Source organism: Chelonia mydas, chromosome 4 (assembly GCF_015237465.2).
Source record: "Chelonia mydas isolate rCheMyd1 chromosome 4, rCheMyd1.pri.v2, whole genome shotgun sequence".
NCBI classification, from domain to species: domain Eukaryota; kingdom Metazoa; phylum Chordata; order Testudines; family Cheloniidae; genus Chelonia; species Chelonia mydas.
This window is the reverse complement of record NC_057852.1, coordinates 75979701-76051789: the sequence shown is the minus strand read 5'-3', so window position 1 is coordinate 76051789 and position 72089 is coordinate 75979701.

The following is a 72089-nucleotide window of genomic DNA, read 5'->3' as shown; positions in this document are numbered from 1 at the left end:
AAGTGCAGAATGGTGGTAGAATGTGCCTTTGGACATTTAAAAGCTCACTGGCACCGTTTGCTGACTAGGTTAGACCTCAGCAGAACCAACATTCCCATTGTTATTGCTGCTTGCTGTGTGCTCCATAATATCTGTGAGAGTAAGGGGGAAGTCGTTTATGGCGGGTGGAAGGTTGAGGCAAATCGCCTGGTGGCCGATTTTGAGCAGCCAGACACCAGGGAGATTAGAAGAGCACAGCTAGGCACACTGCGTACCAGAGAGGCTTTGAAAACCAGTTTCATGACTGGCCAGGCTATGGTGTGACAGCTTTGTGTGTTTCTCCTTGCTGCAAACCCACCCCCTTTGTTGATTTTAATTCCCTGTAAGCCAACCACCCTCCCGCCTTCAATCACAGCTGGCAAAGGAAATAAAGTCACAATTGTTTAGAAACCATGCATTCATTCTTTATTAATTAAAAAAAAGTGAGATAACTGACAAGGTAGCCCAGGTGGGGTAGGGTGCAGGAGGAGGGAGAGACAAGGCCACATTGCTTATTGTAGCCACTCTACAAATCAAAACTGTTTGAATGACAGCATTCTGTTGCTTGGGTCATCCTCTGGAGTGGAGTTGCTGAATGCCCGGAGCCTTCCCCCTGTGTTCTTGGGCATCTGGGTGAGGAGGATATGGAACTTGGGGAGGAGGGCAGATGGTTAGACAATGGATGCAGCGTGGGTCATTCCTCCTGTTGGCTTTCCTGCAGCTCCAACAAATGCTTCATCATGTCCGTTTGCTCCTGCATTAGCCTCAGCATCACCTCCTGCCTCTGCTCTTCGCACTTAATGCTTTCCTGGCCTCTGCTACTGAATGCCTCCATGCATTAAGCTGTGCCCTATCATTGTGGGAGGACTGCTTGGAAAACATGTCATCGTGAGTGTGGTTTTTTTCGCCTTCTAATCTGTGATAACCTCAGGGACGAAGATGATAGGGGGAGCATGGAAACATTTGCACCTGGGGGGAGGGAAATAAAAAGGGAGAGTAAAATTTAAGATGATACATTTCTGAGAGCAAAAGGGAGACTCCTTCACAGTGAATCAAGCAATTCACAGCAGACAGCACATGTGCTTTAGGTATAAGGTCACATTTTGCCTTTTATATTGAGCGCCTGCCCATTTGGTGACCCATCACACACGGCTGGGCAACAGAATTCATAGTAAGCCTTTTGGTATGCAGGGTTGGCTTCTTCTGCCTTCATAACATGTGGAAATGGTTTCAAACTGTAGCGCCATCCTTTCCCATAGCAAGCAATTCCAGTTGGGTTTCACATTTAAAAGGAGGGGCTGCAGTTTTCGGGTGGATGTGCAGCACACATCTCCCCCACCCCATGGCTATTCTCTGGGATGATCCCTTCACCCCTCCCCCTGCCACGTGGCTATTCTCTATTGCCAAGCGCAAACAACCCAGCATGTACAGGGTCCTTTTACTGTGTCTTAACAAAAATTCCCTTATTTCAACCAGGTGACCATGAATGATAACACTCTCCTGAGGCTAACATGGAAAGATAAAGACCGAATGTTGCTTGAATACGACCAAAACCCAGGAGCATTCACTGCCATACTTTGTGCTGCAATGATTCTGGACTACTTGCTACTGGCTTGGTGTGGTAAAGTGTCCTACCATGGAGGACGAAATAAGGCAGCCCTCCCCAGAAACCTTCTGCAAAGGCCTTCAGAGTACTGCCAGGAGACTTTCATGGAGATGTCCCTGGAGGATTCCCGCTCCATCTCCAGACACATTAACAGACTAGCTGTACTGGCCACAGATACATCCCAATTCTTCAGGGGGAATCAAACATTAAACACTATTGCTTTAAGACCCTGTACTGTAGTTACAAATGTGCACTTATCAGAGCTGCCTTCTCCAGCTTCAGAGTTGGGGATCCCGCCTTGGGAGGGTATTGGCTCCAGGGTGACGAAAAGGTTCTGGCTGCCGGGGAGAATGGATTCACTGCTTGCCTGCTGCACATTCTCCTCCTCCTCCTCCTCATCCACAAAATCCTCCTCCATGTTGCGCAAGACTCCCCCCTTGCAGGTGTCCACGCACAGAGGTGGGGTAGTAGTAGGGTCCCCCCCACAGGGTGCCATGCAGCTGATCATAGAAGCTGCATGTATGGGGCTCTGACCCAGAGCGACCGTTTGCCTCCTTTGTCTTTTGGTAGGCTTGCCTGAGTTCCTTGACTTTCATGCGGCACTGCTGTGTGTCCCTGTTGTAGCCCCTCTCCATCATGCCTTGTGCGATTTTGGCATACATATTAGCATTTCTTCTTTTTGATCGGAGTTCGGCCTGCACAGATTCTTCTCCCCATACAGCAATCAGATCCAGTGTCCCTTTCGGTCCATGCTGGAGCTCGTTTGCAATTGTGGGGGGACTGCATGGTCATCTGTGCTGCTGAGCTCGCCACACTGACCAAACAGGAAATGAAATTCAAAATTTCCCTGGGGCTTTTACTGTGTACCTGGCTAGTGCATCGGAGTTCAAAGTGCTGCCAGAGCAGTCACATTGGGAGCTATCCCAGGTGCTCCAGAGGCCAATACCATCGTATTGTGTCTACACTACCCCAAATTCGACCCAGCAAGGTAGATTTTAGCGCTACTCCCCTCGCCGGGCAGGAGTACAGCAGTCGATTTTAAGAGCCCATTAGGTCGACGGAACAGGGTTGGTTGTGTAGATGCATTCATTTTAAAATCGACCTTATGCGGCTAAATTCGACCTACCCCCGTAGTGTAGACCAGGGCTTAGATAGAAAACTTCCTTTGCTTGCTTTCTTTTTCTGAATGCTGCCCCAGAGGGGCGTTTTCTTCTCTCACTCATGACTGCTGTTCTGTGCCACCTACAGCGGCTCTCACTCAATTGAAGGGGACAAATAAGCAGGCTGGTGGCAGGGCCTGAGTGAGGGAAGATATCAGCGTCTTAAGGGCCTAACTGGCTCCTACTACTTCAGTTGACTGCCTGTTCTCCTCAAGTGGGTTCAGGGAAGCAGCAGAAAACAGGAAGTTCCCTGAGAAGCTGGTGTTAATCAGTCCAGGCTTCTGGGGGTCCATAAGAGGCTCTTCCTCCTCTCTCCCTGCAGCTCCTACTGCTTTCTGTTATTCCCTCTAACGTTTTCTCCTGCCTGCCTGCCATGTCTCTTGTGCCCTCCTTCGTCCAGCACAGCACTCCACCATCTCTGTGCATCTAGATGAGAGAGAAACATATGCAGCAGCAGCAGACACAATTTTCTACACTCTGGGTCCTAGTGGCACCCCCACACAGTCTGGCACCTAAGGCGTCTGCCTCAGTTCGCCTCAGCCCTGACTGGGCAGGAACCCTGCCTGCAAGAGTGATTCTAATGTTACTAATACTGATGTAGCCGAATCAGTGTAAGTAACAGTGGTAAATATTTTAAACATTTCCCTATTGTAGAGATGGTGAAAATGTTTCTTTAACTCAGTGAGTGAGCAACTAATAACTGGAAAGAAAGGGCTAAGTCTGTTTACTAAACTGTTCAAAGCAAATGATTCAAATAGCTCCAGGTGATCATTAAGGCCTCTATTCAATAAGATACTTGAGCAGATGGCTTATTTTAAAATCATATATACCCCCCATGTGACCTGAGCCCAACTAGCCAGCTAGCTCAGATGATGTTCTCCCCTCCCCAGTTATGCTCCCGCTCTCCCATGGGGGAGATTCTTAAAGGAGCCACTACCTCTCCTGTAGCCCAACTAAGATACTACGATACTTTGTGCATGTAGCCCTTTCTATATGCAATTTCAGCTATCATGAATTGGGTATACTGTAAAGTTAAAGTAATCAGGGATGCACTGGTGTTATATTTCATACAGAGCAGTGAATAAATAGTTCCATAAAATGTTTGTGATATCAAGTGCTATTAAAGAAATGTTTCATTGTATTTTTGCAGACAGTGACCCAAAGCCCACTGTGACTGTAGTACTCAATGAAGCTGATGGAATAAATTTAGGTGTGGACACTTCAGTAGCACTGCTAATAGGGGACATTAGTTCAGAAAATCCTTCTTATTCCTCTAAAAATGGCACTTTGATCAAAGATATTATCTGCAGTGCACCATTTAATATTCAACACTCAGGCCAGATCCCCATCTATTTGGTGGCGCTCCAATTTATACCAGATGAGAATTGGCTCTTTCTACTCCACAAGTCACTGGCTACAAACTCGATAGAAATGAAAGCATTTAAGATGCAAAGTTACATATTGTCTAAAGCAAACATATACAGGAATGTTTAGTGAGAATGTGAAAATAAAGATAATTTTAAAAAGGAGCTAATATTTGCCCTCTTGCATTTCTAGAGCAAAATCCTTTCCTGGATAAAAGTACAATTAATAATTGATCAGCTCAAGAAATTGCTGCTTTTTATGGTTGATCCAAAAGCAACAAGCAGCTGCTGGCAAGCTGCCTGATAAACCATGTACAGTTTTCTGATCTAGTGACTCTTTGACTGCCTATTCAGACACAAGAAGGAATTGTTCTGATTTTCTCCCACTTACATATAGGATTTTATTGGTTTCAAAAATTGCCTTCCTCAGAAGTGAGGACATTCAGAATTCGATTTTCTTCTAGTTTTCACTGAAGGTTGACAACACAATATATTATTAATATACTAAATACATGATATCCTACCATTTCACATTTCATGTGTGTTTCTCTTGTAAGCAGCAGTTGGGAGAAAGGCTGCAAAAGGTATTTGTCATCCAATCAAGCAGAAATTCTAGGGCACCTTAGGCAGCTAGCTAGCTGGTGAGAAGGAGGGGAAAGTAATAAGGGCCTGCCACTCATCTGCTCTGTTTGTCTCTCCAATGATCAAAAACACAGCTACTGCAGGGCTAATAACCGTCTGCCCTGCTTTACCTTCCATAGAATTTAAAGTATTACAATATTTACAAATACAAATATATTGTCCCCATCTTGAGTCCAAGTACTCCTAAACTCTAGAATAAACTCAATATAACATTCTGAGACCACAACTTTGGTCACTATTCGGAGTATGAAGAACTCAAGCTGCAGTTTGTAACTGCACCTGCCAGCACCAAACCTAGTAAATGCAAAGCAAATGTAATGACCATGCTTTTGAAAGGATCCTGCAAAAAAGTTTGCATGTGTGGTATGGAGAGAAAGGAGCATGGGAAGGGCTGGAGCAGTATTTGCTGTCATCAAGCAGAAGCTTTTTGTCTTTGCAGGGTTGTGTGCTTAGGTATTAATGCTTTGTGTTTGCTTCTGGGGTGGGGTGGGGTGGGGCAGGAGGGAGCGGCATTAAAATTCCTAGTAGTAATTAAGAAAAACTGAGGCATGGATTTGTTATTTTGTACCTATCATGCTGCCCTCTGGTGCTTTTACACAGAATGGCAAAGAATATCAGATATGGATTTTCCCCTTGAAATACAGTACATAACAGAGTATGGATAGACGACTAGCTGATGTTATATGGTACACCTGCATTCCTCCCATATCAATACTGTGCTACCACATAAGTTTCAGGTGTAACCAAATACAATTCGATACATTCTGTGTTTTGGGAATGTGTCCATTCAAAGTTTTTCAGTGCATGTTTCTTAATTTCTGTAATGAAGAGTGAGTTTAAGTAATGATGAAAAGGGCTGGCTTGACAGCCCTGGAGAGATTACTTCTCTCACACACACACACACCCACACACACATACACATACACAAACAAAAGTGATAGTGTCAATGCTGATTTCTGTACACTAATGAACCAGGATAGATCAATCCTTATGACCATTCAGTTCTTGGCTTCTTTCTTGAAATTACCAACTTGCCAATTAGTTCCTGATGTTCTTGTTCAGTCTATGAATTACTTTCCCATATGAGTGGCACAGATACACCAACCTATTTTACATAGGCAACCAAAAAGCTATTGGATTGTAACAATTTTAACTCACTTTCAGCCATGGAAATGCCTATAAACATGAAAAGCTTTAAATCGCACACACAGTTGGTGCATTTATAGTTCGTTTTAGTGTTAGAGATACTATAAGTTACAGTGGTATCACCTATTTTATATATGGAATATTTCTGACAACTTAATATCTCTAAAACTAAAATAACCTTTAAGTGGACTTTGTGTGTCTATACAACAAGAGTGATATTGGCATGATATAACAACAGATTGAAATTCAAATGAATATTTTAGTGTTACAATGGGCTGGATAATGGCTTGTCCCTTGCCATTTTACTGACACTTTACACACAGGTACTAGTATCTGGGGCACAAAAATTTAACTTGTAGGCCTGGAGATGCTCACATATACTCCCTTGAACATCAATGGGAAGTAAGCGTGGGCATCCCAGAGCAGGATCATAGCATCATAGAAGATTAGGGTTGGAAGAGACCTCAGGAGGTCATCTAGTCCAATCCCCTGCTCAAAGCAGGACTAACACCAACTAAATCATCCCAGCCAGGGCTTTGTCAAGCCGGGCCTTAAAAACCTCTAAGAATGGATATTCCACTACCTCCCTAGGTAACCCATTCCAGTGCTTCACTACCCTCCTAGTGAAATAGTGTTTCCTAATATCCAACCTAGACCTCTCCCACTGCAACTTGACACCACTGCTCCTTGTTCTGTCATCTGCCACCACTGAGAACAGACAAGCTCCATCCTCTTTGGAACTCCCCTTCAGGTAGCTGAAGGCTGCTTTCGAATCCCCCCTCACTCTCCTCTTCTGCAGACTAAACAAGGCCAGTTCCCTCAGCCTCTCCTCATAAGTTATGTGCCCCAGTTCACTGATCATTTTCGTTTTCCTCCACTGGACTCTCTCCAATTTGTACACATCCTTTCTGTACTGTGGGGCCCAAAACTAGATGCAATACTCCAGATGTGGCTTCACCAATGCCGAATAAAGGGAAGTGGTTATTCCCCTCTATCTCCTGGCAATGCTCCTATTAATACAGCCCAATATGCCATTAGCCTTCTTGGCAACAAGGGCACACTGCTGACTCATATCCAGCTTCTCATCCACTGTAATCCCCAGGTCCTTTTCTGCAGAACTGCTGCTTAGCCAGTCGGTCCCCAGCCTGTAGTGGTACATGGGATTCTTCTGTCCTAAGTGCAGGACTCTGCACTTGTTCTTGTTGAACCTCAAATTTATTTTGGCTCAATCCTCCAATTTGTCTAGGTCACGCTGGACCCTATCCCTACCCTCCAGCGTATCTACCTGTCTCCCCAGCATAGTGTCATCCACAAACTTGCTGAGGGTGCAATCTATCCCAACTTCCAGATCATCAGTAAAGATGTTGAACAAAACCGGACCCAGGACCAAGCCCTGTCAGATCTGGACTTTAGGATGGCAAGACTGACTTTCATGGATTATAAGGAAGTACATGAATTACATCTATGGAGTTGAAATGTTTCATTAAGAAATGGAATACCAATGCAGTGGGTTGACTGTAAAGTGTGGTTTGGGAGGGACTGTCAAAATTGCTAGGGGTGTCTTGAATTTAAATATTTCATCTGCTATCTAGCTGAGGTAACAGTAGGAATAAAGCCAATGTGCTTTAATAATCTGATTATCATCTCTTTGCTGTTGTGTAAATCATGGAAACTGATAAAGATACCAAAATTTTGATGTACATAAAATGAAAGGAGGCATGGAAAAGGAGACAAGGTTCTAAGCATACCAAAATGTGCTGTTCAAAGTTCCCAGTGCTGGACAGGTGGTGTATCCATAAGTTTTAAGTATCACTTTTTTAAAATATTATTTTGCAAATACTTCCATGTGTCAATTTCATACCATCCTTTAAGGCCTGAAAAATAAACCCCAAGCTCCTAATATTCTTAAAAACAAAGAGTGTAGAGCCAGACACCTCTGTTTACTAATGATATAGAGCTTCAATTGTGGTAAAGCAGCCCAGAAAGGAGAGCTCACCTGCATCCTGAATTATACAGTAGTTTCTGCAGAAGCCTAGAAGTATTCTTTGGCCTAACTGAAAGAACTATTATTTAAGCCATCCAATTAACTAGAATTTACTAGCTAAACTCATTGAAACTCCATTGAGTTATGAGTACAAATTTATAAACTGAATACCAATTTAGATAGTTAGACTAGGTCTTGGACTGAATATTGGCTTTAAAAGATTAAAACCACTTAATCTATCAGTGTACGAGAGTTTAAAAAAAAAAAAACAAAAAAATCTAGCAATGCCCAAACTGTTTAGCTACCTCTGAAAATAAGGATGTTCGTACATTCCATCTGTGAGGTGGGTATTATATGTAAAAATTGTTCCAATGTGTACCACTGTATATGGGAGCTTGGACCACTTGCTGAACTTATTCTGACCAAAAAAAAAAGTGTTAATAAAAGTTTCATTTCACCTCAGAAGTCTTTTTCTTTCTGCCGTGATGTTTGTGACTTCTTTGCCCTGCATGGAATCTATTACAGTTTGTCTCTCACTGTGAGGCAGGAATCACCACCAGTATGGTACATGATGAAAAAAGAACCAAAAAACAAAAACCACTTTACTAACCTGGGCAACTTGTTAAACTTCAGGAACAGCTTTTTTTTTTTAAATGAAAACTTTGAATGACTTTTGAAGGAGGTCTGCTTTAAGTGTAGGGACTTTCTCCTGAAGTCCAACCAGCTGGCTGCCCAAAGTGAGAGGAAGTTGTGTTAAGGTGGAGGGAAACAATACTAATATGAGTTTTGTGAATTTTAATGGTCTTTTTCCTGAAGAGAATTCAGATTTAGTTTCCTACTCTATCTGGATTCCACTAGGAATTCTGTTTGCACAGAATGGGCCTGAACTGCAAGAACTAAATGGCTGCTCCTACTCCTATTTTAATCAGTGAAAAAACTCAACTTTATTTCAGTTAGTGCAGGATCAGCCCCTAATTTAGCTATGTGAATTACAGGAATGTCAAAAATACCCTCTTACTACTTTTATTGGTGGACGTTCTTTGTACAGCAGGAAATGAGAGAAGTCCAAAATGATTGCATGCAGTGAAGGGGGGTTCTCTCCCACCTTTGGTTCCCTGCTTGGCCACAACCTGGGCAAACAGGGATGGGGCACACTGATTGGCTGCTGTGCCCACCCCCACTTGGCTATTTAAATTAATCTGGACTTTTCAATAGCCTCTTACTCTCCAGTTGAGTTTCCCATCCTCCTTCTCCTTAGATTAGGTAGGTTGGGAACCATGCCATTTAGGATGCTGTAGGTCTGACCAATCATGAGTTTTAGGGGTCAAGAAGGAAGTGTTTCCCACTGGACCAAACTGACTTGTAGTCCAGTAGATTTATTTTGCCTTCCTCAGACCCTCCTAGAGGTACAGTTGGATTAGAAACAATAGGAATTTAGATTCAGCAAATGTTATAATTAGTGACTTTTGCAACTTGTGGCCACTGTGGAGAAAGGTAAAAAAGGCCACCTCCCAGAGGTAAAATGACACCTGGCATTGTACAGTTGAACCTTGCACTCATAATGGGAGATGAGTTGAAGTAATTGAGGACTGAAGTTCCCCCAGCCCAGACTTGTGGCTCTGTCACCTGCACTGGAACCAACTAAATGCCTGGTGCATGAAAGCTGGAGGGCGAGAGGGGGACAGGAGAACACTTTCCCCAAGATATAATTAATAAAGTTGCAGCTTGACCTTTAAACCATTCCATGCATCTGTCATTCATTTGCCTGCTTGTCCTGGCCAACAGGCCTGTGTTTGTAAGTGGATAAAGTGTTTCTCGCAATTTATATATACGTATCCATATATTTCTTCTGAAGTTTTCTACAAAATCCAACCAATTAAACAGAAAGACTACCAGTCCAAGCATATCATTTTGGTTTTTCACCCTGATCACTGGGCTGGGAGTGGGGCGGGGGAAAGAGGAGGAGGGGTGTTAGAGGACAAATATTCCATTGAGCTCTACAATCCCTAGTTTTCTACAATACATTGCTGTCTAACAAACCTGGCTCTCAAATACAATTTAAGAGATAAAAGTCATAAAATGGAAAATTGGCTAGTCACTGTTCTGTACCAAGTTCCTCTGGTTTCTCAGCCATGACTCAGTTAGACTTCCTCTGCTGCTGCAGCTCCTATATCAAGAGTTACCAGAGTGCCATTCATAAACAGAAAAGTCTCTTGAACATCATAGTGCAAGATCTGGCTATGAGTTTCAGAAAAGAAGATGCACCAGTCCACTCCAAGGATCCACAACCATTCCTCACCCCCATCCCAGCACCAAGGCTAAGGCCCACCACTGAGAAACAGGAATAAACAGGAATTGCAGACATTGCATATAAACTATGATAAAGTTATATACCTACTGATCAATAACCAAAAAAAATACCCTTCCTATTTCCTATCTTGTGTCTCGCTGAATACTTCACTCCAACAATGATACTAGTCCTGCAGGGGTCTGTACTGGGATCAGTGCTATTCAACATATTAATAAATGATCTGGAAAAAGGGGTAAACAGTGAGGTGGCAAAATTTGCAGATGGTACAAAACTACTCAAGATAGTTAAGTCCCAGGCAGATTGCAAAGTGCTACAAAAGAATCTCTCAAAACTGGGTGAGTGGGCAACAAAATGGCAGATGAAATTAAATATTGATAAATGCAAAGTAATGCATATTTGAAAACATAATCCCAACTATACATATAAAATGTCTAAATTAGCTGTGACAACTCAAGAGAGATCTTGGAGTCAGTGTGGATAGTTTTCTGAAAACATCTACTCAATGTGCATCGGCAGTCAAAAAAGCAAACAGAATGTTGGCAATTAAGAAAGGGATAGATAATAAGACAGAAAATATCTTATTGCCTCTATATAAATCCATAGTATGCCCACATCTTGAATACTGCATGCAGATGTGGTCGCTCCATCTCAAAAAAGATATATTGGAATTGGGAAAGTTAAGAAAAGGGCAACAACAATTATTAGGAGTATGGAACGGCATCCATATTAGGAGAGATTAATGAAACTGGAACTTTTCATCTTGGAAAAGAGATGACTAAGGGGGGATATGATTGAAGTCTATAAAATCATGACTAGTGTAGAGAAAGTAAATAATGAAGTATTATTTATTACTTTTCATAACACATATGAAATGTGGGTAACCAAATGAAAATAATAGGCAGCAGGTTTAAAACCAAACAAAAGGAAGTATTTCTTCACACAATGTACAGTCAACCTGTGGAACTTTTGCCAGAGGATGTTACATTCATAGATACTAAGTCCGAAGGGACCATTAGATCATCTGGTCCGACCTCCTGCACAACGCAGGCCACAGAATCTCACCCACCCACTCCTGTAACAAACCCCTAACCTATGTCTGAGCTATTGAAGTCCTCAAATCGTGGTTTAAAGACTTCAAGGAGCAGAGAATCCTCCAGCAAGTGACCCGTGCCCCATGCTACAGAGGAAGGCGAAAAACCTCCAGGGTCTCTTCCAATCTGCCTTGGAGGAAAATTCCTTCTCGACCCCAAATATGGCGATCAGCTGAACCCTGAGCATATGGGCAAGATTCACCAGCCAGATACCCAGGAAAGAATTTTCTGTAGTAACTCAGATCCCACCCCATCTAACATCCCATCACAGGTCATTGGGCCTATTTACCATGAGTATTTAAAGATCAATTAATTACCAAAATCATGTTATCCCATCATACCATCTCCTCCATAAACTTATTGAGTTTAATCTTAAAGCCAGATAGGTCTTTTGCCCCCACTGCTTCCCTTGGAAGGCTATGTTGTGAAGGCCAAGACTATAAGAGGGTTCAAAAAAGAACTAGATAAATTGATGGAGGACAGGTACAACAATGGCTATTAGCCAGGTTGGGCAGGTATGGTGTCCATAGCCTCTGTTTGCCAGAAGCCGTTCTTATGACGGTTCTTATGTTCTTAGTCTTTATAGATTCATACATTTTAAAAGCCAGAAGGGACCAGCATGTTCATCCCAGCTGGCATCCTGCATAACACAGGCCATACAAAGCACCCAGTGATTTCTGCATCAAGTGTATAACTTCTATCTGAGCTATAACATTCTTTAGAAAGGTAGCCCGTCTTGATGCCCCATTCTTCTCCTTCACACACTCCCTTCCCCATGAATTTTATCATGCTGCTGCCTGTGTGGACCATCCCATTTCCATCCCACTCTCTCCTACTTAAAGTTATTCTTAAATGTCCATCTCTCCCCTCCATGAGGCACAAATAGTAAGTTTACATTTTAGAACATTAAATCATCCTCACCTTTGGAACAAATACATCTTCACCTTTGGATTAACCCAGTATATCCTATTTTCTATATTTTCATAGAAGCTCTGGGACTATTTATAAGTAGTATTTACTAATCGCATGACTAAGGGTGGCATAATTTCACCCATAATTCTTGTTCTAGGTTGTCTTAGATAGCTATCTGTGTAGCTTTAAAGGCTAAAACTTTAGGGCCTGATCCAAAGCCCATAGAAGTCAATGGGAATCTGTTGGGTTCAATGGGCACAGGATCTGACCCCTTCCCCATCCCCCCTTTTAAGTAAAGTTTGCATTCTGGAGGATCAGAATCTATTGTGAGGGGCAGATAAAAGATCTAATGAGCCACATTCAGCCTAAGTTAGGACAGATGTGTGATTCACTAATACTAGCAAAACTCCAAGCTAATGACACTGTGTCCATTAGTATTAGCAGAGAATTTGTCTAAAAGAACATATTATTCTGAAAGCAAAAATTTTGGTTCAAAAAAGGATAAAGGTTTGTCAGTCAAGTTATTCCTCCAATGCAGAGAGTAAAATTCAAGGCAACTAGACACCGCTTAACCAGACCTTAATGTCCACACAACCAACAGTGACAGACTCTACAGCATCACAGGGAACTTCCTTCTGACAGCAGCTGAAAAAAGGAAGTACTCCACACACAGCGTGTTACATCCCTTACGGTGTAATGCAAAACCTTATTCATGCCCTCAGCAACAGAGTTTTGACCTTTGTGCCCAGCTCATGTGCGCAGTGAGTCAGGTGTCTAGTTGGGGTAGGGAGGAAGCATTAGGTAAAAACTGAAGTTTTGCATTATACTGTATTTACCTTTTAGTTCTCTAACAAGTAGTGGCCAGCATTTGCCAGTCAAGGAGATATGGACTTTAAAATAGAAAAGTGTGAGTAGCCTGAGAGAGAGAATGATTGCATAATGGTTAGTAGGAGCAATAGCAGATAAGACTGTTTTCCACTAGGCCACCACAGTGTGCACAAAGCATTTCTGGTCCTTATAGTCTACACAACATGATACAAGGGAACAACCCCACCCTTTTTGGCACCTTTGGGAGAGGGATTGCTTTTTTCTGGTATCTTTCTGGGGGCACAAGGCCTGGCCACTATCTCCTAAAATCTTGGAATGTCATTGGTGAGAATGGATGTAACCCAACAAACACTACAGCAGGGCACAGAACAGAGCTAATCCCTGCTGCTGTTTACCACAAACACTATTTATTTAGCTGTGTTTATGAAACACTCAACTGTAACAAGGTACTTTACTTTTAGTCCCTGCACATTTATAGTGGTGCCAGCAGATATTCAAAAATCCTAATTTTGATTATTCACTGATTTTTAGTCCAAGTCATGTGTACAGAAGCTTTGGACCAGATCCTCAGGTGGTATAAATAAATGATAACTCTGTTGATGTTAATGGAGCTCTATGCCCATTTACAACAGCTGTGAATAACTGGTCAAAAAGGCTGATGAAAAATGGCTTTTTGACCACAGTGAAAATGTTTGCAAAAAACTGCCAGAATGTATTAAACATAAATAGCTAAAAAACCAAACCTTTGCAAACTTTTTGTGAAAAAAAACCCACCATCAGTTTTTGAAGCCATGTTACGAAAAACTGATTCTTATAAAAGACATTTTTAAAAAAAAAAACAAGCATGTTTAATTCTCATTGAAAAACTGATTTGAGAAATTAAAAAAATAAAAACTTTTGAAAAGTTCCCTACAAGAACTAATTGGCTTTATTTTACCCTCTAGAGCTATGAATTACTTTTTGAAATTAAAATGCAGTCACAGAGCACGGTTAATATGCCAGGAATAAAATATTTTAATACAAGAATCCTTTAGCCTTTCATTCAAAAGATTCTTGTAACCCTTTGAGGCAGATCTTTAGCTGGTGTGAGCTGTAATAGATCAATTAAAGCCACTAGAGCTAGGACAGTTTACACCAGCTGAGACTCTGCCCTTTTATTCTGCACTATGGATACATCTCTGCAGAACAACATAACATTTCTAGTTTTGCCCCACCTTTGAAACCTCTTCAAACCCCTCCTTTACACACATGGCACATAACTTCTCTGGTGTCTCACTTCCTAATACCTACCTTGAAGTTAGAGGGTTTTGTTTTTCTTGAAAATCATCAACCTCTGCAGCTGCTTACAATTCCTTTGCAGGTGTCCCTAATAGATAATTATTCCCCAGGAGTTTTGGCTGTAATTGCACAGCCTCATTTATCACATACAATTACATATATTGTACATTAAATGTGGTTGGTTTGTTTCTGGTAGATGACAAGTAACACTATCATAATACAAAAAGGAATTTCTACAGGCAGACCTGGATTATAGTCTAGGAGCATAATGTAGTGATCTCTCATTCTGTGGACAAATTAGTAACAAAAGGGTAAGGGAGGTGTTATTTAGATAGATATTTGATAAGATGTTTTAAAAAGACACAGGCATGTCAAACATGCATCTCTCAAAGTAAAATTGTAGCCCTTGACTCTTCATGTGGTGTTATAGATAGTACATGATACCCGACTAATTTTTTGATGTTACAGATTACTATAAATTGGAGAAAGAAAAGGAGTACTTATGGCACCTTAGAGACTAACAAATTTATTTGAGCATAAGCTTTCGATTTGTTAGTCTCTAAGGTGCCACAAGTACTCCTTTTCTCTTTGCGAATACAGACTAACACGGCTGCTACTCTGAAACCTATAAATTGAAGGAGTGCTTCCAGCTGGTTTGCCATCATCAGTAAAAAAAAGTAGTAGTTTAGTGATATTTGATCAACTTTGTTTAGTATGTCAAAAGGGGTGTAATGAGGCACTGGTTAAGATAGCAGCATCCAGCCAGAAGTTACTGGAATCCATCCTCAAATGGCATGTACATAATTAGGCATAATCCCAAAGTAATTTATTACAAAATCCTTGTTTTTACTTTGATCTTGATCATTCTTAGGCATCAATGGGGAGATGAAGAGTACCAAACTGTAGATGAATCTTGGGAGAATGCCACCTCTGATGACCTGGCTAAATACAATGCCTGGTGGCACCTACATGCTAGGTCAGGGACCCTAAGCTGAACCCAGACATATTGCCCTGATTTGATTCAGCTAATGAACCTGGCCTCCTAATTGGCTGAAAACTCCAGCAGGCACTCTTAAATCTCCCCAGCAGGCCTAGGTCCCTGGCTACCCACTAACATTCCACAGCCATCGCTGTGTTTCTGGTCCTGCTCGCAGAAACTTCTTTGTTCCGGGTCCTCACTCCTGACCCCTGCTATGTTCCTGACTCTCAGTTCCAGCTCCTGGCGATACATAGGCTCTTACCCTTGGCTCTGTTTCATTCCCTGGACTTCGAATTCTGCTTCTGACCATGGCTCCAGCTGATTCCCTGGACTTGTAAACCCTGCTCCTGATATGGGCTCTAGCCACTAGGCCCTAATCACCTCTGCTCCAGCAGCGAGGCTATCTTCCCACCCTGACTGTTGGCAAGGCTTCCCATGGGTCAGTCCTTAACACTAAGACACATACCCATCAACTGAATTTGGCAAGGTTGGAAAGGAAGTACAAATGCAACAGGAAAAAGTTAAAGATGTCAGGATAATTGCCAGCTGAGGGGGAGTCTCATCTTATACTAAACCCCCTGGCATGCATTTAGAGAATACCTGCTGCTTCTTCAGTAAGCTGGAAGCCCAAAGGCATCCATTAAGCACAGTTTTAAAATGAGAGATAGGTGATCAACTGTATAAAACTGTTTCGCTGCAATGTTCTCACCACGAGAAAGTTGAGTGAGTGCATTGACCCAGAAGATGCCCACACATAACACTGTGCATCACAGAGGGCTACACCAGGAATGTAAGTAATGTGTTGTGGTGAAAGGTAAAAGTAACAGAAACAAATACTGATTTTACTACTGCAAACTGTGTGACTCAGCTGGAGTTCAAAAATTACCTTGCAGAGGCTCTGATAGACATGAAAGAAGTGGTGATAGGCAATGCAGAGGCTATGTACAGGGAAATATGTGCTTTGAATGGAATTGAGAAACAAATGTTTAGCAGAAATGCTTAGCACCTGATTGAAGATGAACTGTGGGATATGGATGAATGAAGATGAACTGTGGGATATTTTTAGCCATCTGATATGCAGAAATGAATCACAACGTGTATCTTTAAGCTGCAAAAGACATGGTGCTATCAAATGCAGAAGAATGTGTTGATGTCAACAGTAATATGAAGACTGTTTGCAGCTGCTAAGTTTTTACGAAAAAGCATTTTGTCCTATAGTATGCGGGAGTTTTAGAGTTTTACAAAGCCAAAATCATGTGACTGGTACTTCTTTAAGCAGTCCATTGGTGGTCTCAGTGACTTTAGCACCAACAAGTATTATAGTAAAAAAGAGGTGCACAAGGCTGCCATTTTATTGCAAAGCCTCATTTATGAGTGCTTGAGTGAAAGGCAGGTTTCCAACACACCAACTGTGAGGCATATGCATAATCTACCACTACTAGTGACTGTTGGAATGACCAAGTATCTTATTAGAAGACATTTGATTCAGCTTCTGTAGATTCTCTTCTGCCTCTGAAGGTGCTCAGAAAGGCTGAGACAGTAACTGATAAGTAATAAATGCACTAGAGGCATTGATATGCAGACTTCCACTTGAAGTCACTCTGCAAGTGTTGGTCATTGATGGATATTTTTTCATGAAGCAGACAAATAGACAAAAAATGCCACCAACAAGGGACGAATTTATACCTGCTATCAAGAAGGCAAATTATTAAACAATGGAATAGCTCTGGAATGATTGAGTACATCCAAAGCTACCCTCTCGAAGGATGGATTGTTCACACCAGTAGTGTGAGAAATACCATCTGGTCCTGAATCAATCCTTCAGCTAGTCAAATACTTGTGTACGGAGACCAGACCTTCACCACCTTACAAGTGGTTGGCTAACAGCTTGCCTTGTACAGAGATATGAGAGTGCAGTGCAGACGAGGATCAGTGTGACAACCTGCATAGCAGTGTCGCTTTGATGGAGACAATGCTGATGACTTTGCTGAAAAATGGTTTCAGTCCTACACGTCCAGGACAACTTCCTTAGGATTACCAAAATCAATGTCTTTTTATATATGCAATGCATCACTGTGTTAAAATATGATTAAATCATGTAATGTAACAGTTTTCTCAAATATGTATCTATATAATTGTTTAGGTTTGTCACAGAATCATAGAAATATAGGACAGGAAAGGACCTTGATAGGTTATCTAGTCCAGATCCCTGCACTGGGATAGAATTAACTACTATCTAAACCATCCCTGACAGGTATTTTTAAAAGCTTCCACTGAAGGAGATTCCATAACCTCACAAGATAATTTGTTCCTGTGCTTCAAGGATGAAAAGACTGGAGGCTAGAGCCTTGCTAGTGCACACTTTGCTAGAAGGCCTCTGGCCCCCACTCCCACACAGGCCCCAAACACAATCCCTAAGTGACTACACTGTAAACATTAAGCAAGCCAAAAGAAAAAACAAAGAGACAAACACAAGCTTGCTCAGCTCAAGAATTAGTGCTCACTCCTTCAGTAGGGGATCTCCCTGTCCCATTCTCACACTGTCCTGTGTGCTATCCTCTGTTGGATCAACTATCCTTACAGTTGACAAGTTTTTCCATAATGTCTAACCTAGGTCTACCTTGCTAAAATTGAAGCCCTTTACTTCTTGTCCTGCCCTCAGTGGATAAGGAGAACAATTTATCACCCTCCTTAATGTAAGGGGACTGTTGCCCCATTATTAACAGTCAGTGGGGGTGTTTTGGTTGGCTAGCTCCCAGTATTAAAAGGGGAAGGGTCTATGGGAAATCAGGACCCTGAGACTGACAGTCCCCAGGAACAATGGGGAGAGGCCAATGCTCCAGGTCAACCTGAATGACAGGGCGGGCAGGCTAATCAGGGAGTCAGGAGGCCAGGGAGGTCCCGTCCTCTGTGTGAGCTGGATTTGCCTGGGTCAGACAGAGTGGGGCCGAGCTAAGGAAAAAGCAGGGGCCCAAGCTAAGCTGGGGAGCAGAGCTGTAACAGATCCAGAGGGACCAGACCCTGTCCTGAGAGCAGAGCTGCAGCCCCAAACCCAGAGGAACAGCCCAGAGAGAGCAGACTTGCCCTGGGAGGAGAGCTGCAGCAACCAGAGCCAGAGGGGCCAGAAAAGCAGCCCAGGAAGCAGGTCAGTGCTGGGAGCAGAGTCACAGAAGCAGCCTGCAGAGCAGACCTGTCCTGGGAGCAGAGCTGTAGCAACCAGAGCCAGAGGAGCCAAAGAAGCAGCCCAGGGAGCTGGAGGCAGAGCAGCAGCAGTGTTGAGACAGTGGTGCAGCTGGGGCTGGAGCAGTCTGGAGCTGGGTGCGGTGAGCAGCTGGGGAGACCAAGGGGGACCCTGGGCAGCGGGTCCAGCACAGGGAGACTCCTCAGCCAAGAGGCTCTGCAGGCCAGGCTTGGATTGTAACCCTGACAGAAGGGTCCTACCACTTAGAGCGTGTGGCCACCACCAGAGCAAGTGTCCAACCCACAGCATCCCTACAGCACAGCCAGGGCCTGAGAAGAAGGCCTGGGACTTACAAGGAACAGACTGTGAACTGCGCGGACATTCCAGAGACACTGTTTGTGATGTTCTCTCCCACAGAGCGGGTTGATGTGTTTCCTTTAACCTTTCCCATTTTTCCTTATTCTTTTTAAATGTAATTGTTGATTAAATAACTTGCATTTGCTTTAACTTGTATGTAATGGTCAGTGGGTCAGAGAAGTGCCCAGTGCAGAGAGAGTACCCTGGAGTGGGGACACCCTAGCCCCTGTCATAGAATCATAGAATATCAGGGTTGGAAGGGACCTCAGGAGGTCATCTAGTCCAACCCCCTGCTCAAAGCAGGACCAATCCCCAACTAAATCATCCCAGCCAGGGCTTTGTCAAGCCTGACCTTAAAAATATCTAAGGAAGGAGATTCTACCACCTCCCTAGGTAACGTATTCCAGTGTTTCACCACCCTCCTAGTGAAAACGTTTTTCCTAATATCCAACCTAAACCTCCCCCACTGCAACTTGAGATCATTACTCCTTGTTCTGTCATCTGCTACCACTGAGAACAGCCTGGATCCATCCTCTTTGGAACCCCCTTTCAGGTAGTTGAAAGCAGCTATCAAATCCCCCCTCATTCTTCTCTTCCGCAGACTAAACAATCCCAGTTCCCTCAGCCTCTCCTCATAAGTCATGTGTTCCAGTCCCTAATCATTTTTGTTGCCCTCCCCTGGACGTTTTCCAATTTTTCCACATCCTTCTTATAGTGTGGGGCCCAAAACTGGACACAGTACTCTAGATGAGGCCTCACCAATGTCGAATAGAGGGGAATGATCACGTCCCTCGATCTGCTGGCAATGCCCCTACCTATACATCCCAAAATGCCATTGGCCTTCTTGGCAACAAGGGCACACTGTTGACTCCTATCCAGCTTCTCGTTCACTGTAACCCCTAAGTCCTTTTCTGCAGAACTGCTGCCTAGCCATTCGGTCCCTAGTCTGTAGCAGTGCACGGGATTCTTCTCTCCTAAGTTCAGGACTCTGCACTTGTCCTTGTTGAACCTGATCAGATTTCTTTTGGCCCAATCCTCTAATTTGTCTAGGGCCCTCTGTATCCTATCCCTACCCTCCAACATATCTACCTTTCCTCCCAGTTTAGTGTCATCTGCAAACTTGCTGAGGGTGCAATCCACACTATCCTCCAGATCATTTATGAAGATATTGAACAAAACCGGCCCGAGGACCGACCCTTGGGGCACTCCACTTGATACCGGCTGCCAACTAGACATGGAGCCATTGATCACTACCCGTTGAGCCCGACAATCTAGCCAGCTTTCTATCCACCTTATAGTCCATTCATCCAGCCCATACTTCTTGAAGTTGTTGTCAAGAATGCTGTGGGAGACCGTGTCAAAACCTTTGCTAAAGTCAATGAATAACACGTCCACCACTTTCCCCTCATCCACAGAGCCAGTTATCTCATCATAGAAGGCAAATTAGATTAGTCAGGCATGACTTGCCCTTGGTGAATCCATGCTGACTGTTCCTGATCACTTTCCTCTCTTCTAAGTGCTTCAGGATTGATTCCTTGAGGACCTGCTCCATGATTTTTCCAGGGACTGAGGTGAGGCTGACTGGCCTGTAGTTCCCAGGATCCTCCTTCTTCCCTTATTTAAAGATGGGCACTACATTAGCCTTTTTCCAGTCATCTGGGACCTCCCCCAATCGCCATGACTTTTCAAAGATAATGGACAATGGCTCTGCAATCACATCCACCAACTCCTTTAGCACTCTCGGATGCAGCGCATTCCGCCCCATGGACTTGTGCTCGTCCAGCTTTTCTAAATAGTCTCGAACCACTTCTTTCTCCTCAGAGGGCTGGTCACCTCCTCCCCATGCTGTGCTGCCCAGTGCAGCAGTCTGGGAGCTGACCTTGTTCGTGAAGACAGAGGCAAAAAAAGCATTGAGTACATTAGTTTTTCCACATCCTCTGTCACTAGGTTGCCTCCCTCATTCAGTAAGGGGCCCACACTTTCCTTGACTTTCTTCTTTGTTGCTTTGACTTTGTTGCTAACATACCTGAAGAAACCCTTCTTCTTACTCTTAACATCTCTTGCTAGCTGCAACTCCAGGTGTGATTTGGCCTTCCTGATTTCACTCCTGCATCCCCGAGCAATATTTTTATACTCCTCCCTGGTCATTTGTCCAAGCTTCCACTTCTTGTAAGCTTCTTTTTTGTGTTCAAGATCAGCAAGGATTTCACTGTTAAGCCAAGCTGGTCGCCTGCCATATTTACTATTCTTACTACACATCGGGATGGTTTGTCCCTGTAACCTCAATAAGGATTCTTTAAAATACAGCCAGCTCTCCTGGACTCCTTTCCCCCTCATGTTATTCTCCCAGGGGATCCTGCCCATCAGTTCCCTGAGGGAATCAAAGTCTGCTTTTCTGAAGTCCAGGGTCTGTATTCTGCTGCTCTCCTTTCTTCCCTGTGTCAGGATCCTGAACTCGACCATCTCATGGTCACTGCCTCCCAGGTTCCCATCCACTTTTGCTTCCCCTACTAATTCTTCCCGGTTTGTGAGCAGCAGGTCAAGAAGAGCTCTGCCCCTAGTTGGTTCCTCCAGCACTTGCACCAGGAAATTGTCCCCTACCCTTTCCAAAAACTTCCTGGATTGTCTATGCACCGCTGTATTGCTCTCCCAGCAGATATCAGCGTGATTGAAGTCTCCCATGAGAACAGGGCCTGCGATCTAGTAACTTCCGTGAGTTGCCAGAAGAAAGCCTCATCCACCTCATCCCCCTGGTTCGGTGGTCTATAGCAGACTCCCACCACTACATCACTCTTGTTACTCACACTTCTAAACTTAATCCAGAGACTCTCAGTTTTTTCTGCAGTTTCCTACTGGAGCTCTGAGCAGTCATACTGCTCCCTTACATACAGTGCAACTCCCCCACCTTTTCTGCCCTGCCTGTCCTTCCTGAACAGTTTATATCCATCCATGACAGTGCTCCGGTCATGTGAGTTATCCCACCAAGTCTCTGTTATTCCAGTCACATCATAATTCCGTGACTGTGCCAAAACTTCCAGTTCTCCCTGCTTGTTTCCCAGGCTTCATGCATTTGTGTATAGGCACTTGAGATAACTCGCTGATCGTCCCTCTTTCTCAGTATGAGGCAGGACCCCTGCCCTCTCGCGTGCTCCTGCTCGTGCTTCCTCCCGGTATCCCACTTCCCCACTTACCTCAGGGCTTTGGTCTCCTTCCCCCAGTGAACCTAGTTTAAAGCCCTCCTCACTAGGTTAGCCAGCCTGCTTGCGAAGATGCTCTTCCCTCTCTTCATTAGGTGAAGCCCGTCTCTGCCTAGCACTCCTCCTTCTTGGAGCACCATCCCATCGTCAAAGAATTGAAAGCCTTCTCTCTGACACCACCTGCGTAGCCATTCGTTGACTTCCACGATTCGACTTCCACGATTGTCCTAGGTGACCACAGCAGGTTTGGGGGTCGAGCCCCTCAGGAATCCTGGGCCCAGCCTTGTTGGGGTTACGAGGACTCTGCCAGACAGGAGAGTGGAAGGGGAGTCCTCAGGGCAGGGAGGCCACTGGGTAAAGGAAGTGGGAGCGAGGACTCAGATCCTTTCGCTAGCCCACTTCACCGGGGTAGTGCAGAAGCCAGGAAAGTTCCCCACAAGAGCAGGACTATTCCCCCGCTTACATTTATAACAACCTTTTATGTACATGAAGACTTGTGTCCCCCCTCTCTCAGTCTTCTCTTCTCTAGACTAAAACCCAATTTTTGTGAATCTTTCCCCATAGGTCATGTTTTCTAGACCTTTAATCATGTTTATTGCCCTCCTTTGGCTTCATTACTGTTTTGGTACCATTGCATTTGTGGGACAAAGGGCTTTCAAATGATAGTCAACTCGACCCATTTCTGGATTATCAAAATTTCCATCATCCAGAGGACCTAGATCTGGGAGGGCAGAAAGTCCCCCGGCCACATTGCAGAGGCTGACAATTGAAATTCCAATTCGGTAGAGTTTTACAACTCAATAATACCTCCCTTACCTTACTATCATTAACTTGTCCATGGAATTACACATGCTCCCAGATTATTATGTTCCAGTGTTTATACTAAACCAGTCTCAGTCTATTCTCTGAATTCTTTTAAAAAAGAAGAGACAAGTTAGTTATTTTAAAAAGCGGATTTGAGACAATGGTCAGATTCTTCTCTCTTCACTCACATTGCATTCAAAGGGACTACTCACATGGGGTGTCAAGGTTCCTCCCCCACTCTGAAAGCTAGGGTACAGATGTGGGGACCTGCATGAAAACCTCTTAAGCTTATCTTTACCAGCTTAGGTCAAAAACTTCCCCAAGGTACAAAATATTCCACCCTTTGTCCTTGGATTGGCCGCTACCACCACCAAACAAATACTGGTTACTGGGGAAGAGCTGTTTGGAAACGTCTTTCCCCCCAAAATACTTCCCAAAACCTTGCACCCCACTTCCTGGACAAGGTTTGGTAAAAAGCCTCACCAATTTGCGTAGGTGACTACAGACCCAGACCCTTGGATCTTAAGAACAATGAACAATCCTCCCAACACTTGCACCCCCCCCTTTCCTGGGAAATGTTGGATAAAAAGCCTCACCAATTTGCATAGGTGACCACAGACCCCAAACCCTTGGATCTGAGAACAATGAAAAAGCATTCAGTTTTCTTACAAGAAGATTTTAATAGAAATAGAAGTAAATAGAGGTAAAGAAATCCCCTCTGTAAAATCAGGATGGTAGATACCTTACAGGGTAATTAGATTCAAAACATAGAGAATCCCTCTAGGCAAAACCTTAAGTTACAAAAAAGATACACAGACAGAAATAGTTATTCTATTCAGCCCAATTCTTTTCTCAGCCATTTAAAGAAATCATAATCTAACACATACCTAGCTAGATTACTTACTAAAAGTTCTAAGACTCCATTCCTGGTCTATCCCCGGCAAAAGCAGCATATAGACAGACAGAGACCCTTTGTTTCTCTCCCTCCTCCCAGCTTTTGAAAGTATCTTGTCTCCTCATTGGTCATTTTGGTCAGGTGCCAGCGAGGTTACCTTTAGCTTCTTAACCCTTTACAGGTGAGAGGATTTTTCCTCTGGCCAGGAGGGATTTTAAAGGGGTTTACCCTTCCCTTTATATTTATGACATGGGGCAAGATGGAGTCTTTGCTTCAAGCTCTGCATATGTGGTAGCATGTAGCTCCATGAAAGAAATCAAGCATCAGATAGTTGCAAGTCCTTCCCTGATAACACTCTGCAGTAAGTTACTTTCCTCGGGAGTAAGAGGGCATCTTAATGCCTCCCTTTCTCCAGCTTTGAGGCAGCAGCCAACAGAATTTAGCTAGGAGGCATTGCTAAGGATCCTTTCACTTTCCACCTCAATCTCTGCTCTTGAGCAAAGAGTAGCAGCCCAGGGGAACCTGTTCTTCATGCCAGATGCAAAATCCCAGTAGGCCATATACAGGGTTGAGGCAACTAATATCTCCTTGCTCCTATGTGGCTATATAAGATCAATTGATAGTCTTGTCAGTAAGATGAGCAGGAGTTAGCCCAGTTTCATCATCATGACTATCTTTGCCATGAACAGGGGAAAAAAATTAGATTACAAAGTAAAAGCACTCCAGTAAAAATAAATTATGTTTACAGCTTGCCTTAAAACCTTTTCCTATTGGAAAATGATTTGTCCTGTGGAAAGTGCTGACTGACAATTTGTCAGTTTTCTGATGAAAGAAGCAAAATTCAAAATATTGATTTGCAACATTTTTCAACAAAATTGTTTTTCTTCATTTCAAATTGAAAATTCAAAGTAAAATACCATTTTGAAGTGTCAAATATTGTTTTTGATCAAAATGTCAAAGCTTTTCATTTAAATATTTCAGATTCAAAACTTGAATTTTTCTGTTTGTGAAAATTTTCTATAAATTTACTTTTTTTTTTCCATTTTAGAATCGAAAGTAATTTTAAGGTGCCAGTATTTCCCATGAAAGGAAAATTCCAAAAAAAGTTTTGAAAGTTCAAATGGTAAACTGACCCTCGATCATAAATTATTAGGGTGTCTTAAGATATCCTGTTGCAAATGTATGGAAACTTTTGATAAACATTACTTTTTAATGGTGATCATTGTAACTAGTAACAGGAACACTTTAAAAAGTTTAGCGAGAACATGTGTTCAGACAAAGAAAATGTACGGATGCAGCTGAGAAACAACCAGTTGTCCAATTTCTTTGGTTAAGAAATCAGGCTACAGAATAAAAAATAGCAATTTTTATCAGATTTCCATTACTTCCTGTTTTCAGATGGGTCACATTTTAAGGTTCTAAGAACACATCATATTTTTAACAAAGGTTCTATGTATCATCCCATTTCCACAATACTTGCCATTAATCCCATATGTTTTAGTCTCATGTACATCTATTGCTAGGGGTGCAGAGATACAAGACTGTGCGGACAGAGGCACTAAAGTAGGTAAAGAGAGATGGAAAGAAAATACAAAAAAACCTGTCTTATTATAAGGTTATCCAAGTATTGCCTTCTGTTTCACAGTGTCTCTGAAACATACATACATTTAAGGAAACTAAGAGGCAAATTAAAGAACAAATAGGCAAACATATCAATGAGATGAAGCCCATGACGAGACAGTGAGTCTTCTAGTACACCAGGAAGAGGATGAGAAATCTGCTGAGAAGCTAAATGATTAATTGGTATTGGTCTTCACCAGAGGATACCATCCTCAGACAACTCTTCACAGATAATGAAAGTAAACCTCTACATAGATAAAGGGATCAAAAAGAGGTGATGGAACCACTTGAGAAATATAATTGCAAACCAATCATAGCGTTCAAATGGTGTCATCTGAGCAGTTAGTTGGAAATACAGACTGAAGTAGCTAACACAGTAAAAATACATTTTCCTTTAATTATCCTTCCAAAGAACTACAATATTGAAGGATGGCCAACAATGAGCATTTTTAACAAAGATGCTAATGATCCCAAGAACTACAGAGCAAGCCATGTGTCATTTCTGGGATGATTATATTAGAGGCTCAGTAATTTGTATTATTGGTTGGGAATATTCTAAATCAGCAAATAAAGCTAGTAGGAAAATGGGGAACAATTTTGCGAAATATTTTATGAAGACGTTGTCCCCTTTCTTAGTCAAAAGTGTAGAAATTCCAAAGTTTTTGACCATCTCTATTAGTGAGTAAGAGAAAAGACATGGTTAAACAGATATGGGTACTGCATCACACAATCACTTTTTGTTTATTTTGAAAAATGAGTTTAGTTTTGTTTGATTATACTGATTCATAGAATTCTAGAGTATGTGTGAAAATTGAAACCAACCTTCTAGAGGCACTATCACATCTGTAAAATGTTCTGTAAAAGTAAGGATATCTCTGTAATAAGATACTTCACTTACACCTCTCTACTATTAAAACTTTTCTGAGGAGAAGAGATGAGGTCGGTGGAATCTTTAAAGTGATCAGTGTTGTGCATTAGTAAGATGACACTCACTGAGCTTCTACTGTAGCTGAGAAAGTTATTGGAGTCCAAGTAAGGTACCAGATGTTGCAAGAGCCATCTAGTGTTTTTGAAACTGGATCATGTTTCTTGTTTGATTGAGCAGGCGTATTGTGTAGTGCAACTATGCACCAAGGCAATTATTTATCACACGGTCAAAGGTCGTGAACAAGCTTTTGCTTGTATACGCAACAGCTTCCTTATGGACAACCACATTTTTCCCTACAAGATCTAACTGCCTAGACATACAATTAAACATAACTTGTAAGTCTATAAGTGTGCTATCTGGCAACTTGAGTTTCCACAGACACCAGAAGAGGGGTTTATTTAAGGTTCTGTAATCTGTTAGAATTGCTTACCTAATCTATCCAAAAAAAGTTGGATAAAAGAATTGAAGAGCATTAATTTTGATTTTCAAAGTCCATTCACAAAAGGAAACATTCTAAACAAAGGGCTACATTTCTTTCATAATTTGACATTTGAGAGAGAGAGCAAAGTCCAGAAGTAAACGACTAATTCTCAGCACCAAAAGGGATAATAATGGGGTATCAGCACTACAAAACAGGTAAGTTCTGCTGTGATTCACTGTGGTACAAAACAGCACGGTGAAGCCTATTAAGATTGTTCTGCACTTACAGGAAGATATGTCAGCCAGTATTGATCTCCCAAACCCACCACAGGAGTGACCTTACAAGGAACTCTACACAAAACCTTTCACGTCACACAGGCATTGATTCAATGAGATGCTTTCTATCATGCATAGTCCTAGTGTTTATGTGGTGAAGGTTTATTTATGTACAATGTCCCTACAAGAGAGAATTTCCCTGTTTCTGAGATGATTTAATTTAAATAGCATTTGAATGTCAGCTAGTTCTCTCAACAGCTGTCAGTTGCTATTTTCAGACATTAACTGATCTGATACTTATGAGACCTAAATACAAGCCAGTTATCCTTCTCTGGAAAAACAAAATCATTTTGTTGACCTGCAGCTACTTTGAACCACAGAGTCATTCAACCAGCAGCACACTACAGCAGGTTAGGAAGATAGGCTAAGAGGAATGCTTTTATCCAACCCCCCAAAAAATTATGGAACAGTTTTCATAGTGGAGGATCAAGTGCTAAAACCGAGCTTTTTTTTTTGCTGTATGGATATTTCATCCTGCTATAAACTCCTTAAATGTCTACATTTCTAGACTATGGGGTAAATTATTGCTTAGATCTGCTTCTAGTACTTTCCTGTAACATACATGGGGCTAGTATGGTAATGGGGGTGATGCATACAGAAAGAGCTTGTAGTACAATTCCTTCCCCACATTGTTCCTGGAACAACTGAGCTATACACCACTCATTTTACAGGGCAGGTTATATAGCCACAATCCAGCATATAGGGCTGAATTCCTATTCAGGAGGAGGAGCTGAGAACCTATAACTTTCTTCAGTGGGAGAAGCTTAGCACTTCTCAGGATCAAACCTTTTGTACTTAATGCTCAGGTAGTATGAGTGATGCGGATATTTGTGTGTGAAACTAGATATGATCTCCCCCACGCCCCAAGGCAAAACATTGCCATTTCTGGGGGGGGGGGGGATTTGGAGGGGGTGCACAAAATGTATTTCCTAGGTAAGTTTAATAACTGCTGTCAATATCTTTTCCAGTTAAATCTTTTAGGGCTTTTTTTGCTACATTAATATAAAACATTAAAAAAATAGTACCTAATCAATAGCAGTTTTATCTGAGTACGGCCTGCCAGATCAAGCCAATAGACAGAAATTAAATGCATTATTTGCAACATGTTAAAAATGTTACAATATTCATTATGAAAACAATGATGCAGACCTTTTACTGGTGACCACCTTGTGCTGAAGGGCAGTTTGCCTGATAAGAAATCTGTTATTTTTCTCTCCAAAAATTTCAGGCCAACCCACAAATGGCTAAAACCACAAAGGAATTTAACTGCCACTTAACTGCCACTTTTGGCATAATGTTTCCTAAATGCAAAATTTAGAAGTTCAAAACCTCCACTCAGGTGCCAACTAACTTTGTAGACACCCAAAAGATGCCTAAAATCTATTGGTGAGCATGCCACAGCCACCTAAGTCTAAGTATTGAGGTGCCTAGCTCATGTCTGAGCCCTGGCTGGATACTCAAACTAGGTTTTCCACCACATATTTCACCAATCTATGGTGATGGTGGTGTTTTTCCCATAACTTTTAGACCAATAGTTAGAGCACTCAGCCAGGATGAGAAAGACCTAGGTTCAGTTTCTCACTCTGCCTGATGTAGAGCAGAAACTTGACCTGAGGTCCCCCTTTTTCCCAAAGAAGAAAGGAGAGAAACTGGATATAATGAGAGAGTCCTGACCCAGAGTAACCAGTAGCCCAATAGGTAGGGGACTTTTAAGAGGGAGGGCCAAATTCAAATCTGTTCTCCATATCAGGCAGAGAGGGGAATTGAACCTGAGTGAGTGCTCTACCCACGGTGCTAAAGGTTGTAAGAGGGATTGGGGGTTCCTCATTTTTTGAGAGAAAGGGCTTAGACACCTGATTCACAGGCACTGTGAATACCGAGCAGAGAGAGATGCCCTCCTCTGGCACAGACTTAGGGCCCTTTTAAAAGGAAGCCAAAACCCTCTTATCAGCATTTCCTGTTGGCCAGCTTAGGTAGCTTGTTTTTCAGCACACTGGCTTTTATGAATCCTTTTTAGGTTCCTAACTCCCCATACATTCTATTGTGAACCTAGGCTCCTAACTCCAGGCTGTGAATTCAATTAGGCAGCAGGGTGCCTACAGCTATCCCCCTGTTGTAGAGTCTAGCCCAGAATGTTTGGAGATGTTACATAAATATGATTTGTCAGTTTTACCACTAGCAAAATTTCTCTCTTTGTGCATCCTTATAACACAACCTAAAATATAATGTATATTTAGTAGGCCAAGTTGTCCCTAGGAGCTGATTATTTTGTTATCTTCCCTGCAGGGATAAAGTGCTAGCTGTAAATACAATAATTTACTCTCCATACAATTCTCTCCTTTTTCTCTTTTACCACTACTTAATGAAGGTCTCACAGCTCAGATATTGCCTAGTTTCTTTTATGTACAGCAGTATACATTTTAGTAGTTTCATTTTTTAGGTAACAGTTTTATACCTTAAATATTACTTCAAGATGGTTCCAGCAGAGTAAAAGTATGTAGCCCCCATTTCCTTTTAGCTATCAGACCATCTGCAATTGTTAGGAGAGCTGTCAGTCTCTAAATACATTCAAGTCCTTTGGAGAAAAGTACAGGCCAGAGGAGAAAACTCAGAATGGAATACTTCTGAAGCTGATTACAGAGAAGGCTGAGTGCTAGTCAAAGGTACAGTTCCGACAGGGTCTGATTAACTTTCTCCTATAAAAGAAGGACTAGAGAGTAAGCCATTAATTTTATGGCTATGTTTTTTCCTCTGGCTTGGTTTCTCATAAGTTGGACTTCCTTCCAGGCTAATTAACCACTAAACATTTTACAAGCAATCCAAGTACGGAAGCAGTAAAAGATGAATTGCACTTATGAAGTAATTGACAGAGGGTATATTGGGCTTTTTAAGCAATGATATTCTGCATTTTAACAGGAAGAAAGGATCCTTTGTACTGCAGCTTGATAGGCCATTAGTAAATTCTCAGAACTCAGCACCAGTTAATAATGACTCAAGGCTAAAGTGAACTTGCTGAGAATGGGGTAGGGAACCCCACCACAAGACATCTCCTGAGAAAACATTTAATATTTGTGCCTTGGCATTATCAAAATATCCTCTTATCTCAGATGAATTCCCTGGCTATTTCCTTTTCTTTTGACAGCAAAGTCAGAGCTGACAAACCAAGGCAGTTCTCAAGGAAATTCAATTACTGAAATGTCTGACAGCTTGCTCTGCTACTTCTAACTAAAGTTTTGAAAGTTACATACTGCATGTATAATATGGTTTTCACTACAGAGAAATTTATTTGCATTTTAAGGAAGGGGGAATCATTTTAAAGCTGTAGGTTTCTCATGATAAAAGGTAAGAAATGAAATACTGAAGTTCCTGTTTTGTAAAGAAATAAAATAAGTCAAATGGCTGCCATACGAATCTAGGAAAACACTGTTCTCTTAAAAGCATGATTTATTTGCCTTCACATGTAAGCGGGGGGCACTGTCATTCATTCTGAAATGTTACTAGACAAATATTACTCTAATTAGTGCATAGCATGCAGGATGCAAAGAATTTTAACTTTGCAGTGATGAGGAACAAGTTATGTTGGTCCTGCCTCTATCTTGCCTAGAAAGCAACATTCTTGTTATTTATTTTTAGAAATGAGAAAACCAAGAAAAATCATTGGCAAACATGTTTGCTAATTCCAACTCCAAATTCAGTCTGACCACATTCACAGCCTCGTTTATTCACTTTTCTGCCCTGATGATTTCTACAGAAAATTTTTTTCAGTTTGTCCAAAACCAGAAAAATATTTCTAGTCTCTCATGCCCTCATCAGAAGTGTCCACCTCAAAGTCTTCCCAAACTAAACAATACAGAGAAAATACAGAAATGTGAGTTTGCAAATAATTCTCAGAAGAGACACATTAATACTTCTACTTCCTTCCAGATCTTCTGCCCAGGCCTTTCCCAGGAATGGAAAGGGCACATATTCCCTGATCTCCTAACAAGTCTTGCCTCCAGCCATGCCTACAACATGGCCACCACAAAGAACACTGCTTTCACGGCTCTCCGAAGAGAAACCACCTTGGAAGAACCCAACCCACCCTCTTCATGGAATTGTGACCTTGGGCCCTGAATGCATGGCCAGTAGCACGGGTTTACCAGACGGTTTCCCAATACCACTTTCTGTCTTCAGTAACTGCATACCCAATCCCACAGAAATCTGGACTGGGGTAACCCTCACCCAACTTGTCTGATTCTGTGGGATTAATTGTGCAGTATAAATTACATCTCACCTTAAGGACCGATGTATCTGGACCCTTATAATGACAAATAATGATCAAATTCAGGGAAACTATAAATTTGCAGAAAGTTTGCCAACCACTATAAAATGAATAAGTTGTTCATAAATCATCATTGTTTGAGTAACTTCCTGTGTTATTAAACAGTTAACAAAACACCAAGCACATATGAAAGAAAACAGTTCTGAAGCAGTAACTACAAAATATAAAGTTAAGGCCCAATCATGTGGGACTTTTGACTAAGTGCATATTGCGGGACCAAACCTTAATTTCATTGAACTATTTTAATAAATCTTAAATTATGAATTACATTTTGATAATATTAAGACAAATATTGTAAAATAAACATATCACTGCTAACATATGGGCTCGTGATTTTTCCCCCCCCGCTGATTTCTGTTTAACTTATTTATTAGCATGCTAGAAATCTGCTACTAAGTATTCAGGCATGTGTAAAATTTGGGCTAGTTACTTTTTCTGGACAGCAGATGTTAGTTCTACCCATTTGGCAATTACTTGCATAACATTTTCAGGCAATGAACACTCACTGCAAATATATTCATTCATAAATTGATTATGAGTATTAATATAAAAAAATCACACAATTACTATGAAATATTAAATGGTTTCCCCCTGCTCTTTCTCTCAGTATGATGACTTATATGAAGCTTAGTGCATGCTGACATGGGTCACCTTGACTGTGATTAGTACGTCTGATGCATCATTGCAAAGATACATGAGCTCAGGTCTTTTCAGCTGAACTATCTTAAAGATTCAGGGCCTGATTCAACACTGCATTACTCCAGTTTTATGACAGTACAATTCTATGGATGCAAATAGATACACTGGAATAAAACTGGAGTAGTGCAGTTATAAATCAGGCTCTTAGTTTTAAGCAGACACAGTTGTCAAAAACTAAAGCGATCATCTTTTTTTCAGTATATTTTTTTTTAAAAGCCTCTAAAGCTTTGTTTAAATTATTTACAGGACTAATGTGATCCAAATTCAGATTCATTGCTAAGATGTCTGGGTACTTTCTGCCCAGTACATCCTTAACCAGTTAATGGTTAATGTAGGTCAGCTAAAGTTGTCTAAATCTTTTTCCATTTTTTTTTTATTATTTCATTGTAACACATGACCAACTTTGTCAAAAAACAATACTAACCAAAGCCCAATAAAGAGAGACATTTAAATAGTGATATTTTAAAAATATTCAGTACCTGGTACTTACATAAGCAGTATTGCTAATGCTACTCCCAAGAGTTCAAAAATCATGAGTCAAGCCCCTCCCCCAAACCATGACATTAAAAATATATATTCAGTGTTTGTTTTATTTGCCTTTTGATTTTTCAAGTTTTTAGGCTGCACCCATGTCATATTTCCAAGGTTTTTTTTCCCCACAGCCATTAGGGCAAAACACTTTACATGAGAATCTGTTTTTAATTTTTAATTTAAGCAAATGATTTCAGGAGCTGGAGCTTAAAAAGATTTCATGAACTATCAGAGACTCACAATCTAATTATGAAAGCTGGCAACATGTCTATGGATCGTGGGACAAGAAACAACTAAAATAGGAAGTGTTTTGAACATGACATAAAATTGTCTTGTTTATGGAATGCCAAAATGTAAATGGTGCTTTACAAACATAAAATGTGTAGTCCCTACCTACAGATATTTGCAGTCTCAGGGCCCAACACTGCAACTTTTCCAGACATGTATATTCCTACTGAAATAAGTGAGGCTTCTTTGGTGAGTTAGAAAACAGGACTCCTTGTGTAAGTAAGGGTCGCTGGATTGTTTTATAATAATGCAGACCGACAAATGCTAAACAGACAAACAAAATAATCATAGGACATTAGCAAGGAAAAAAAGCCAAAGACTGATCAAAAAAGAATGGGCTAAGATAAAAGGTACAGAACCGAGAAAGACACAAAAGGATCAGGTAGAGAGAAGACAAAGTCAAGGGTGTCAGTAGACACTACTCAGACTCTGCCCAGGTGAGTGAATGGACAAGAGCTAGAACTCTCAAACCCACCTTGGTGATTTGGGAGCCTAAGTCCCATTTTCAAAAGTAATGTTTGATTTTCAAGGAGATTTAGGCTCTTATGTTATTATGTCTCTTTAGAAAATGGAGACTATGGTTCCCACTGCTATTATTAGTATCCTGCTACCCTTCAATGGGAAAAAGATTCCCCAGCAGGGAAAGATTAGCAGCTCCCTAACAGTGGAGCCCATCCTCGCTGCACGCTCCAGTAGCAAGGAAAAGGCTCTGCTAGCTCCACACTGCCGGAGCATCTCCCCTCCAGGGGAAGCACTCTGGCAGTGGGGAGACATGTAGGAAAGGCTCTGCCAGCTCCCCATTGCTGAAGCCTTTCCTAACTGCCTGCTCTGCACCAGAGCCTTTCACTGACATGTGTAGCTACACACCTCAGTGTAGACACAGCCTGCTTTGCACTGTGTCATATAGCTATACTTACACTTCAAGCCACGGCCAGTCGTGTGTCGTATATATGTAGCCTATATTATACAATTTGGACACCCAAGCCAAGAATATAATTTTAAGAGTTTCCTTCTCAGAAGCTAAGTGTGGTGAAGTCTCCAGGGATTTGGCTAGTTTATATTAATTCAATATATTGTTTGGGGGTTTGTACCAACGATTTTAATGTACTGTTACACACAAACAGTATGTTTGCATATAACAGGGATTACATAAATTGTGGTTTAAGGATTTAAGGTTCAGAGAAAGGGATTTGGTTATGTAAATTGACATCTAGGTGTCTTGGGTTCACTACAAAATGTATTTTGGGTTTTGTAGTGCCTTCATTCTTTGAAAATGCTATACATAAGAGTATTCTCTGATCTGCTCTGTAATCCTGCCTAACCCTTACAGATTTATTAAAGTAATTAGTTTTACAATTAAATAAAAAAATAAATGTATGTGTGGGTAGTTTAGGCTAGGAGATTACATAAATAGAAAAAGAAAGGATTTAAAATGGATTTAGTTAACCCCTTGGCACAAATAATTGGATTTTCCTGATGTGAACTCTTCTGCTAATAATGGACATGCCAAGAAGCACTAGAGCAAAAGAATTAAAAACTAGATTAACATATAAAAGAACACAAGTAAAAACATATATTTATTCTTAAATTTGTTTGGCTCGAAAGAATACCCACTTGGCCTTCTGATGAGGTCCATTTTGACAGTTTTGTTTAGTGTAGAAGATTACATTCAAAAACCTAGAAGTACATCAAATATTTTAGAAATCTAAAACTGTATGGAGTATGATAATTGCCTTTATTAATAATTTTAATCACAGCAGAGTTGTTAGTATTAACGAACGTTGTTTCCTTCTGATCCCATAAATTCCCCCAAATGATTATGACAGCAACAGCTGGTAAAATTCACAAGAGGAGGTGAGACCAGAATTAGTCTAGGTATTGATTAGACTGTGAAAGTCAGAAATTAGTGAACTGTTTCCCTTAGTAGCAACCAGTAAAACTATGACATAGAAAGGTATCCATTAAGAAGTGAGGTAGATAGACTTTGATAGTAGAAATCAAGGCAAGTACAATTTTCAGAAATACCTAGTGATTTTCTCTTTAATTGTTGGATAAGGAACTTGACACCCCCTAAGCCTTGATTTTCTGTAGGTACTCAGAATCCACCATTCTCATGGAGTTCAGTTATATTTGTAGTTGTTCCAAATATCTGAAGATCCAGCTTTAGATATCTCATGGTAGATATACAAAAGTTAAAGTATCTATAATTCATGGACATTTTTGGAAATGTTGGTCAGCACACATGACAGAGTTTGATCAGCCTAACAGAAAGCAGGCCATATTTAATGCAAAAATTCATAATCAAGGAAAGTAATTGGGATGCAGAAGATATAGGCAAATACACACAGCAGTCATGCCCCAAATATAGATATTGTCACAGTAGTCAGGCTAAACCAGCCCTTAACGCACTGTGAGCCACATTTTCCCTCTGTTATGCACATTGAGTATGACCTAAATACCTCAGTAGTTCTTTGAAATCAATAAGACAGGATCCAGTGATGAGCTGCCAAAATCTTAACAACGGGTTCCCTCCTCGCCTCACGAGGGGGTCATTGCCTACCCCCACACCCCGGGATTCCTGCCCCATCCAACCTCCCCCCACATTCCTTGACACCCACCCCCCCGGACCCCTGCCCTTCCCCGTCCCCTGATTGCCCCCAGAACCAGGCAGGAGGGTCTTGTGGGCCACCAGAGTGGGTGCGCACCCCTAAGAGCCAGAGGCACCTGCCGAGGGGCGAGGTGGGGAGTCCTGGAGGTGCTTATCTGGGGCAGCCTCCAGGAAGCATCTGGCAGGTCCCTCTGGCTCCTAGGGGCGGGGGAGCATAGCTAGGGGGGAGCAGGGGGAACAGCCGCTCCCCCATTAATCACATCAAAAGTGATGCCTTAGGCACTGACTCCCTGGGTGCTCTGGGGCTGCAGCACCCACGGGGAAAATTTGGTGGGTGCAGAGCACCCACCAGCAGCTCCCCACCCCACGCCCGGCCCCAGATCACCTCACCTCCGCTCCGCCTCCTCCGCTGAACCTGCTGCCCCGCTCTGCTTCTCCGTCCCCTCCCCTGGCTTCCAGCAAATCAGCTGTTCGTCGGGAAGCCTGGGAGGGCTGAGAAGCAGGCAGCGGCTTCCCGCTCAGGCCGAGGGTGGCAGTGGTGAGCTGGGGTGGGGAGCGGTTCCCCTGCGCGCTCCCCGGTTACCTGCTGCATCGCGGGCGGCCCTCCTCGCACCCCCCCACCCCAGCTCACCTCTGCCTCCCTGGGCCTGAGTGTGAAGCCGCCACCTGCTTCTCAGCCTGCACCAGCTTCCCGCGTGAACAGCTTATTCGCGGGAAGCCTACGGGGGCGGAGAAGCAGAGCGGGGTGGCGCATTCAGGGGAGGAGGCAGAGGCGGAGCAGAGGTGAGCTGGGGCCGGGGGTGGGGCAGGGAGCTGTTGGTGGGTGCAGAGCACCCACCAAATTTTCCCCTTGGGTGCTCCAGGGCTGGAGCACCCGTGGAGTTGGCGCCTAAGGCACCCCTTTTGGCTGGTTAAATTTAGAAGCCCTTTTAAAACCAGTTGTCCCTCGTGGAACAACCGGATTTAAAAGGGCTTCTAAATTTAACAGCCAGCTCTAGCGAACAGGTGTGAACTGGCTCCAGCTCACCACTGACAGGACCCCCTGTCAGAAGTCATGCCTAGTGGCCAGACCAGGAATCAGAACTAATGTCAGAATCAAAATACAGAACCCAGGGTTAACACAGAGAGCTAGAAATTGGGTCAGAACCAGATCACCTGGAGTCAGGGAAGGCAGGAGCAAGACTAGGACACAGCTGGAACAAAGCCAGGTGCAGGGCAGAGTCAAGTGCTTGGAATGGGGCACACACAGAAAGGCAGAGAATCCACAGGTATGTGTATTGAACAGGCATCACTCTTCTACCACTGCTGAGTTTAAGAGCTAGCCACTTGACTGCCTTAGTCAATCAGGTGGTTCTGCTGTGGCCCAGCTGAACTCTTTGGCTGCCTGGCAACTGGGTAGGCACAGCTGCAGGCCCTCAGTACTGACAGCCCCTAACAAGGGGCAACATGTAGCTTCCCTGCCTTGGCAACAAATCAGAGAAGAATTGTGACTCTCATATCTTAACTATGGGCCAGATAATGACATTCTTACTTATGTTAATTAGCATCTCACTCCACTAGCAGTCCTATTTGCTTCATTGGGACTATTCAAGTAATTTGATACTACTCAAAGCAAGAGGGTGGATAGTTTTATGGTGATGATGCAGTCTGTGACTCAGAAGATAGAGTTTCAGCTCTTGCTTCTGTCACAGATTCTTTGTGACCTTGGGAAAGTCACCTGATCTCTCAGTTCCTCACATCTGTAATATGGAAATAATATTTCCTTTCCTCATAAGAATGTTGGCAAGATAAAGGGCCAGACTGTCACCTGATGTAAATCAGATTAGTGCTCATGCAGCCGTGCCAAGGGACACCAGCTGAAGATCTGGCCCATCTTCAAAGTTGTGAGAAGCTAGTGATGGGGCAGAGAGATAGTACTGCTTTATGACAATTCTCTTTTTAAAAAATGCCTGTGATATGTAACATTAATTTCCCTTGCATATTCTAGACTTTTTTTGACCTGGCTTTACTTCTTGGAAGTATGGATCCCACAGTTTTCAAAACATTGGCACCAAGCACCTGATCAGTATTTAAAATTAAGAAGCAGATATTTGCCAGTAAAGCAGGGTGTTTCTTTCTGGCATGTACAAGGCTCCATAAGAGCACTTTTCAATATTTGAGTATTTTGGCTGTAAACACAAACCTCATCTCTTTTAAAGAAAGGTCACAATTTTACTTTCACAGCTGTACATATAGTTTTAATACTCCCAAAGAGGTTCACAAATTTGCATTGATATGGGGTGGGAAAACTACAAATATGAGAAAGGGAACTGAAATTAATAACAGGGGAAGCTCCAGATCTTGAATTAATGTCTTAAGTACTTTCCAGTGTGAGTAAATCTACAGGTAAGTCCTTCATGTAAGGGGAGGAAATGACACCTTAGAGACGTACTCTGGGCAAGGGTGCCAGGTTCCTCTGTTGGAGGGACTGCAGAAGAGCTTCAGGCTAGCTGGGGAGGATGATGGATCTCTGGTTCTTTCCCCAGCCCACCTTATGATTGGCAGTGTCCTGAGAAAGGAGCCTTTGTGAAAAGAAAGGTGTGATCACCAGGGTTCATTTGTTTTGTTTTATTTTGAGGAAGCTGGGTAGCTTCCAGAGATGCAGAGGTGGAAGCAGGGAGAGGCCTTATTGGAAACCATGTGAAAATTGGGGTTGCTGGGGCATTGAACAGTGAAATGGCAGCTAGGGTTTGAGGCAACTGGTACAACAACTGGGGCCAGTTAAGAGGGCATTAAGGGAAGAGGCAGATATTGCGTAACAGGAGGGCTAGAATCAAAAGTGAAGACCAGGTGCCACTGCATAGAGTGCAAAACTATCCCGAGGGAATGTCACACCAACAGCATCACATCCAGGTCCAAGATGACGGACTTGTAAATTTGTTGTAGCTGTAAAGTTTATTGCACTTTAGGGAGTGCTGCATTGAACCTAAGTCATTTCCTCACAGTGCTTACACCGGGATGTGTTATTTAATCCCTAAATAAATGGTTTGGGTGTAAATAAATTGTATATATGTTTAAGTGATATTATGTTAAAAGAGTAACTGAGCTGCCAGTGGAGAGGCTGAGGTAAACATCCAGGAATTTCTGAGCTCAGTTCTCCCTGTGTGGTACAAGCCCTGATCATGTGGTGACAGGAGGGAAAGTACAGGTGGGCAGGTACAGGGGTGAAGTGAACTGGAGTGGGACTCAGATCCTTTCATCATTTGGTTGAGATGGGGTACTATATACATCGAGAAATTCCCATGCCATGATGTGACAAATCCCCTGCTCATATTAAATATGCATTTCCTATTCTGGTAGATTTTGGAAAAAAGAAATATAAACTTTCACTTGATCTATTCACTAAGAACCTGAAAAGAAATATTTTAAAATGAGAAACTAAAAGCTCTGTGCTGCTGACAATCTCTTCAATACTATATGCCATGGAAGTTTTGGAAGGCTGCTGACCCTACCCTATGCAGAAAGGAGGTTGGTCTGATGTTAACAGCCGAATTGGTGAGGGAGGAAATCCGTGTGTGCAATAAAGAAGATGCAGAAACTAAGAGATTGTGTAAATGAGCTTCTACACTTCAACTCCACTCTCTTACCAATTGAGATGACAGGTCTGAGTGGTCTATTGCTCTGGCTCCCTCACATGAGGACAGACTGATATTTAGTTTTAATGCCTTGGATTGTCTGGTCATAAACAACTGCCAAGAAGGTGAGGGGTCATCCTTTTTTTACTGTTGGATTCCCCCTGATATTGAACTGAGAATGTCTCTCATTTCCCATAGAAGGGTTCTTTGACTTGACATCTTGCCACAGATCAGCCATCCATTAGACTGCTGTGAGGGAGCCCCACCATTGGGCCCCAGGCGTTTTAAGCTGCTGAAACCTAAAGGGAGGCAAGCCACTGCCCCAGTCTTGGGGGTTCCTAGACACACACACTTGACAAACATATCTTCGGTCTAGCATCCCCTCCTGAGAGCTGGAACATGCTGTCCAGTTACCTAGCCCTTGGGCTTATGCTGACTCCTCCACAGAATAAACACACCCTCTTCCAGAAATTCATTCCAAAGTGTGGGTCTTATGGCTTACAGTTTAACTGTCAAGAGTCACGTGGTAAGTCTAGAACATATAGCTCATTCAGACACTTTGCCCAGAAGTCTAACACATTATTGCTATTTTATATAACAGATAAAGCACAAGACAGTACAGATCATTTAGAAAACAACCACCATCCTAACCGTAATGCCTCTCACTAGCTTATTCATTCCTCTGTGTTCAGGAAGGCAGACAGGTCAAAAGAAAATAGGAAAGTAAAGACCAGCCTGTGACGTTCCCTTCCTGTGTTGTCTGGACCAGTGATCTGTTAGGCCACTCCAATCCTTGACTCTGGGAGTCAGCCTTACCCTGTTCTGCTGTGAGAACCCCCCACTCCTGGGCTGTTCGCACACAGCCTCTGGCATGTAAGCTGCTCCCAGCTACTTACAACTGAATTACACTAGCCAATATCTTCGATCCCAGAAACAACACTAGGAACCTCCATCTTGCAGCGTCCAGTTATACCCACTGGATGCTGCAAGCTTATATAAGTTCATCAGTTTAACAAAGAAATTGATATGTACCAGGCTTGTTATCCCAATGGGAGCCTCTGACACACTGCAAACCAAACACACTGCTTCAAGTAGGATAAACAAACAGATTTATGAACTATAAAGATCGATTTTAAGTGATTATAAGTCAAAACATAACAAGTCAGATTTGGTTAAATGAAATAAAAGCAAAACACATTCCAAGCTGATAACACTTCCAAAGTCCTTACAAACTTAGATGCTTTTCACCACAGGCTGGTTCTTCAGCCTTTGATCAGTGTTTCAGTTGCTTGGTGGTGCTGATGTCTGTAGATTTGGTAGAAGAGAGGGAGCATGGCAAAATGTCTCTCCCTTTTATCATGTCCTTTCTTTCCTCCTGACTTTGCCCTCCTCCCCCTTCAGAGTCAGGTGAGCATTACCTCATGGCAGTCCCAAACTGCCCAAAGGAAGGGGGTGACTCCCTCAAGGGTCTAAGAGATTCTTTTGTTGCTGCCTAAGCCAATGTCCATTGTTCCTATGAGGCTGGACTGAGTTTGTCCCATCTATGCCCTGACAAGGTGTGAACTGCCTCTCTGTTCTTGGGGAGTTTTTGCAGGGGCTTTCTTTAAGCTATGAGGGTACATTTTCAGCCTCATAACTATATACAAGAAATTCATAGAATATCAGGGTTGGAAGGGACCTCAAGTGGTCATCTAGTCCAACCCCCTGCTCAAAGCAGGACCAATCCCCAACTAAATCATCCCAGCCAGGGCTTTGTCAAGCCTGACCTTAAAAACCTCTAAGGAAGGAGATTCCACCACCTCCCTAGGTAACCCATTCCGGTGCTTCAGTGAAAAAGTTTTTCCTAATATCCAACCTAAACCTCCGCTGCAACTTGAGATCATTACTCCTTGTTTTGTCATCTGCTACCACTGAGAACAGCCTGGATCCATCCTCTTTGGAACCCCCTTTCAGGTAGTTGAAAGCAGCTATCAAATCCCCCCTCATTCTTCTCTTCTGCAGACTAAATAATCCCAGTTCCCTCAGCCTCTCCTCATAAATCATGTGCTCCAGCCCCCTAATCATTTTTGTTGCCCTCCACTGGACTCTTTTCAATTTTTTCACATCCTTCTTGTAGTGTGGGGCCCAAAACTGGACACAGTACTCCAGATGAGGCCTCACCAATGCCGAATAGAGGGGAATGATCACGTCCCTCAATCTGCTGGCAATGCTCCTATTTATACAGCCCAAAATGCCATTAGCCTTCTTGGCAACAAGGGCACACTGTTGACTCATATCCAGCTTCTCATCCACTGTAACCCCTGGGTCCTTTTCTGCAGAACTGCTGCCTAGCCACTTGGTCCCTAGTCTGTAGCAGTGCATGGGGTTATTCCGTCCTAAGTTTAGGACTCTGCATTTGTCCTTGTTGAACCTCATCAGATTTCTTTTGGCCCAATCCTCTAATTTGTCTAGGGCCCTCTGTATCCTATCCCTACCCTCAAGCATATCTACCACTCCTCCCAGTTTAGTGTTATCTGCAAACTTGCTGAGGGTGCAATCCGCACCATCCTCCAGATCATTAATGAAGATATTGAACAAAACCAGCCCCAGGACTGACCCTTGGGGCACTCCGCTTGATACCAGCTGCCAACTAGACATCGAGCCATTGATCACTACCTGTTGAGCCCAACAATCTAGCCAGCTTTCTATCCACGTTATAGTCCATTCATCCAGCCCATACTTCTTGAACTTTCTGTCAAGAATGCTGTGGGAGACCATGTCAAAACCTTTGCTAAAGTCAAGGAATAACACGCCCACTGCTTTCCCCTCATTCACAGAGCCAGTTATCTCATCAGAGAAGGCAATTAGGTTAGTCAGGAATGACTTGCCATTGGTGAATCCGTGCTGACTGTTCCTGATCACTTTCCTCTCCTCTACGTGCTTCACAATTGATTCCTTGAGGACCTGCTCCATGATTTTTCCAGGGACTGAGGTGAGGCTGACTGGCCTATAGTTTCCTGGATCCTCCTTCTTCCCTTTTTTAAAGATGGGCACTACATTAGCCTTTTTCCAGTCATCTGGGACTTCCCCCAGTTGCCATGAGTTTTCAAAGATAATGGACAATGGCTCTGCAATCACATCCGCCAATCCTTTAGCACCCTCGGATGCAGGTCATCCGGCCCGATGGACTTGTGCTCGTCCAGCTTTTCTAAATAGATCTGAACCACTTCTTTCTTCACAGAGGGCTGGTCACCTTCTCCCCATGCTGTGCTGCCCAGTGCAGCAGTCTGGGAGCTGACCTTGTCTGTGAAGACAGAGGCAAAAAAAAAAAGGATGAGGTACATTAGCTTTTTCCACATCCTCTGTCACTAGGTTGCCGTCCCCATTCAGTAAGGGGCCCACACTTTCCCTGACCTTTTTGTTGCTAATATACCTGTAGAAACCCTTCCTGTTATTCTTAACATCCCTTGCTAGCTGCAACGCCAATTGTGATTTGGCCTTCCTGATTTTACTCCTGCATGCCTGAGCAATATTTTTATATTCCTCCCTGGTCATTTGTCCAAGCTTCCACTTCTTGTAAGCTTCTTTTTTGTGTTCAAGATCAGCAGGGATTTCACTATTAAGCCAAGCTGGTTGCCTGTCATATTTACTATTCTTTCTACACATCGGGATGGTTTGTTCCTGCAATCTCAATAAGGATTCTTTAAAACACAGCCAGCTCTCCTGGACTCCTTTCCCCCTCATATTATTCTCTCAGGGGATCCTGCCCATTAGTTCCCTGAGGGAGTCAAAGTCTGCTTTTCTGAAGTCCAGGGTCTGTATTCTGCTACTCTCCTTTCTTCCTTGTATCAGGATCCTGAACTCTAACATCTCATGGTCACTGTCTCCCAGGTTCCCATCCACTTTTGCTTCCCCTACTAATTCTTCCCTGTTTGTGAGCAGCAAGTCAAGAAGAGCTCTGCCCTTAGTTGGTTCCTCCAGCACTTACACCAGGAAATTGTCCCCTACCCTTTCCAAAAACTTCCTGGATTGTCTCCGCACTGCTGTATTGCTCTCCTAGAAGATATTGGGGTGATTGAAGTTTCCCATGAGAACCAGGGCCTGTGATCTAGTAACTTCTGTTAGTTGCCTGAAGAAAGCCTTGTCCACCTCATCCCCCTGGTCTGGTGGTCTACAGCAGACTCCCACCACGACATCACCCTTGTTGCTCACACTTCTAAACTTAATCCAGAGACTCTCAGTTTTTTCTGCAGTTTCCTACTGGAGCTCTGAGCAGTCATACTGCTCTCTTAGATACAGTGCAACCCCAGCACATTTTCTGCCCTGCCTGTCCTTCCTGAACAATTTATATCCATCCATGACAGTGCTCCAGTCATGTGAGTTACCCCACCAAGTCTCTGTTATTCCAATCACATCATATTCTGTGACTGAGCCAGGACTTCCAGTTCTCCCTGTTTATTTCCCAGGCTTCTCGCATTTGTGTATAGGCACTTAAAATATCTCGCTGATCGTCCTGCTTTCTCAGTATAAGGCAGGAGTCCTCCCCTCTTGCTCTCTGCTGCTCGTGCTTCCTCCTGGTATCCCACTTCCCCACTTACCCCAGGGCTTTGGTCCCCTTCCCCCTTACTATAATTATAACCTATAACCTTACTATAACATTACTGTAACAATTACTATATCATCACTATAACAACCATGCTCAGTGCATTATGAGCCTTCCGAAGACCCCCAACATGACAAACTTTGCATTGGATACCACACAATTATTTTATAAAGATGAACATGGGGGTGTTGGGTGTTCCCCCAAGGTACAGAGCACCACATAGCCTTACAAAGAAAATGGATTTTAAAGCTTGGTAAAGACACATACAGAGAGTTCATAATTTCACACATAATTCATAAATTGTACAGACAGAGTCTCCAAATCATCACACATTCATCTTTTCTCCATGAGTGAACTCTGTAATGGAACTTTGTCAAGGAGACATTTTCCTTGGGCCACATGGCTCCTTTAATGCTTCTTCCTTGCCTAACTAAACGCACTCATTATTATTCTCTAAAGCCCAAGTGTCGTGGAGAATGTACTCTGTGCCTTCCCCGATCTTCCCAAGAGGTAAGTCTGAATGGACACATAATGCTAAAACTAGCATTTCATGGCTGCAAATAAGTGGAAATTACCTCTCTGGAAGGGTGTGCAGTCTCCCTACAGACTGCTGTGGGCAGCAGCTGGAAAGAAATTTGTGCTGGAGAGAACTCTAAGAGAGGATAATACCTCTGATAATCTTATCTTTGAGATTCTCTTTAAGAAAGTGAAAAAGAGAGAGCACAGAGTGGATCTAATTAGTGATTATTCTTGAATATTTGTTCTCTGGTGGGACTACTTTATTAAGGGGTCTCAAAAGATATCCAGATCACAAACTTGTCCATGAAATCACTGTTCCATGGCTATGTCCCCAGTCCTCAAAGTCTGAGATGTGTCTCAAACCTACTACTCCTTCAAGGGAGACATCAGGCATTTAATGAACTTTAACAGACCCCATAAGTCATTAACAGCCCCCACAAATAAATCCAATCACTAGAGTTTCCAGTTGACTCCCTTTCCTTTGATTTTTCTGTGATAGCAAATGTGGTCAGTAGTTTTTGACAAACAAACACATTGACAGGTTCTGCTTCGTTTCTGCTCTACTCCTGCCTTGCTTAGTGAGGAAAAATGTTCAAAATTCAAAGCATCTTTACTTAAAGGTTTCCATTTCAGCATTTCCTTAAAGACAAATCAATTATACTGCTGTTACTTTGTGGAAAGAACTCCCATTTAACTCAATGGGAGCAGCTACTGAATAGAGCCCTTAATTAGTGCTTCGGCAGAACAATTTGGCTCAAGCACCTCATCCCCCATTGGCATTACTGAGACCCCCTCATGTGATGGCATCAACCTAGGGCGGGCTTTGCTCAATAATATTTCAATAACAACCATGCAGTCAACATTTATTCAATAATTATTATTATATTCTGTTGCTGGGTTTATTAACAGACATTTATAGAGCATGGTGCTTTACAGAAATTAATAAATTAGCATGATCCTTGACGCAAAGAGCTTTTAGTCAAAATTAGACATTCACAGAATGTGTAGAAAGGCCGTGGAAAGAGGCAGGGAAAGGAGTGGTCAATGTTAGAAATAAAAATAATATGGATTATATTATACATTGAATGTATTGTGTATGTTCTGACAGTGATAAGCAGTGACTGAGGTTGGGTAAATGTGGAGGAGAAGACTTCTTCAATATATTTGGGTTATGAACCCTCGCAGAAGAATGGATTTCTTCACTGCAGAGCAAATGTGAGTTCATACTCATATGTTGGCCCTAAGCATGGTGGTACTTTACACCTGAGCTAGCTGGCCCATCAGGGACTATAGGCTAGGGGCTGGTAAGCCACCCAGTTTGCACTGTGGATACAGGCTTAACCACTTGATTGCTAATAGTTTTCCAGTGCTTTGCCACAACTCTCCCTGTGTGCCCATAAAGACAGAAAGTACTCCCACAGTTCACTGGGAAAGAATGATAATGTAGCTCAATTTACTGCAGCATCAAGAACCATGGGATGCACTCCCCAAAGTCCTAGCACCTCACACGGTGTAACACCGGTGTGGGCACATCTGAATATGCTTTGCAGTGCGGCTGCTCATACGTTGGTGTAACTCTGAAATCTTACTCTGAAGAAAATAATCTTTCTACTAAACAGGGATGGTTATGGAATTCACTCTCTAACCCACAGTCACTGTGTGGTGCTGGTGAAACCCTCTGTAGATGCTTTCCTAGTCCCAGGTATTCAAGGATTCCAATCCATTGGTCCCACATAAGCACAGAATCAGCGGCCTTTCCCCTCTGCTCAGCCAAATCATAGTGAGCATGTAGTCTCCTTCTATGATGCAAGAGTTCTATGAAGCCCCCCTTCCTGGTGACACCACCCATACCCCCCATCCAAATTCAGCTGTAACACTGGGCTTAAGTAGTGCGGCACTGTATGGCACATCTCACTGGATGAATTTCACCATTTATGATTAATTCAGGCACGAGGGTTTCATTCATATATATAATCTATTCAGTATCTATAGTAATCATTTATCTCAACATTAAAGGATGTATGAAGCCATAAATAGTTGTAACTGTTACAAATAAGAAAGGGAACTCTTCCTGCCAATGAATTGTGCCTTGCTTTTTGAGCAGCCCCATTAATGTTAATATGACTATATGGGAGGCAAGGTACTACTCAATGTGAGGAAGCATCTCGCAACATTACTCATCCTAGAATACAAAACACTTATTAGAGAGTCTTTCATTTTGGACAGCCAGTCCAATAAATAGTGTTACATTTAGAATAATAGTAATAGGTAGTGCCATATTGCCTATGACTGAGACTTCTGTCCATCACTCACATTGTTCAGAGCCAGATTGTGAGTGGGCTTTGTTTGGGCATGGATCTCCCACTTGCCTGGCTGCACAAGGGCTCTGGAGTGCAAAGGGACTACTTGCCTTTGCTCCCTCCATGGGGCAAGAAACTAAAAAAGGCTAGAGAAGAAGTCATGCTCCCCAGCCACCCTTACACAAATCTGCAGAGTGTGGCAAGCGCACAAGAAGGAGTCATTTGCTCCATCCTTATATCCCCTGTCCTCCTCCTGTGGAGGCAAAGAGGTATGCTTTTTTCATATGGACAGCTATAGTATAAAGGCCATCAATGTCCCAGCTCCCAAGTTCAAGATTCCTATCTCTTGTCCCATTTCAAATGATGTGTATAATTCTAATACTGTTAAACTGTCACACACCCCTCATTGTCAAATAATGAACACTGACAAACAATTGTGTCTCAAGTCACAAAAATACTAAAAGAAATACAGAATGAACTAGTGACAATATGGATAACTCATATAATAAATTCAAACAAATCAGAGTTCCAGTGCTATCCATGTCTTAAATATACCCAGTCTTCAGCCTAGCTAGTAATATTTGATATTACTCATCCTTTAACTAAATCAAGTACAAGTCTCATTTAGAAGGTAGCAGAAGGCAACATCAGTTTCCTCAGGTATTGGAAAAGAATCCATAAGCTTTAAAATCCATATTAATAGATTTATTTTACCACCTTGTCAGATTTTCTGCTTTTATTCCATTCCCATAGAGCTACTATTTGGTAGGAATTCTGCCCCATATATCTGGCTAAGTGGATATCAATTTCCTCCTCCGATAAAACTTTAGAATCACACAATCGTAGAAAATTAGGGTTGGAAGAGACCTCAGGAGTCATCTAGTCCAAACCTTTCCTCAAAGCAGGACTAACACCAACTAAATCATCCCAGCCAGTGCTTTGTCAATCCAGGCCTTATAAACCTTTAAGGATGGAGATTCTACCACCTCCCTAGGGAACACATTCCAGTGCTTCACCACCCTCCTAGTGAAATAGTGTTTCCTAATATCCAACCTACACCTCCCCCACTGCAACTTCAGACCATTGCTCCTTGTTCTGTCATCTGCCACCACTGAAAACAGCCAAGCTCCATCCTCTTTGGAGCCCCCCCTTCAGGTAGTTGAAGGCTGTTATCAAATCCCCCCCTCACTTTTCTCTTCTGCAGACTAAACAATCCCAGTTCCCTCAGCCTTTCCTCATAAGTGATGTGCCCTAGCCCCCTGATCATTTTTGTTGTCCTCTGCTGGACTCTCTCCAATTTGTCCACATCTTTTCTGTAGTGGGGGGCCCAAAACTGGATGCAATACTCCATATGTGGCCTCACCAGTGCCGAATAAAGGGGAATAATCACTTCCCTCGATCTGCTGGCAATACTCATACTAATGCAGCCCAATATGCCATTAGCCTTCTTGGCAACAAGGGCACACTGCTGACTCATACCCAACTTCTTGTCCACTGTAACCCCCAGGTCCTTTTCTGCATAACTGCTGCCTAGCCAGTAGGTCCCCAGCCTGTAGCAGTGCATGGGATTCTTCTGTCCTAAGTGCAGGACTCAGCACTTGTCCTTGTTGAACTTCATCAGATTTCTTTTGGTCCAATCCTCTAATTTGTCTAGGTCACTCTGGACCCTATTCCTACCCTTATACCTATCTCTCCCACCAGCTTAGTGTCATCTGCGAACTTGCAGAGGGTGCAATACATCCCATCATCCAGATCATTAATAAAGATGTTGAACAAGACTGGCTCCAGGACCGAACCCTGGAATACTCTGCTTGATACCGGCTGCCAACTAGGCATAGAGCCGTTGATCACTAGCCTTTGAGCCTGACAATCAAAGTATATATGTTTCCTGATTCTCATGTTCAGTATTCTAGCAGATTCATCCACAAGGGATTCACCACAAGGGCATTTTATGATATAGTCTTCATAATTTCTATTTGAGAAGGGAGCCTGATCCTATATCACTTGCTTTGTTGTGGATGATAAAAAGAAAAACCCAACAGCACATTGTAAAGATAATAGGCCTGCTTCTCCATAGGCTTGCACCTCATGTAGTGACTTATACTTGTGCAGAGTGAAACATTCTGGTTGTTCACTATTTCAGTCCCACATTGTACTCAGTTTGCACGGGTGTAAATGACTACACAAGATGCATGGCAATGGAAAAATGAGGCCTAAGGAAAATCTTTCCGAAATCCAAGCTATGAAGTTTTGTTTTTTTCTTCACACATCAGTGTATAAAGCCCCATTCATCGTTTGCCATCTATTTAGACAATTACAATAGAAAATAAAGGGCTGAGTAGAACAGGTAAGAACTTTTCCAACAAAACAAACATTTCTTTAGAAAAGGCCGGTCCATTGAACCCAAAAATTCTCACAAAAAGGAGTTGGATACAATTAACTGTTGCTGAATCACAGGCAGGGTTCTGGGAAGCAAGCTGGCTTGGGAGTCTGGAAGCACTGGGGTCTCTGTCCTAGGGGAAGTCTGCATGGCAGGACAGCCATGGAGCTCAGCACCCTGGACGCTCCAGCTGTTTGAAATTGACATTCTTGTTTCATCAGTGTAAGAATGTCAATTTTACTCCACAGCTGCCAGTCTCAAGGAGCATATTTTTTTTCAGAAACACCACAGGTCAGTGTTGCAAAACATCATTTCTTCAGGATTTCTGGTTTCTGAGAAATTTTGGGGAAAAAAATTTGTTCCACTTTCAATCAAATTTCAAAATGCCAAAATTTCTCATGAACAAGAAACCCCAGTTTTTGGCACACACTAAAAGGCTAAAAGTGAACAACTCCTGTATATGTTTCATCTCATTGCAGCATACAATAAAGGCTCATTATTATATTTTTTGTTTTGTTAAGGCCTTTAAACCTGTATCCATACAAGTAGCTTTACATACATGAGTAGTCTAATGGAGTTCAAAGGGACTTGTTCATGTAAAGTTACTTGTGTATACATGTCTGCAGGATCAGGGCCTAAATGTGGTAACATAGGGCACTATCAATTCTTTTTTTCTTACTTGTTTAATTATTCAAGTCTGAAACATTCCCTTTCTTTTCGTCTCAAGTATTATTACTTTTTTATAACCCCTCTCTTTCAGAGTTGCGCTCCATTGCCATTTTATATGAACTATTCTTCATGACTTAATGTTTTATGGTCCCTGAGCCCTTGTCTTTCATCCCTAGAATCACTGAATCCCGTTAGTCTGAAGGGACCTCTAGTAGGTCATTCAATCTGTCCCCGTGTCATGTTTCTTCTTTTCATCTGTTTTGTCCCAAATCATCCCTCACAGATGAGTTTCCAGTTCACCTTGAATATCTTCAGTGATAGTGATTCCAGAAAACCCCTTTGCAGCTTGTTTAATTGCCTAGCACTTCTCATAGTTATAAAGTTTTTCATAATATTTAAACTACTTTTTCCTTGCAGCAGTTTAAATATGTTATTCCTTCTTCTGTCCTGGTTGACTAATGAGAATAATTTCCCTTGTCCCTTTACATATTTGTAGACAGTCATCATGCTTCCTTTGAATCTTCTTTTCTTTAGCTTGAACATGCCTGTTTCTCTTATTAACCTTTTTTTCCCTCCTAGGTCTTATTTTTCAAACTTTCTATCAATCATTTTCTTTCATGCAAAGGGACATAAAATTAAAGAAAGAAAGAAAGAAAGAAAGAAAGAAAGAAAGAAAGAAAGAAAGAAAGAAAGAAAGAAAGAAAGAATGATAAAAGGAGCAGACAAAACCCTCGGAAAGATATAGTGAAGCTTTTGAAAAAAAAGCAAAACTAAAAATCATGTTAATTTACACCCAAAAAGAAAAGACACTACAAAGAGTTAAAACTAAAAAACTGCAAATCACCAGTGAGGGGGGCTAAGGTGTGTGCACATTGGGGTTTTGTGTATGTGTGTGTTTGAATTTCATGTCCTCTGGAAAATACTATTGCTGAATATCAAGAGCTAAAGGGAAAGTAGAGAGATTTCAAACAAAATTGTAAACTCAAAACAATCCCTTGTCTATTAAAATATGTTGTCCTTGTCTCTGTGGTAGGTCTCTCTTGTTTTTTAAGCTAGAATTTTAATGCTCTTCTGCACCAATCTTCTAAACACAACAAAAAGACTACTAAAATGTAGTGAAAAACACAGACGTCAAACAGGTGAAAGATGGGGAGAGGGCAAAACAAACCTATAATAAATAAAAACTAAATTAATCAGAGGACATTGAGGTGTGATAGTCTGGATTGGCTGTTGAGCTACTTCAGCTGGAACAGTTTAGTTAGATTTAAAATCGATTCAGAAACATCCCAAAATATTATTACTAGCCATTCTTATGCTAGATTTTATGCCACCTTCTCCTGTTGGATGAGTGAGGATATAGGGTCATTGCTACTGGAATCACAAGGACATACTAATTTGTTATAATATCCTGGTACCTTTCCTGTCAGTTAAGAACATAAGAACGGCCATACTGGGTCAGACCAAAGGTCCATCTAGCCCAGTATTCTGTCTTTCAACAGTGGCCAATGCCAGATGCCCCAGAGGGAACGAACAGAACAGGTAATCATCAAGTGATCCATTCCCTGTCATCCATCCCCAGCTTCTGGCACATAGAGGCTAGGGACACCATCCCTGCCAATCCTGGCTAATAGCCATTGATGGTCCTATCCTCCATGAATTTATCTAGTTCTTTTTTGAACTGTGTTATAGTCTTAGCCTTCACAACATGATCTGGCAAAGAGTTCCACCGGTTGACTGTGCATTGTGTGTGTGTGTGTGTGTGTGTGTGTGTGTGTGTGTGTGTGTGTGTGTGTGTGTGTGTGTGGAAATACTTCCTTTTGTTTGTTTTAAACCTGCTGCCTATCAATTTCATTTGGTGACCCCTAGTTCTTGTGTTTTGAGAAGGAGTAAATAACACTTCCTTATTTACTTTCTCCACACCATTCATGATTTTATAGACCTCTATCATATCCCCCCTTAGATGTCTCTTTTCCAAGCTGAAAAGTCCCAGGCTTATTAATCTCTCCTCATACGTTCCATAGCCCTAATAATTTTTATTGCCCTTTTCTGAACCTTTTTCCAATTCCAATATATCTTTCTTGAGATGGGGCGACCACATCTACATGCAGTATTCAAGATATGGGTATACCATGGATTTATATCTATTATCTTTTATTTATCATCTATCCTTTTCTTAATGTTTCCCAGCATTCTTTTTGGGTTTTTACCTGCTGCTGCACATAGAGTGGATGTTTTCAGAGAACTATCCACAATGACTTCAAGATCTCTTTCTTGAGCTGTAACAGCTAATTTAGACCACATCATTTTATATGTACAGTTGGGATTTTTTTTTGCAATGTGCATTACTTTGCATTTATCAACATTGAATTTCATATGCCATTTGGTTGCCCACTCACTCAGTTTTGTGATATCCTTTTGTAATGGTTCACTAATTCAGGGCCAAATTCACTGATGGCATAAGCATGTGCAACTGAGTTGCAGGTGTGGCCCACCAACAATGCCCTATGTCATTGGTAGGTCTGATTCCTAAAGGGATACCGAGACTGTGTTCCATACTTGGATGGTTTAGAACGAGACTGTGAACACCTTACTCACTAAAGTCAATGGAACCTGGTGTGTAAGGAGTTCATTATCTGGCCTTTAATTGTTAGAGACATAAATTCTGATGGCAAGTTTTTTTGAATAAAAATGAGTGGCCCACTAAAATACTTTAATAGAATTCATTAATTTGATTTTGAGAAGAAAATCTGATCTGGGATATTAATGAAAAGGTTCAATTTCAAAATGTAGTTTCTACCTCTATAGTGGTAAGTGTTTGTTCAGAAACATTTCTGTCACCTTATTACCCCCCAGAGCTATCTGCTAACATAAGCACTGAGATGGAATAGGAGTGATGATCTGATAGTGTTTTGAGTGCTCTAATTTTAAATATTTAAACAGTTTCAGGATTTGTTATTCTGTGTTAAGGAATATTAGAATTGTCATTTCCTTTTCCATTTGTAGTAGACTCATAGGAAAGCAGCATCTCCTGTTTCCATCGCCAAGCCTTGTTACCAAGTCTCCTTCCTTCCAGTCCCCTACATATCACATATGCCCTGATTGCACTCAGGGAGAGGAGTAATTTGCTTCAGGCCTCTTCAGGACTCCTTATCATGTGCCTAGCGGCGTATGAATTCTGCCTACTCCCCTCCTATCCTGGGGATAATCTCTGCTGTGCAGTCCCTGAACTTCTCCAGAACCTGTAGCTGAAATCTGGGTAGCCCTAGCAAAGCTGCACAGGGATGGGGAAATTATTACCAAGTCTTTACTCCCTTACAGGGTTATGTTAAAGCTAATCACACTCATGTGCTTAATACTGTCTACATGAAATTTACTATATTTACAGGGGTCCTTCACACCACTGGAAGACTGAGGGAGAGATGTTAGGTAGAGCAAGTGCCCAAGGTGTTTGTATAACCCTGCAGGCTTCACAGAGACAGTTCAAGCTCTACATAGGCTGGTGTGAAAGTGGCCATTGGCTACCAGCTGAGGGAGGAGCAATAGTGTGAATGAATAATTTTCTTCATATTATTTGTTGGTAAACTATTTATTTGGGCCTAGATCTCATTTACGCTAAGGTCCCTTCACATCACTCTGGCAATATAAAGGGGCCTCAAAATGGGCATAAATTAGGATTATTTTAATGCTTTTTTACATTACCAGTGTGGTCTAAAGGGGGGCTACGTTGAAGTGAAAATAAAGCCCTATGTCTCTTTGTTATTCACCATCACTATTCATTATTTGTGTGATGTGATTTGTCACCTACAGCACTGTTTCTCCTCCCTGAATGCAGAATTAGAACATTTTAAACAGGAGAATAGCAAAGGTGCACAATTAATAAAGCATGTCTGGATTGTCACTCACCATACACCAGAGGTAGAAATGGCACGTTATATCTAATTCCACAGAGGAGTAATTGTGTAGCCATTGTGACAAAGGAGAGACTGAGACAGACAAATACTGTGCCGCAACAGCAGGCACAGAGGCAGCAAACAGAATGTACATGTGACCTGAAACGGCTGCACAGAAGCCTCTATTCCCTGCTCTGGTTTTCTTCCAACTGCTGGAGGCCACAGGAAGCGTGTGGCTACAGCCCTGTAAGCTACCTATGTAGGGTTAATCTCAATTAAACCAATATTGTCTGCTGCATGCTTCTTCCTTGTGTATTCTATGTTCTGTAGTGTCAGAAGTCTTGTGGGAATACTGCAGCCTGCAAGAGTTTGAAGAGTATGTCAGTCCAACAACATAAGTGTACGTGTGATGTTATTTATGGGGCTTAGCCCATTGGCTCCTGTCAAGGTTCCTTCTCCACTCTGAACTCTAGGGTACAGATGTGGGGACCTGCATGAAAAAAACCCTAAGCTTATTTTTACCAGCTTACGTTAAAACTTCCCCAAGGTACAAACTATTTTTCCTTTTGCCCTTGGACTTTATTTCTGCCATCACCAAGCGTCTAACAAATATATAAAAGGGAAAGAGCCCACTTGGAAACGTCTTTCCCCCCAAAATTCTCCCAAACCCTACACCCCCTTTCCTGGGGAAGGCTTGATAAAAATCCTCACCAATTTGCATAGGTGAACACAGACCCAAACCCTTGGATCTTAAGAACAATGAAAAAGCAATCAGGTTCTTAAAAGAAGAATTTTAATAAAAGGAAAAGGAAAAGAATCACCTCTGTAAAATCAGGATGGTAAATACCTTACAGGGTAATCAGATTCAAAACATAGAGAATCCCTCTAGGCAAAACCTTAAGTTACAAAAAGACACAAAAACAGAAATATACATTCCATTCAGCACAGCTTATTTTATCAGCCATTTAAACAAAACAGAATCTAATGCATATCTAGCTAGATTACTTACTAAGTTCTAAGACTCCATTCCTTTTCTGTTCCTGGCAAAAGCATCACACAGACAGAGAGAACCTTTGTTTCTCCCCCCACTCCAGCTTTGAAAGAATCTTGTCTCCTCATTGGTCATTTTGGTCAGGTGCCAGTGAGGTTATCCTAGCTTCTTAACCCTTTACAGGTGAAAGGGTTTTTCCTCTGGCCAGGAGGGATTTTAAAGGTGTTTACCCTTCCCTTTATATTTATGACAGCTTCTAATGGCCAACTGCCCCTGAACATCACATGACTGTGTGCCACTGGATCAAAAGTGAGCTCTAATGACTAAAGGAGACAGGGAATCAAACACCAAATGCAGTGGTAAGTACTATCCCAGTGAATGTTACCTAAGTCTGTTGTGGTGGATTCTCCATCACTGACAATTTTTAAATCCAGATTGTATTTTTTTTTCTAAGTGATCTGCTCTAGAAATTATTTTGGGGAAGTTCTATGCCCTGTATTATACAGGAAGTCAGACTAGCTTATAACAATGATCCCTTCTGTCCTTGAAATCTATGAATCTATTACAGACAACGGGGGGAAACAGTCTCTTTTTTACCCCTGGCACTATCTGTATAGCTCATTATGTGTACAAAGTATTGAATTGAACTGAAGTGTTAAGAACATTTGAATGAATAATTATTCATGATAAAATGTATGAAACATTTGGGATTCACAAACAATTCCATCAATAACCAGCAACTGTCAGAACATTTCTGAATAAAGAATATGAGCCTATGAATCAGAGTGAATTGAACTTAGCCAATTAACTTTGTATTATTTGATAAGATGTACTCACCATTATTATAAGTAAGCAATTTTTATTTTCCCTCTTATTGGGCTCAAATCCATAAAGTAGAAGCTTAAACTTAAAACTGTAAACTAGATGCTTAAACAAACCTTCATCGCCAATTTTAGCTAAAACCATTTTACAAGATACAATGCATCTGATATTTTGTGAAACAAAAAGATATTATGACTTCCAACAAAAATGGACTAGCAAGGACTCCAACTATTAAAACTCTTTCTTTTTTTGTGATTGTTGTTTAAAGAAAGCCAATTTTGGATTAAATAGTATCCAAAGGGCCTGTAACTTTATCAATAGTTGAAGAAGCTATATGTGAGATAGTTTTCACTGATTCGGTACAGTTGTTTAATAGGTTTATATAAGAATTTCATGTTGTAAAGACACAGTAAACAGCTTTGTTGGTTGGTGCAAATTACAACACTGGAAAGCACTTGGGTTGTGATGGCGTTGGAGGCAATCATTGGTTCTGTCCCTGCCTAAATCCCATGTTACTAATGGCTTGTCTACAGCAAGACACTCAGGAATATTAATCCCAATTAACTAAAAGTGTGAATTTAAATTGGGTTAATTAAACTACATTAAAACCCTGTGTGCACACTCTCATCCAGGATAAAAGTGGCTACAGTGAATTAAACTAAACAGAATTAAGGCCACTTTAGCTCTCTACAAGGGTGTCCTCACAGGGGTTTTCTTCAATCTAAATAAACCACTGTAAATTCACGCCTTTAGTTAATTCAGATTATTTTTCTCAGAGTTCCCACATAGACAAGCCCTTACTTTGCAATTGACTACTTCAATACTTTTCTTTTAAGATAATCAATCCATTTCTATAAATATCAACTGTAATGTATTATAGTATTCTGAATAAGCATGTTTCATAAACACTGCTATATCTGGGCTGGTTCAATAAGAGTATAACAAGAAATTGCCTAGCTCAGCAAAATCTGTAGCAGAACAAGTTATTTAGTGGCCCTTGTGAATGAGTGATTTTGTATTAGAAGGGCTGGGAATGTACAGATTGTTTAAGGCAGCATATAACTTCTGCAGCCATACACCAGCCTATTGGTATAGTAACGATTAAACATAGGCATTTTGTTAAGCCAAATATCCAATACTAGCTTTCTTATCTCTTTAGCCTTGTAGTCTCCATTCATTACAATAAGTGGTACAGTATCACTGACACGCATGCAGCAGTCCAGTACTGAACTAAAGGCAAATTACAAAACATTTCTAAAACAAGAGTTGGCGTCCCTATTAGTGTCCACTGTACATACTCTTTAGAGCCATGCCAGTGCATTGTTTATTCGCGCAAAGCCTTATTCTCATTATATTGAGGCCCTTTCATGCCATTGTTGCATTGTAAAAGGCCTGACAGTGAGTGTAAATGTATGTTAGGCCCATCATAAGGCCTAGACTCCCAGAGTGGTGTAAAGGGCCTTTGTGTAAATGAGAACCTGGTTCAAAGTGTATTGTTCATTTGTATACTCAGGTCCAGATCCAGACTGGGTCACCTAAATCTCAGCTTTAGGCTCCACTGTAAACCACAAAACTCCTACTCAGCTGCCACCTAACCCTCTAGGTTTCTGGACTCACTGGGCACGTGCATTGCTGCCTCCTTCTAGGTGTCTGGACATCCTGAGGCCCATCTTGTAAAATATTGAAAAATAAAGCCTGAATGAAGAATAAAAACTCCCAGAGTGGGACTGATTTACTCTAACCCTCTCCTGCTGCCGCCAGAGTGGGAAATAGTGAGCCCAGCGAGGTGAAGGATGTGTCTTGCCTCTCGTGATGTGAGCAGTGGGATTATATGCAGCAAACTAACCTAGGGGCAAGATAGCTCATTGATGGAAGAGTGAAGAAAATTGTGAAGGAGCTGATGCAGCCCATAGCGGCACAAAAAGAGGCTACCAGAGTCCAGATGGCAGCTCAGCAAGATTCTGTACAGATGCAACAGGAGATGAATCAACTGCTGATGCACCAGGCAGCCAAGGACCAAGCCACTTTACAGGAGGTAGTGAACTATCTGAAAGTCCTGACCACTCTGGCACATGGCCGCAATGGGCCCCCATCCCTAGAGGCCAGCAATTATCTGCCAAAGATGATGACAGAAGATGATATTGTGGCATATCTCCCAACATTTGAAAGAATAGTCCAACATTTGGAAGAATAGTCCAAGACCCACAATGACATTGCTGCAGAAGCTGCTACAGACTACATTAACTTAAAAAACTGAGATCCTGGAAAGAGCTGGAGTGATTATAGACACCCTGGATTTCCACTAGTGGAGGTATTGGGATAGCAAAGGACCATGATCACACCTGTTCAAGTTGATCCACCTAACGTGGATTTGGTTGTGTCCCAAGACCTAACATACAGAAAACACCATAGGACTCTTAGTTTTGGACAGATTCTTGAGAGGCCTACTGCCAGACCTACAAGGGTGGGTTGGCCAAACTGACCCCTCCTCTTACGATGATTTGCTCAGCCTCCTAGAGAGTCAGTTAATGGCCGGAGAACTTTCTTGGACTACCAGGGAAGAGATGTCCCATACCAAGAGGCCAATCCAATCCCTGAAGACCTAGACCTCCAAAAATTCACATAGGATTATGTTGGGGAGGAAGGATGCTGAAAAGCAGCCTTAGGCCGCAAAGGGACTTGGGATGAGACCCAATAACCCAAATAATAGGGGAATACCCCAGACTGTGTATAGATGTTCTGCTTGTGGGGAACTAGAGCACATAGCAGCTCAGTGTCCTAACATAGAGGAGCCCAGGCAGTACAATCTGGGTGACTGTGAAGACTTATATGGCTTAATCAACCTTGTGGGAGTGGTTAAGACCCCACTTGGATACATACAGCTAGTCAGAATGAATGGTAGAAAATCATTGCCTTAATAGATTCAAGGGAAACTGGTGGGGTGGAACCAGCTGTCTCAAACCAAACACATGGAAATAATCTGTGCACATAGGGCAGTTAATTACTACCCAGCCATTCCTGTACAAATTGAAGTCCAGGGAAATACAACAAAGTTGGAGTGGTCCCTGAACTCCCATATCTGGTATTCATAGGACAAGACTTCCCAGAGTTTGGAAATCTACTCCTTGTGGAGGGGTCAGAGGAAGGCAATAACCCCAGGACCAATACTATGGACCCAGCAAAATAGCCCTCTTCTCATTTTTTCTCAATTAGCTCAGTATTTATTTTCTGCAACTAGGAAGTCCCAGAAGACTAGATGCGGGCAGACAAAGGATTGGGACCTAAGTCTTGACCCAGCATCAAAAGATGATTTTTGCAGATAAACAGTCTCATCTGGCAAGCAGAGTTGCAACTTTGCTAGCTGATAACCTGAGACCAATCCTGGGGGCGAAATGGAAATAGGTCCCCTTGAGTTTTGACATGGTGGCCTCTTGAATATAATTTTAGAATATTAGAAAAGAAGTTGAGGTGAATGTCATCATTGTAAAGGGGGGAAACCAAAGGTCCACGGCAGTATTTCATGGATTAAAAGTGATCTATTATATAGGATAGTCTAACTACAGGAGCAAGAACTGGAGTAGCTTCTAGTACCTTGAAGACATCAAAGGGCAGCATTAGACCTAGTCCATAGCCATTTGTTCAGGGAACACTTTGGGTGGATAAAACCCTAGATAGAATCCTAAAAAGGTTGGGTTTTTTTGGCCACGAATGTGTATGGAAGACCAGTGCCGCTGCAGCTCCTGCCCAGAATGCCAAGTTCACGGCCCATGACCTCACTTAAGGGCCTCCTAGTACACCTATTGATTATTGTTGGTCCAGTTCAAGAGGATTGCAATAGACCTGATAGGCTCACTTGAGAAGTCAGCATGAGTTCAATGTGTAGTTGTGGCTGTGAACTATGCTACCCAGTACCCAGAGGACATACCCTTGAGAAACATGATGTGCAAGGTTATAGCAAAGGAGTTAATCCAAATCTTCTCTAGGAATACCCAAGGAGATTGACAGATCAAGGACCCCTCCCTGCCCTCCCACCCCCAATTTGTGTCATAATTGATGAAGGATCTGTGTGTGATGCACCAAATACAGGACCTACAAACCTCGGTCTGTCATCCTCAGACTGATGACCTTGACGAATGCTTTAACAGAATGTTGAAGAGCACATACAGAAAGTCAAGACATACAGAGTCAAGATGGGAAAAATTAGGATAGTTTACCAGAGGAGGAACACTGATATCAGTGAGGTGAAGGAGGTGTTTTGCCACACTAGTTTAGGCATCTCCCTGCTTAGTATGCTGGCTTCTGTGGATCACATTCTAAGGTGCCTGTCTGTTCCCAGTCATTGTATAGGGAACATAGGTGTCTAACTCAAGCTTTGTGAACCACGGTGTTGTCCCTGTGTTTTTTAGGTGCTTAAAAGTTAGGCATTACAATGGTGAACATTGCAACATCTAAGTCCCTTTGTGAACCAAGGCATGAGTCCATACCAACAATCAGAGGTATTGCTTTAAAAATACCCATTGCAATAAGAAGCTTCAAAGTCATCTTTCTTCTGGTCCCAGCTTCATGCCTTCTTCCACTACTTGAATCCGTTTGTTTTTTTGGTAGAGAACAGCCTCACATTCAAACCACTCTTCCATCAATAAGCCATTCAATGTGGACCTCCTCTCACTATTTGCAGCCCTTTTCATTTGAACAGAACATGCATGAACCATGTGGTCGCATCCTGAGTTAAACTGTAAGATTCTTAGGTCAAAGATCTTGTCCTCAGTTTTTTTTGGGGGGGGGAGGAGGCGGTTTCAGGCTTTTGTAGGTAGTACTCTGTTCTATACATAAAAAATAATTATATGGGAATTCTCAATTTAGTCCTGCCATGTGTGATTAAGAAACACAAAATGTGCCTAGGACATTCATACAACATCCACTTTAAATTATTTGTTTTAATATACAAAAAGCAATTACAGTTCTGACTCCAACTAAATGCAAATTTTTAGCTTTAAAAAGTCCCAGACAGTCTTTGACTACACTGTAAAATGAATCCAAATCAGATGACCGTTGTGCTATTCCCTAAAGGATACTCTACTCTACACAGACTTTTCCTACCAGTTCAGCTATATACTAGCAAAGCCCTCTTGTGGAGACAACATATACTGTCAAAAAGAGTTCAGTACAATTAAAGCATCTCTCCAGTCATCACAAGGACCCTTTTGCTGGTATTAAAAACAAAACGAAACATCCAAAGGGTTTGTTCATTCATTTCCAGAATAGCTATGTCAGTTAGGGGTGTGATTTTTTTTCATACTAATAACTATTCTGGCAAAACTATAATGTAGACCTGGCTTTGTCTCTAGCACCCAAAGTTAAGTGTGAAAGGGTGGTCCATTTAGGAATTTGACAGGGCACAATTTAAATTTTAAAGCTTAAATCTAACAAGCTATGTTTTCCAATATACAATAGAATCCAATAGGATAGCCTTTTTATTGATTCCAGGGAGCATTAGCTTACTAGTTTTAAAGCTGGGCTCTATTCAGGTCAACTTTTAACTTGAACAGTATTTCTCAAGTCAGGACACTTACTTAATCTTAACAGACCAACAATTTATTAATTCACCCAGAACCACATTAACATACCACCACTCAAATGTAGACACAACCAATAATGTGTACTACACACACAATACAATCTTGCAAGCAATTCTTACAGTTTAGAGTTGAGACTCAGTTATATCAAAGAACAATGCAAATTACCAAGATTTCTTATTACTTATGATTATCAGTTCTCAATTCTTGAGTACCTTACATTTATCACACTTCCAAGAGTCCACTTGCCTTTAAGGCACTTTGAAGTATGGTTACTTCTCTATGACTAGATTGATCCAAAAGGAACAAGTTTGGATTAAAAACAATTTCTTAAACTTTTTGTTTTCAGTCCCTTAGCCAATTTTCTTGGATTTATAAAGGAGTTAAAATCTAAAATATGGTTACTTGAGGTCTCTCTAGAGAATGTAGACTCAGCAAGATAACCTTCGATTATTTATATTACAGAAGGGAAGGAGAAATACAATCCTTGAAATTAGCTCTCACCACTTCTTATCCTGATAATCCTGGGATGGGGGCAAGTCCTTTCCATATGGCTGTTCTGGGCATGGGTCACACTTAGGATTCTGCAGCTCCTTGTTGGGTTCAGTCAATGGTCTTGAGCACATGATGACCTCAGTTGGACACATGCCCTGTGGGTGCTCAAATTTCAGCTCTTTGTTTCTCTACTGCTTCCACTGGAATCCAGTAGATGGTGTTGGATTGAAATTCCTTTGATCCTTTTCTTATCGGAGGCTTTTTTAGTTTGATACAATTTCAAGGATTGCATTTCATTATTAGCCCCACTATTAATTCTGATCCCCCGTTTTAAAGAATTTCTTTAATATTTCAAAGTTACACACTGGTTTATATAGCTTTCTTGTGCCACACAATTCCTATTACCTCTAGAGTGCATCAATTATTTACAATGAAAACCAACAAAATCCTTTATAATCTTCTAAATTTGGAGGACATTCTCCATACATTCTTTGACTGTACATAAGCATTTCATATTATTTAGGACTTACAATAGAACCAGAGATATTTTGTACATATTGAAAGATGTAGATCTGACTCACAATGTAAGCAAATGTGTATCTTCTAATTTGGGGTGAAAGACAGACTATCCATGGTATATGTGATTTACATGGAAAACACTGTATAATTTATACTTTGGGATGAAAACATATGACTTGGATTTCTTGAGGTAATACTTTGTCCCTTCAATCTTATAGCCACATTTCTGGTTTGCTTAACTTGCATCTTCCCCACCCAACTCTTGATCCACTCATAGTGTGCAATGGATCACTTTCCATTAGAATTCAGGTGACAACCACACTTGGTAACTTGGAGTTCTTTTTAGTTAGGTTGGAAGGGAAAAACAAGTTTTATCCATACGCAACTTATGAGAGATTCTTGTCTAGGTGATTAACATTACTCAGCGATTTTTAGTTTCTGGTTTTGGTGTGATGAACTCTTGGCTGATCTATGGGTCCTTAGATAAAGTGTCTCATGTGACATGAACCATTTTCTTGTTGTCTGTACTTTTTAGGTGTATCCTATTTTGTGATAAACCTAAGTGGGCAGATTTTCTAACTTTTGAAGACAGAAGGAATCAGTAGTTATTAATCATTCAAGGCATATCTGTGCTATATATCCAATAACTGTACTATCTAGGCGCCAGTTACTTAGAAACAACATAGCCATTTTTTAAAAAGAATGAACCCAGGCCAACCTTCGATGCCAGCTAGAACCAGATAGGAACTTTCTGAAGAAAGTTATTTTGTCAGAAAATGTCATTTAGATTTAGGGCATAACATTTTTTTCAATATTACAAAAAAAAATGTGTAGGACAGGAAAACGGTTTCCTGACCAGCTCTCACGATAATCCCTAGTATATGCTTAACTCTTGTGGATACTACTACAGTAGTGTGGACAGTCAGAGAGTAAACTTAATGCTTTATACCTCTTGTGGTGGGCATAATATTTTAAATAAATATTGGTTTCAGTTTCAGCATATAAGATAAAATAATCAAAACCATCCCAGTGACTTGGGAGACTAAGTCCCACCAAAAATAAATCAGACTCTTAAGTGACTTAGGCATGTTTGAAATTTTTCCCCATATACTGAAAGGGAAAATGCTATTATCTGTACATCCAAAACTCAGTGGCTTTTATAGGAGTTCTGAGTCCAAAACTAAGGGAAAGATTGTGAATTACTTCAGTGGGCTTTGGATTCCTTTAGGTAGTTAGGGCTTTGAGCCCTAACTACCCAAGGAATGTAGGATTGGGCAAAGGGCCTGAGAGAAAAAGAAACACTTAAGCGCATGCTCAACTTTAAGCACTCCAGTCGTTCCATGGACTTCATTATCATAAAGTTAAGCACATACTCAAGTGTAGTGCTAAAGCAGGATGAGGATGAGGTGAATTTTAAAAAAAACAGCTTTCATGTCAAACAGCTTTAAAATAAATTAACATGAAAAGGGAAAATTCAGAACTGGAGGCTTTTATGGTAAAACTCCAGTGAAATATTTGAGACTTTACAATTTTAAAAAAAGAGACACCGACAATACTAACAATAACAACGTGGAGTCCGGTGGCACCTTAAAGACTAAAGAGTCTTAAAGACCTTAAAGAGTTTTTGAGGTGCCACCAGACTCCTCGTTGTTTTTGTGGATAAAGACTAACATGGCTACCCCTCTGATACTTAATACTAACAATGTTTGTGGTTAAAATTTTCCCATAAGAGGCTTTGTAGGGAGCATAAGGATAAGATATTAAAATCAATTATTACATTCACAGTGTTTTTTTCCTGGTCACCTGTGTAAATAAAGGATTGTCAAGAGTCAGACTCAAAATGAGTAACCCTCATTTCAGAAACAAATGCAAACTCACTTCTGTAACTTTGGCATGGGGTCAAAAGAACTGTAATGTGTTTTATTCATATTAAAGGAAACTCCTTTCCTGTGTTAAAGAAGGAGTTGGAGTCTTACTTCAGCAGATGGAACACTGAGCAAAATAGTCCTCAGGGCTGAGATGACACAGCGTCAATGGAGAATAAAAGAGAATAAAAAAACAGGTACTCATCAAATGAAACAAAAGCTCTTAGGCTAAATGCATTTAAAATGGCTGATTGAAAAGAGTGGTCGCAGTTGGAACAGAAATGTCACCTCCAAAGAATTAAGACTTCTTCTTTTTAAACTGAACAAATGGTGGGATCACCACTCATGCACTGTCAGGTGTGAGTCAGACTTGCTTCCTTTTGATCTAAAACCCTACTCACCCCCCCCCCCACCCCAATATCAAGCATAGTATATATATATTAAAAATCTAGTTTTAGTGACACTGAATGAAGGAGTAGCTCAGTTCCATTTGTTAAAGCAATTGTTTTTAAAGGAATTTGGTGCTCATTAAAAGTGTTAGCAGAAGAAGAAGATGCCAGAGAAGAGATGAACAGGCAGCAGCAGAGTGAGCATTTCCACACTTGTCCCACTGTGCCTAGGTGCTGCCCTGGAGGGCAGTTGAGTCTCCATATTGATTTGGTCTTTGGCCTCTCTGTTGCAATTGCCAGTTGGGGCATCAATTACAGTGAACTTCATGCAAGTGCTTTCCTGTGACTCACACCTACCAACCAGGTTTAATAAGTACAGAGAAACAAGGTGAATGGAATGAGAGTTCTTCTGTTTAACTGTACACCACTCAGCCAGTAATGACACATATGAATACCAACAATAATCCGTCAATATTGTTACTAGCCTGCTGATCATTACTGAAGCAGGGACTCCTGCCTTTTTCTGGTTCTAGATTATAAACATTGATTTTCACACACACACACACACCCTTCATATCTTACAGCTTCAAACTAACAACCAGAGTGAGACACTCTGTCTTTCTCTCTCACTCTGTTTGTCTTATCTCCAAGCCACCCTCATCTTCTTTCTTCGAAAGAGCAGGAGGCTGATTTCTACAGAAATTGAATTCAGTGGCTCCTTCATTGCACAATTTAATTATTATTCACATGATTTAATGGAGACAGTCCTCATAAAAATGATTTATTATATTATTATTCTGTTGTGATTACAAAAGGTGTGGGTATTTTCTTGAGTCTGAAAATGTAAGATACGTTTTGATATCAACTCCTTTAACTGAGCATGACAAATGCAGACAGTCTTTGTTTCAGCAATGAAATGCTGTTCCTTGATAATACCTTCTTCCTTAGTGCTTTACATAGCCTGAGATATTTTGCCATAATCATTTTATTACCAGCCTGTTATTTATAGCACAGTGTTCTTGGAATAAAAGCCAGTACAAGCCCTGTACATTTCACTCTTGACTCATGAGGAAAATACAATGCACACAAAATCTAATATAAATGTGGGGCTACTGTGCAACTAGTTGGTGGCCTTAGTCAAAATACCAATGAGCAGGTTTCTATATATAAATAATAATTTAAAAAAACATCAGGAACAGCAACTTTGTTGTAAATCCTGGCTGGGAGGCCAAAGATTTAATGAGAATGGAGGTGTTTACTCCGGGACCATGATAAGGCACAATTTGAGGGAATTATGGGGAAAAGCTTACACTGCTGCTGTTGTTTTGTAGATAAATACTGTACTAAGTTTCAAAGGATATTGATCCAGCATCTTTCATGAGCCTCAAATTTAGGCTTTTTTTCTTTTTAAATGAAGAATTATAACAGCGGATCTACAGAACAAAGGCTGGTCCAAATTTTTTGCAGAGTCGGGGATATTTTTGTAAAATTTGTGAAGAGAAATAAAAGGAAGTGTTATGATCTCACGCACACTGGTGGAAATTGAGAACAATTGAACTCAGTGTGTTAATGGAATGAGAGTTAGGCCCCACATATCTAGGGAGGAGATGTTTCTGAGAAAAAGGAATTAAACAAGAAGTGGGTAGCTGCTAGGATAGCTTTCACAGCAGCAGCATAGTGAAAAGAGAGGAAAAGAAAAGGAACAGAAAATCAACTCTATGACTAGATTAATGGTCCAGTTTAATGGCTGAGGAGTCCAAACAAAAGATTTAAGAGACATGTAATTGATTGAGCAGAACAACTAAGTAATCATCTCCAGTTATTTGTATTATTGTTTTATAATTAGGGAAGGATCCAGGTCCAGCAAGACCATCTCCACAAAGTCAGGAACATCTGTAGTACAAATTACAGTAAAGGAGAAATTCTTGCTTAAGAAGAACTGGATGAATATACAGTACATTTTTTGTTTTACCTAGCTAAAGTGCTTGGGATATTGCAAATGAGCAAACCAAAGTAGAGTATCGCTTAGCTGTTAAGAAGAAGATGTGCTCCTTGCAGCTGCACAACCTACACTGAAGACTTTACAATCTTTAAGAAGAGTGTCACAAAAATTCTGAATTGAGATGGAGTTCCTTTCTGGGAAAAGACAGAAAGATAGCTCAGGATGAGAATGTATACAGAGAATTAGATTCACAGATTAAGGCCAAAGAGCATCACTGTGATCATCTAGTATGACTTCCTGCATAATGCAGGCCATGGGACTTCCCTGTATTAATTCCTGCTTCAAGCCCAGTATCTGTGCTTGAACTAGAGCATTTCTATTAGAAAAACATCCAGTCTTGATTTATAAGATTCCAGAAATGGAGAATCCACCACAACCCTTAGTAAGTTACTCCAATAGTTCTTTAAACCTCACGGTTAAAAATCACTACTAGTCTGAATTTGTCTATCATCAGCTTCCAGCTACTGGTTCTTGTTATACCTTTGTCTGCTAGATTGAAGAGCCCTCTCGATCAAAGTTTCTGTTCCCCATGAAGGTACTTATAAACTGATCAAGTTACTGCTTAATGTTCCCTTTGATAAGCTATAGATAGATTCAAAGAGCTCAATCACTATAACACATGTTTTTAAATCCTTTAAACAGTCTTAGGGCTGGTCTCCACTATCCGGGAGATCGAGAAGTGGGTGATTGATTTACCAGGTCTAGTGAAGACCTGCTAAATCGATGGAAGAGCGCTCTCTGGTTCACCCCAGCTCTTCAAGAAGAGTAAGGGAAGTCGACCAGAGAGCATCTCCCATCAGCTCAGTGCCATGAAGACACTGGGGTAAATCGACCTAAGCTATGTCGACTCCAGCTATGTTGTTCACATAGCTGGAGTAGCGTAACTTAGGTTGACTTACCCTGGCCGTGAAAACAAGCCCTTATAGCTCTTCTCTGAACCCTCTCCAATTTATCAACATCCTTCTTGTTGGACTGGACACAATATTTTAGTAGTGGTCACACCAGTGCCAAAAAACACAGAGGAAATATTGCATCTCCATGCTGCTTGACATTCCACTGTTTATTCATCCATAGTTGCACTATCCCTTTTGGCCACAGCATCACACTGGGAGATCATGTTCAGCTAATTACCCACCATGACCCCCAAGTCTTCTTCAGAGTCACTGCTTTCCAAGATTAGGCTGACCAGACTTCCCAATATTATCAGGACTATCCCAATATTAGGAGCTTTGTCTTATATATGAAACTATACCCCAACCCCTGCGGAAAAAGAAAAAAAAAAGTGTCCTGATTTTTCACTTACTATCAGCTCACCCTAACCAGGATAGAATCCCCCACACTGTAAATATAACCTACATTCTTTGTTCCAACATGTATGACTTTATATTTGGCCACACTAAAACACATATTGTTTGCTTGAGCCCAAGTTACCAAGTGATTCAGATCGCTCTGCCTCAGTGACCTGTCCTGTTTATTTACTACTGCCCCAATCTTTGTATCACCAGCAAACTTTATCAGTGCTGATTTTATGTTTCCTTCCAGGTCATTCATAAAAAATGTTAAATAGCATAGGGCTAAGAATCTGTCTCTGCAGAACCCCACTAGGAATACACATGCTCAGCAATTATTCACCATTTACAATTGCATTTTGATACCTATAATTTAACAAGTTTTTGACCATGTCACATGTAGATAACAGAGAATGATTCAATGTGTAATGCTTCCCTTTCTCCTTATTAACAACTATGTTGTTAAAAAACAAGTGTCTGGTGTATGGTTGATAACTGGTAAACTAAACAGAAACCTGTGGAGACACGTCTTTATTTTTTATTTGTATTACAGTAGCATGCAGAAGACCCCCATCAGAATCAGGACAATCGTACCTTGCACTGTAAGAATAGACAGGAAGACATCATTCCTGTCTTGGAGTGTTTAGAAACTAAGGCCCCAATCTTGCAATCAGATAGACTCGAGCAGACCCCTGTGCCAAAGCAATGGGGCTCCAGAAAGGAAGTCTCACACTGAGTGACTCCACAGTGAAGTCAATGGGGCTCCACACAAGCACCAGGGCCCACTTGCATATATCCAAATGCAGGATTAGAGTCTAAGGCAAGATCTACAGTAGAAACATTTGCAGATATAGCAATATTTGTTAGGAGAGTAGGATTTGGTGCTGGTGGGTTTTTTTTATTTTGGGGGAGGACTGTAACTTAGTAGAGGCTATTCTTGCACTTGGAAGATTACACTGTAGGCCTACTCATGGAGGTAATTTGCACTCATTTTCAGTGCTTATTGGTCCATTTTGCCTATCTACACTACTTCTGACAAAGAGCGAATATTTAAAAGGAGCATCAACCCTGGTTCTCTTTTTGGATGCCCAAAACTGTGCATATAAACATTTTCAGATATACTTTGTTGTGGAGTTGGGGAGGGCAGGGTTCCCTGGACACACACACACACACACACACACACACACACACACACACACACACACACACACAGAGAGAGAGAGTCCCATTGTGCATCATTTAATCTCCCTTCTCCCCCCACTTGGCAGACCTTGGGAAAGCACTCTGAAGGCTACTACCCGCAATCAGGGGGTTGGCTCCTCTTCTTCCCTACCCCTTGCAAGAGAGAAGGATCTGGCTAGAACATGGACCAGTCTCTCAGGCAGCCCCCAGAGAGTCAGTTTTAAAGGCTCATTCTCTCAAAGTCTATTGCCCTTTTATGGGGTTTACCTTCTACCCCTCTTCCTAGGGCATACTGCTTTACCATGTGTCAGGGAAGCTTCAGGAGCTGTGTCTCACTGTTGTTTTCTCTCAGTTGGACTACCTTTGTTACCAACAGTCTCTGAGTGGAGCAGCCTTCTTCTTGTTTACCACCCCAACCCATGGTAAGTTGTCCCCTTTTAAGTTTCTCCCACTCCAGTCTGAAAAACCTTGCAGCTACATCCTGTAGTGTAGAACATGCCCAGAGGAGCTCATTAGCCTTCTCCACACCAGGGTGAGGGTGTGTTCATTCATGTTTGCCATTACTGTTTGATCACCACCAATGGGTTTGCACACATATACATTTTATCAATAGCACAAACAAATGACAATGCTCAAAAACTGTAGATAACCCACTCTATGAGTCTGGATCTTTATCTCACTCTTACAGGTGGCCCACATCAGAAATTTCGAGTCAGCTACACTTTGCAGTTAACACTTAGAGTGAGGTTTTCAAAACTGCTCAGCATTGGCCTGTTCCAGTTGAAGGTAATGGCAGTGGCACCACAGAAGTCAATGGTGAGCACTTTTGACACTCCCACTGTTAGTACTTCAGTTCAAGCAATAGCTTTTAGCTTTGCAAATCTCAGGTTCAAATACCACTGTCAGCTCAAGGAGGGATTGGCTACATGCAGAATTATGAACACTAACAAAAGGCCACAGGCATCAGATATGAATATTGCCAAAAGCTTAATTGACAGGGAAATGCGTTTTCCTTTGAAAAGGAAACCGCACTTCAGCTTTTTGGTTCCTAGGTTTGATATATGTTAGGCAGTGAACTAGGTTAAGTTATCCTCTAAAAACATATCTGTTCTTCTTTGCTTATTTATTTCCTCTTATTATTGATTCTGTGGCTGAATCCTTTAATTTATTGCTCATAGAAATATATTAAAGTCACCATGATCTGAACTTTGTGCCATACATTCTTTGCTAATTCTGTAATACATCTTGGAATATAATTTGTGCATAAGATGCTATACAATATAAAACCATACAGTGTGCTAAGTCCTTTAATTGTGGCACAATCTAAGTCCTTGAAAATATTGTAAGTCAAAATTCCTTCTCTGTCTCCCTGTTTAAGGCACCTTTTATTATGACCTATCATTCTGATCTGTAAGTGCTCGTATCTATGTTTAGAGTCTCAGTTTCTCTCCTCATATTCTTTTGTAAGTGTATAGTGATCATCTATAGAATATACCATAGGAACATAAGATATGTCTCTAGATAACTAATCATAAATAATAGTTTAGGGAAAAAACAAAATGGTGCTGAGGCTCTGTTGAATTATAAATGGATCCGCATGGAGCTTGAATCGATGTCAAGGCCATGGTGTTACACCAGAGAATGTTTTTAGTCTCAGTCTTCAGAATCAGTGCTGATCCCCAACAACCAGGTTGTGCACTAAAGTTCTCTTCAAGGTCAGGAGGGAAGGCATCCCCCTTAAACATCCACTGAGTGGGAAAGAGCTCCTGCCGTGTGCTAGCTCTTCCTTCATCTGCCCTAGTATCCCCCATGTACAGCACACAGATCCTGCTGAGCTGCACTCTTTATAGGGAACATGAACCTCTTGTGCAGTCTCTCCAACTCCTTCCTTTCCTTTGTAGAAAACTACACAGGTTTGACTGCGTATGTGGAAAGGGATAAAGATTTTCCCCTTAGTGATGCTTCACTGACAGAGAGATTATAATAAAATGCTCACTTGCAGCATCTGCCATTATAGATTGTCATGACTTTCTCAAAGTCATAAAATAATTCAGTGGCACAGCCAGGAAGAGAAACAAGGAAACCTAACACCCAGTCCTTGGTTCTCACCCAGAGACTTGTAACAGATTAAAAAATAAGCAAAGCAGAGTTTGTATTCCAAAGGGGACTATAGAAGCAGTTTCTTTCATATAATGTTTATGCTCAAACACTGACTTGTCCTAATTCTCTTGAGATAAAATTTGCACACCTTGCTCAGTGTATAGCAGCTAATACAACTGTAGGAGGGAAATTGTTGTTTTGATGAAAGCCTTAATAAGTCAAACTCCCCAGGGAGAAGGTCTCCCTGTGCTATTTTAGCTCTGAAAAATAATTACTGGGGCATACATCCCAAGATAGGGGATGGGAGTGGGGTGCCATGCTTCTCCTAATAGGAAAAAATGTTCTTCATACAGCTTATAGTCATCCTGTGGAATTCACTGACACAAGAGATCCTATGACTAATTTCTAAAAGGACAAGGCCATATTATGACTAATAAAAAGAGTTATAGTTAGGCAGGTGACTATAAGATTAATCTAATTGCATACTTCAGGGAATAACTGATCTCCACAGAGGCCAGGAAAGGATCTCCTTTCCACGTCCAGCACTGCATAATTTGCTAGGTGCATTATGAACTTCATGTTGTTGTTCATATTGGGATTCTGTTAGGGTGGAGGGAATTGCCTTCTGCTACAGCAGCAAGTATAGGCTAGTGCCCAAGGCAGGATGCTGGATTTGATGGAGAAATCTGGTACAGAAAAATCTATGTTCTTAAAATAACATAATGGTGTTTTTTCTCCATCTATCCATACAAGGTTTATTAGACTATTTTCTCATAGTGCGAGAGTTACTTATCTAAATAAATAGCTGTACAACTGGCAACATTACATTATTCTCCAGTTTCACTGAGCACAAGTTGCTGGAGGGAAGCTAAAAACTCCTTTAATTAGAAACTAAACTATGGGTTTAAAGAGACAATGATTTTCCAGCAAACAGAGAATGATCTACCTAAAACTGCATCAGTGTAAAGAGCTCTCATGATGCATCTCTTCATTGTATTTGTATGGAACTCTTTAAAAGCTGGGATCAGTATCACAGTGGCATCAGTGAATAAAAGGCGATGTATTGGCACTAGACAAGAAGTAAAGAATTAAATTTAAATTGTGGGGAAACAAATTAACTCATGTATAGAGGTCCCCAGGGACCTGACGGCTGCTTGAAACAGCATAAAGTCTTGCATCCAGAGACAGGTACTTCACCTTTCAGTTGCAAAGAACCTGCTACCCAAAATGTATAATTGCTAAGAAGACTCAGTCTTTGCTTTGGGGGAGTCCTCTTCAGGGAGAACCTAGAATCGTTCGGGGAGGAGTTAAACTAAAAATGACCAAACATCAAGAGAGCTTGCTCAGCCCATTCACTGTGGTGAGACAGGAGGCTATTAGAACCCAAAGAGTTATTGTAGG